Below are 52,567 nucleotides of genomic sequence, written 5' to 3'. Positions count from 1 at the left end.
GCATTTAAAGTATGTAATCCCAGTGATGAGCTAATTAATGATTTACAATAACTTGGAAACCAGAAAAGTATGGTGAGAGCCACATATTTATCTGGACCCCTTGGGTTTTTACTGAATCAATCGAGGGACTAAGTTGATAGTATAACGCACATCCAGGAATTAGTTGTAATGCTGGATATTTTGGTCGATACTAACTGTCGCAGTTGGCTTTTTATACGTCAAATCTACTGAATAATCCAAGTTCCAAAAACAATCCAAGCGAGTTTCATTATTTTGCTAGATGATTTATTATGTTTACGATTCTCCTCAACATGTATATTTTTCCGCTTAGACTAGCTATATATATGCCATATAATTCACTCATCAAACTGTTTGTTGCGTAAGATATATTTAATTCCTTCAAAAAACAAAAGAATACTAGGAGAAAGTGTGTTATTTCCGGATGAGGCATATTAGATTGAATAGTAATTTCAAACTTCATAGTTCTGATTATCACTGCTACGTATTTATGAACGTTATCAAATCTGTCAATATGGCTTACAGTCATCAATGTTCTGTTTCATGGATAGTTTGTGATTCCCGGAGCCGAAGAAATTCCTCACAAAATCTTTCAGGATCATCAAAGACACTGACTTTTATAGGTACGTGCAGCAAATTACGGATAATTTGAATTTTCCACTTTTTGGATAACCAATTTGCAACTTAGTTACTTACTTACACCTGTTACCCCTCGTGGAGGAGCATAGACCGCCCATCAGCACTCTCCATTCAACCATATCCTAGGCTGGCTTTTCAAGTTCTTTCTAGCTGCTATTCATCCTTTTTATAACTGCTTCTTTTTACAGGTGTATTGTGTTCTTTGGCCTTCCTCTTTGCCGCTTCCGTTCTGGATTCCAAATTAGAGCTTTCCTCGTGACGCAGTTTGGTGATTTCTTCAATGTGTGTCATATCCACTTCCAACGTCTTCACATAGTTCTTTCTTCAGCTGGAAGCTGGTTTGTCCTCTCACACAGCAGGCTGTTGCTGACAGTGTCCAGTCAGTGAATGTTTAATATTTTGTGTAGACAATTGTTTATAAATACTTGTAACTTCTTGGCAATGGATGTATTAGTTAGTTCACCACGTTTCAGCTCCGTACAGTAGGGCTGTTTTGATGTTCGTATTTAAAATTCTGACTTTGATATTGGTTGATAGTTGTTTTGAGTCCCATACGTCCTTCGATTGTAGGAATGCAGTCCTTGCTTTGCCAATTCTCGCCTTTATATCTGCATCAGATCCTCCTTGTTTATTGATGATGCTTTCCACATCTTACAGAGTTTCTCCATCATGTGTTATCAGTTTGGTGTTCGCCGTGTGTATTTGAGGATTTCGCTTTTTCCTTTGTGTATGTTTAGGCCTATTGATGCAGGGGCTGCTGGTACACTAGTTGCCTTCATCTGCATTTGTTTGTGTGTATGGGATAGGAGGGCTAGGTCATCTGTGAAATCCAAATCATCTAATTGGTTCTGAGATGTCCACTGTATTCCGTGCTTCCTCTCAGATGTCGAGGTCTTCATAATCCTGTCAATCACCAGAAGAAAGAGGAAGGGGGAGTGTAAACAGCCAAGGTAAGTTGAAAATAATATTTACAACTGTTATAACGATATCTTCTGTAACCAGGTGAGAATTCGTTTTCTGCAGAGTATGTTATATACTAGGGAAGAAGTAAGTACGGATAACTTACGGGACCTATTATTGGACTATTATTCTATGTATATTCCTATTGTATAACTATTCAGTAACTAGACTATCTATATCTATATTCATCTTATTACAAGCTTCATTTTGACCTTGTAGTGGATGTCGAGTCGAAGGCGGACTATGATCACCACTACAATTCGTTTACGCGCCCAAAAACGACTTGGTTCCTTTAATAGCTCGTAAATCAGAAAGCTTTATTAATCCAGATCAAGTATATTTATTGGCGATCTCGTGGTATAGAAATAATACTGAGACGTGCCAAAGGGTACAGGCAAAATGAGCAGTGCGTGAGCAAGTTCGAACCAAACAAGGCGGAGAGCGAAACAAGAAGTGAAACTGATACAGTTAAACAAATACAGTAAAACAATCTCTGGTACAATTGGTTACAATAATAATAATTGTTTCTGTTATTCCAATCGTGTTCTTATCGAGACTGGCCGGTCACTACAGGAGCCCCCCGCTAGAAAGGGTTTACTCTTTCGATACGTAGCGGTTTCGTTCGTGGGACTGATCGCGAAACGTGCCATTGTAGGACGAAGGCGTTGGCAGAACAGGGAGTGATCGTTGATCCTCGAGTTGCCACCAAAAGTCTTTGACGTAGAACGGTACCAGAAGGAACGTACTGTATTGATTGCTTGGATTAGCATGCTACACCAGAGTGGTTTGTATCCAGAATCTGAAGGTTGCGTTCGTAGAGGTCCGGACCAGAAAGGCTGCAGACGTAGGACGAAACCAGATTGAGCCAAGGAACCAGATGCGACCAGGATAAACATGTTCGGGACCAAATGTATACCATACGTATTTGGAGCCAGAGAGGTCGACTGAGTGCGTTGACTATAGCGTGGGTGATCAGGCCAGCTTTCGCCAAAGTTTACTGAAGTCGACGATACCCGAACAGCGATGGTCGAAGGCGTAGGCTCGGAGTAAACAAAAAAATGAAAGAAAAAGAGAAAGGTGTAGCATTCGTGTAGTATAGGGTTAGGGTCCTATACTGTATCCGCAGTTGGTTATGAGGTTAGTCGCGAAAGCGTACGAGTAAGCGTACTCGGCGACCGGAACGTGAGACGGTAGTCTCGTTCGAACCTCGTGAGCCTGCAATCTCATCCGCAGTCAAGGGCGGTGTGGTCTGCTGGTCTGGACGTGAGACGAAAGTCTCGTCCGTAGACGGGGCAGATGACACGTGCTGTTGACTGGGACGTGAGAATGAGGTCTCAGGTGCATCTAGCGTGGGATCCGAAGTAGATGTAGCGATCCCGCTAGGAGCTTTGATGGGTCTAGCATTGGGTCTCGGCTTATCAGGTGGGGCACTGTCATCGACGTGTGCTGGCATGAGACGATCAATGCTGACTACTTCGACGCGGCCATGTCGATCAACCTTGAAGGTCTTTTCGTGACGGGAAATCACGTGGAAAAGGCCTTCGTAAGGCTGTTTGCTCAGGTTGACCGTAAGTTGTCGTGTACCATAGTTAGGAATGACTGAGTCATCCGCAGCGCGTAGTCGAAGCATCGTAGCCTGAGACTTACTGTTACTGATAGGTACGACAGAAACTTGGGCACCTGTATCCACTAGGTACCTAGCGTTAGTGCGATAATCGTGCACGTAAAATAAACGGTCAAACTGAGGTGAAGGGCCGGTGAGTACGGCCGTGTTTACTCACCGGCTCGGGAAGTTCCCGCCTTGTATGAGCAGAGAGCTCGACAATGACGGGCACCGGCCCCGAAGGCACGGTGAAACCAGCACCAACCTGGACTCGCTTCCGAAACCGCCTTCTGGCGTGGCTTGGAAGATGCCCGCTTGGGGCGAGTCGTTACGGCCTTACGAGATTGTGACCTGGGTCGGGGGACGTAGGGGGCTGGCACATTTGCGCGGTCTCGGAAACTGAGACGAGTATGGATACATCTGTCCCTATCCCCATGAGCCGGAGGTCGTCTAGCATCGAGATCAACGTTAGAACGGGAAGTACTAGCAACCAAATAGTCGTCTTTGGTGTTAACTCGTGCTAGAATCTTATCTGCTATGAGGGCCACCTTGTTGAGCGGGGTGTCCTCGAGCAGGGCCGTAAGAGTTGGTTGGATACAAGCTGGTAATGCCTCGAGCCATAACTCTTTGACTATTTCGGAGTCGGCTGTCGAGTTTCCTGCAAGGGATTGCAGGCGCGTGAGGTAGTGGCTCGGCTTAGCATCACCCATAGGGTGACGTGCTAATAGAGTCCTCAATCGTTCCTCTCTTGATGGGAGGAAATGTCGAAGGATGGCATCCTTAAGACGGTCGTAAACGTTCGGATTGAGAACAATCTCACGAACAGCGGTTAGGTGATCCCCGGGCAATGATTCCAAAGCACAGGCGTACTTTTGCCTTTGGTTGGTTATGCGGCGGATCTCAAATTGAGATTCCAGTGCCGCGAACCAGACTTCTGGATCATGAGGTATGAAAGGAACCGGTCGAAAATTAATAGCCTGTACCTCGGAGTCTATAATATTTATACTATTCTTATCGTTATCCACCATAGTAAGTTGCCAAAATATTATATATTGAAAATATCAATACGAATATATGCAACAGAAGTGGATAGATACACAGACTCACCGAATTGATCTGGGTTGGAAAAATGGCCAAGTTTGAACTGTGCTCGAAGAATTGGGTTACTGGTTGTGTTTCACCAGATGTTGTGCGTGTTCCCAATACGGCTCACCAGTTTGTAGTGGATGTCGAGTCGAAGGCGGACTATGATCACCACTACAATTCGTTTACGCGCCCAAAAACGACTTGGTTCCTTTAATAGCTCGTAAATCAGAAAGCTTTATTAATCCAGATCAAGTATATTTATTGGCGATCTCGTGGTATAGAAATAATACTGAGACGTGCCAAAGGGTACAGGCAAAATGAGCAGTGCGTGAGCAAGTTCGAACCAAACAAGGCGGAGAGCGAAACAAGAAGTGAAACTGATACAGTTAAACAAATACAGTAAAACAATCTCTGGTACAATTGGTTACAATAATAATAATTGTTTCTGTTATTCCAATCGTGTTCTTATCGAGACTGGCCGGTCACTACAACCTATTGATTATTATTATATGATTTACTGTTCTTATGTTATGCTCAGTTTATTGATTATTGTCTCCCACGCTTACAGCCTCATTTGGCTTGGTTTTGTACAAATGTTATTTTCTATTTTATGGTGTGGTGTGGTCTGTCTGTCTGATATATAAACAAAGTATGCTTGAAATAAACGATTCGCATTACAGTAGCTGCTATTGGTGTTCTGGACTCAAGTGGACGGGTTAGGCGGATAAGGGCCAATAAGGACGCTAGATTACTCATACTAATCGAACGTCATTGTCACAGTGTGAAGGTCGTAGAAGTCGTATTCTATTGATGGACAATTCACACAAGTTACGTCCTTGTTTAGTTCGTAAGGTCATAACAAATCAGCAACGACCTTGGTCAAGACATAACGATTGGCGACGGCTAGGTCAGATCATAACAGAGTACATTTACAGATACACTAAGAGTCAACTATTTGTGACGGTTTTTCTCCACTCATTTCAAAATATTAGGTTATAGTTATGACTTTTCTATAGTTATAATGTATAAATACGCTACTCCTAGTAACACCATTTTTATCCATATGATAGTTGTAGAATTATGGAAAAATATGTCTGTATTGCTCTCAGTTGAAGACTTGTAACATTTGTTAATCGATTAGTGTTAACTCATTGGTGAGTTGTTTCCTACTATAAACACCTATAATCTATTTTGTGTGAACTTGTAAGGCAATAAAAGAATTTCATCAAAAGACTATCTTGTAATTTATCTCATAATGGTAAAACCTACAGAAGTTTATGATACTCCAAAAATCATTCATGTACGAACAATGTATTAGATATGATGTACATGCGATGGACTACTGAAAACGATTGTTATCAATCTGTACATCATTCACTTACATAGTTTTTTTATATTTAGCAATCCATGAAGCTATTCAGTATTCTGTATTTTATTGACTAGTGAAAATATTGTGGTTGACTGAAAGTGACTATCGATTACATGTTGATATCTATACGCATAGCTTATACTGGCTTCATCATTGAAATTCTAAATGACAGCAAACTAAGAGTAGGATAAGAATCTTTATAGTTGAAAGCGTGAGTCAATTGAAGCTAGACCACCATGGAAAACCTGGAAGCACTGCTTGACGGCCAACTCGTCCTATTATGGGACTCCTCAGCAGTGCGCTCCCACGATCCCGCACCCGCGAGATTCGAACCCAGGACCTACCAGTCTCTCGCCAGAGCATTTAACCGATAGACCACTGAGCCGGCATCCGATGCGCACTGTTGAGGAGTCCACAATGGAACGAAACGGCAGTCAAGCAGTGCTTCCATGTTTTCCTTGATAGTCTAGCTTCAACTGACTCACGCTTTCAACTATGAAAATACTAAATCTCTAGAAAACCTCTTCTGATAAGAAATAATTGAGTATAGCCAAACTAAACATTGTATCATCAAGTGAATAACAAACATTGAAATACATATTAATTATTATCAGTTTTTAAAATAATATCAAGACAGACTACCATTTATGCTTAATAGTAATAATAATGGAAAAGAGGAAAAAGAAAAACTGAATTATACTTTAAGTCTAAGTATCTCTTCATAAAAGGTGGGTACATTGACGTCACTTAGTAATTTAGTTGATTATTGTGTAGAGGAATTATTCAAAGAAGCTAAACTTTGTAATTAACAATAAATATTATATAAGCATTTTATTTGTTTGAAATTCTTGTGGTGACTAAGTAATGTGTATTTTTTGTTTCAACGCTACATAATGTACAATAGTCAGAAAATTGAATATTGAATAAAATGATTAATTACTCTAGTTAAATTTTCCAATTTTCATTTGAATTTGTCCATTTTCTTTTACATTCAAATCAAGAAACCTTATGTATAAAAGTACATTATATTTTTATTGTAAGTTATGGTAAAATTGTAGGATTGATCTGTCAGTATAAAGATATATATGGGATATTATTATATTACTACTATTATTGTTAGTAGTAGAATTAGTAGTAGTATTTGTTTAGAGAAATAGTGCACTTTCACATGGGATAGACTAAAAGTATTGCATTTATTACATTTAGCATTATGTGAAACATTTTCATTTGAATTTTTGTATATGAATATAAATTTAATGAATGAAATGTGGTATACATTTTACTATTGATGTATGTGCATATCAATAAAGATTTTAGAAATTAAACTCATGTATTTGTCATAGTTAAAAGCGAGAATCAATTGAAGCTAGATCATCAGAAAAGACCTGGAAGCATTGGACGGCCGTTTCGTCCTATTGTGGGACTCCTCAGCAGTGCGCATGTACGAACTCGCCTCGCAAGATTGTACTAAAAGATTGTTAAAAGGAACGCTATAAATTATTGATGGAATCGAAATGTTATTTATGTAATAATAATAATAATAATAATAATAATAATTATTATTATTATTATTATTATTATTCGTGTCATTTAGAAAAATAGTATGATGTAACAATCGTTTCTGTTATTCATTTTGTTGATAATTGGCAAAAATATTACTTACATCAGAAATATTAGTAGTATTGATAAGTTTTGTTTTTAATGGAATACATTTTAGACATTCATTGTAATCAAAACAATAAGAAAGAGTTGAACTTGTATCGTTATTTGTATATGATGGCGAACAAGATAGATAGTATTGTGAAGGAATAAAAGTACGATTATTAATACTTGTTGTTTTCGTAGTTAAGGTAGTAGTAGTAGTAGTAGTAGTAGTAGTAGTAGTAGTAGTAGTAGTAGTAGTAGTAGTAGTAATAGTAGTAGTAACAGTATTAGCAACAGCAGTACATGGTATCTGGAATGTATTTAAATATTGTTGAGTTGATGGATTGGTAGTTAAGTGCTTGAATTTCGAAATTTCATGGAAATTAACTCCTTCACACGTTACATTTGCAATAGAATTCACTAGTGATTGATTCAAACTATTGTTTTTCTCTTCTATTTCACAGTTAGTGTTATTATTTATTAAGTACCAATCATTTGACTTATTGTTTTTATCTTAAGCCAACATAATGTTAGCTTTATAGAAATCTTGATTTGAGTTGGTTATTGATAATGTCGGGATACTATGCTGAACATCAGAATAATTATTTAAACTATTCAAATGTGATGTGAATGTGGTTAGATTTGGCTGATATCATTGGTATAGTGGAAATTTTATGCATAGAATTGATTGTGTTATTTGTAATTTTTCATAGTTGAAAGCGTGAGTCAATTGAAGCTAGACCACCACGGAAAACCTGGAAACACTGGACGGCCGTTTCGTCCTATTATGGGACTCCTCAGCAGTGCGCATCCACGAACCCGCTCTCGCGAGCGAGACTCGAACCCAGGACCTACCAGTCTCGAGCCGAAGCCCTTAACCGATAGACCACTGAGCTGGCACCCAACGGTGTTAATGTCTAACTTCAATCGATCCACGAAGTTGAGCAACCATTCACCAATTGTCTTCAGTGAGTTCCTATCTCACAACAGACGTGGCCGTCCAGTGTTTCCAGGTTTTCCATGGAGTCTAGCTTCAATTGACTCACGCTTTCAACTATGAAAAATACTAAATCTCCACAAAACCCCTTCTGATTATTTGTAATTATCAAAGAATAAGTTTCATTTGGTATAGACAATGTAGTCCAATATACTGTATTAATTTTTGGTAAGACTAAATCTGTTGTATAAACAACATTTAAGTTATTATTAATCATAGCTGTTGAAAATCTCATTAAACTTGATTGTACAGGATTGATAAACATATTAGAAATAGTGTGGTGTGGGTTACTTATATCCACCTAAGTAGTATATGATGATGGTCAGGCATAGAATGTATTTCAGCGCGCAAGCGCTCAACTTCGTGGATTGGTTGAAGTTAGACATTAACACCATTGGATGCCGACTCAGTGGTCTATCAGTTAAGTGCTCGCGCGCGAGACTGGTAGGTCCTGGGTTCGAATCTCGCGAGTGCGGGGTCGTGGATGCGCACTACTGAGGAGTCCCATAATAGGACGAAGCGGCCGTCCAGTGCTTCCAGGTTTTCCATGGTGGTCTAACTCATTTGAATAATTTTTATTACAATTATTACTATTATTATTATTATGAACCATACTATTGTTCCTATGACTTATAATAGACAGTTCAAATTCTTGAAAAATATTCTCCTGTAAATTGTAGAAATTTAAATTTCCTAATACATTAAAGTTAATTTCATTCATTTTAATGATATTAACAGGACCATTTTGTTGATATCCAACTATAGTACTCTGATTATCATCATTAATCATGTCAATAATATTATTACTAATAGTTGAATTATTTATAATAAGAATTCACTTAGTATTGTTTGTTTGAATCTTCCCATTGATGCTTAGGACTGCAACTGGTCAGTCTCTTATTGGCATATGTGCATACTGTGTGCATTGCCTCGATATAGCCTTAATTCACAAGCATTATAAGGAAAGATGGATAGTGGCTAGCAGTGGAATCCAGGACGCGCGTTTCATCCTATTTGGGACTCGTCAGCTGGATGTGCCTGTATCTCAGAGTTGATGTTCACTCTGGGACTCGAACCCAGTACCTTTCGCTTCAAACGCCATCGCGTTATCCACTCAGCTACTAAGTCCTGATAGCCACTTGCTTGTTTAATCTCAGGTATATCTGATACCATATTCATCTCATAGTAGGTATTATTTAAGTCTTCTAATAATAGATGATTGGTCTCCTTTGAATCAGTCAATCATTTTTTGAAAAAAAGAAAAAGAGAAATCAATAAGAAATCCTCTTATCACATGACAAAAGCCTAATAAGTAGAAACATACAACCTGAATAATTGTACATCCTAAATTTCTTGTAAAGGTTATGATAAGCTGATAAGGAGGAATCGTAAAGTAAAAAACCCTATACATGAATAAATAAAACGTCCCAACTCATCATAATAATAATGGGTCAATCGACCAATTAACACATAAATTATTTTTTAAAAGGACAAAATAAACAATAATATTACAGTGTTAATTAGAGAAAAAGAAAAGTATAATAAGTAAATCAGATTCATTATAAACGGTTTGAAACTCTCAAGAATAGGGCCTATTGTGTATATGTAAGGCTGAGGTTATCCGAGACAATTTTCGCTTTTGGTTATATCACCGTACAGTTAACAGATGAATGCCCCCAAATGTCCTGGTACGGCCGAGAGTGAGGAAAGTCCGCTCTCCCTCTCGAAATGCTTTCACATGGCCAAGCGTATATAGCCTCTGCCAGGGAAGTCTTACTCACTGCCTTCTCGTGGCATTACTATTGTTTACGAAATTGAGACAGCGTGAAGCAAATGTCTGGCGCTTCAAGCAGGTGGAAGAATATGGAGGGTCCGCCTTGGGGGGTTGGAAAACCCTGATTCCAAACCAATGGTGCACATGGGCTCCAGTATCCTGAGGTAACAAATGGCGTATGAATCAATCGTTGGTCACCGGATACCATGGGACTGCATTTCCTCATGATGCTCCACTACCTTGTGGATCAGACCTTTAGGTTAAGGGCTCTGGGTGTGGCCCCCTAAGAAAACTACCTGCTTCAGTTTGGGCAGCTGAGCAGTATTACAGCCCTTACATAAATCGGAAAAAGCGGAGAGGAGGTCAGTGTATGACATGGTGTCGTGGCATGAAAGAAAGCTGCAAAGGGCTAGCTTCTGTTGGTCCTTCATGACTCCCTGGCTGGGGTCCGAGAGATGGTGCAATACAGTGGCTAGAGACGTTATCAGACATGGCTCAAAATAGAAGCCAGTGGCGATCCTGCTGTAACCTTCTTTTACTTTCTTCATAAAGAGTGGTTCTAACTTTCTTAGCTGTTTGACGGAACGATAAGCAATCAGTATCCATTCTTTATTAGTTCCTGAAGCTATAACCTTTGTTTTAATTGACTTTGTGTGTGTAATACAGTGGAAGAGAATCGTACAGGATGTCGTCAGTATGTATTGCAAGAGTTTAAGTAACCTAAACTTCCAAGTCTGCCAAGCTTTTACCACTAATTTTACATAATAGGCAATTTTTAAACAATTGCAGCACATAACGTGTAGTTCGGAAGTCAAGCGTAGACTCAGAGTGATGTGCACCGTAAGCTTGAGTGTTATTTCTTTTCATTGTATCATCAGAGAAACCATGCTGGCTAATTTTCAGGCATCGCAGGTAATGAAGAGACCTACAAGTATAACAGAGACGAAACACTGCTTTACCAGTAAGTGGCACTGTGGAATCAATAAAAGCTATGTCAGTAGCCTTCTGATTTATAACCAGAAAAACTACTGACTGAAAGGTTTTTAAGCATTTTTCCGACGGTGTTTTGTCCATTACCCTAGTCCGACATTTTCGCGGTGATGACAGCACGAGCATCAAACGAATCCGATATCTGCCAACTTTCCGGAAACTCACTAAGCTTCATCCAAAAATAACGTCATATAAGGCGTTCTAAAGCTAGCAAGCTTATTATATTAAATGAACATGCTTTCCTTAGAATGTACTAACCAGTATGTTTCAAATATGCCTACAATCAACGCCATAAATTATGGAACAGTATAAACGTATTTAGTTCGTTAATACTGTTCCTAGATTTAACTTACATTTGAATGCAATTTAGTCGAAAATTCCTACCTTTTTTAGTTTCTTGAAAAGAACCTATAGGCGTAAAAGAAGAAATGGACTCGATCGTTTAAGCTACAGGATCACCTGTTTACGCAGTTTCATATTAATTTCGTTCAAGATGAATGCAACGTTGTGAATTTAAGCAATTTAGATTGACTGTGTCCTGTTCTACGTTTGATTTGCATCAGTGAAGTGGCTACTAGGTGCATTGTCTCACGGTTTGGTCACGGAGGGTCTTTGGGTACAAATAAAATGGAACTGTAGTAGTAAATACATGTATCAATGGAGCTACACTCTCTAAGACTTGTGTCTAGCGAAACCTATATACTAATACAGATAGCTCTTTCAAGACTTGTAGTCCTAAATAGACATAAAAATAACCGACCTTTATCGACTGGATGGGCTAGAAAGTATTACGTATGCCGAACCCCACTTACGTCGACACATGATGTTTGCTGGTGTAAAACCAAGACTTAGCATCAGTTTAAAAAATTCTCGACCCTTGGTTCAAGACATGTTGGTAAACGCTGATCTGCTTGAAGCTTGCGCAATTATCGTTACATATAGTCGTAGACACTGAATAAGTTAGTTTGGAATCAGTTGCAATAGCGCAAGTTTATTTGAAAAATTTACTTTTTATTCTACCGATAATGTTGCTACATCTGTGTCGAATGAGAACTCCGATGGGGACAACCAATACGAAATTGCAAAATGTCTTGGTAAAATGTGAGAACCGTACACTGAGTACTTCGTTTGAATGTTTCTACCATTTGTTCTCCACATTCTGTATGATTCTTCCAGTTCACAATTCCTTTCTAATTTCCCTTTTATTCTCTTCAACCCGATTTTCTTAGCCTTCTGCTGCCAGGTTTTTTACGTATGTCGAAATACATAAGTAGCATAAACCATACTTATACTACTGTGACATTGGTTTTGATAATTTCGCCTCACTATGAAGGACAATGTGGTGTGATAATCTACACCAGTGAATATATTTTTGCTATGTTCTTTGCTGGTTATGACTGATCAATATTAATTCTTGAAGTAATCTATGGTAAAAAATTATTGAATTATGTTGGCCCATGAAAATAAATTTAATCACCAGGTTTGAAATATAGCCACAAACGTAATTGTCTGAAGTTAATGCACATTCACTAACTAAATCCAACTCTCTGTATTAAAGTAATTAGCCACACAAATATTAAATAGGTTGTATGTTATAAACTGCTCTCAATTAGAGTACCACAGTAATCAGCCAGCACAAGACAGCTATTTCGTCCAAGTATAGGTCTTCAGTAGTTCGCACTCATGACTCAAGAAGAGATCAAACTCGACGACTTCAGATATCGTGACGAACTCTTGATCAGTAGAACCAGTAGATTGGCAACTTAATGAAAAATCAAACTAATTTCCAAAAAACTCTTACGACTAAACACATCTTGAGTCAACGCTTGTCCGCTATCCAATAATCAGTTAGAATACAAGAATGTCTAGATAAGACGAAATAGGTGGAGAAAGCAATCTAACCACTAGAAGAACCTGATGATTAAAAGTTACATATAAGAAATTAAAGACCACTGATAACTTTAAACATTTTATTTTTAAAAAAAATTGTCATTACTATTTCATATTCAATTAAAAAGTATTTACATAATTATGTATAAATGGAATTCCATCTTACATTACTCTACAACATCATGTAAAACAGAAGAAAGTGGGAAACTAGATACACACACACACACAAACAATCAATCAGTCAATCCAATAAAGAAAATTATTGCATAAATAAACAAATTCTTCTATAGACAAAAAAGAGACAGAATTGTATAGATTTACAAAAGGGAGATGATTCAACACAAAATGAGCTATATTCCCTTCTTTATTGTTTCCAAGTTAACGAAGAGAATATATGTTATTGCTGCTTCATGTAGTAAACTACATACTACTTGCTAATACTACTACTAGTTACCAATTTATTACAAATACACATGTATGGAAATAAAGACTAACATGGTGAATTTTTTCTATATCGGAAAAGAAAATTACTGGATGAATAAAGGAATATAAACAAAACAGATACAGATCAGTAGTATGATTGTAAGGAATAAAAAAAACATGTACTGTATATGTGTGTGTGTAAGAGACAACAACGAAGTGGACAATAATAACGACAATCACTATTACATAGGTAATAATACTTGTTGGTCTGATTCAGAAAACAATGAATTAAGTTTGTGTGTGCAAGTGTACGTGATGCTGTCTTATATGTGTGTGAAAGCGGATACACATCTGCATGGATACAATAACAATAATATCGTGGTGTTAAAAAATAACAATAATTAAAAGTAAAATCCACAGGAAGACATACTGGGTAGTAATAACAATGTGGAACAATTGCAATTGGTTGTGAAGTGAAGAAACAGTAGGAAAGTTAGCATAATGCAGAGAGAGAGAGAGAGAGAAAGAGAGGAAAGCAGAGACAACAACAACAACAACAACATATAACAAACTTTGACACAGGTTCCAGTGTCCACTTTAAATTTCTTAATTGCACTAATGAAATTTATGTTAAAACATAAAAAAAGTGATGACAGCAGGGGGTGTGGATTGAAAAAGCACGAATCGAACAATTATTGAGTGTATTTTGTCTAAAAAAAAACTTGTAAATTATTGAACAGCATTAGAAAGTAAGGAAGCCTTCTCGTACAGCGCAGACAAGAAAAAAACACAAGTATGAGTTTATACACAGATTCATATACATGAAAAAAAGTCAATCGACAGTTTGAGATTTATCAAGAATAGGACAACATATACAAAGAAAACAAACTGATAAACGAGTCTTATTTTACTCGGATACAAAAGAAGCAACACTAGAAGTAAATACTCAAATAAATACAAATAAGAGATTTATTGACAAATGCATTTGGCATAGCATTGATAATGATCATAAAAGTACCATACATTATATTTGTTAGAATTTTTACCATTAGTAGTATATATTTGTTATTAATAACAACAGTGATAGTGACAAATGACGAGCCCTCAAAAAGAACAATAGGAATAAAAGACAGATTTCGTGTGTACAAGTGTAAAGAGAAGCCTGTAAAATTCAGTGTATACATACGTATACACATTAGAGCTGATCAAATTTGTACTATAACTAGGTTTATTAATAATAATAATAATAATAATAATACTGCAGCACATTTACCAGTAATATAAGTTGTGCAGATTTGCGATAATGAGGTACGCCCAAATATTTAATAATCGATACCTGCCAATGTTCAAATTTATCAAGAGTTACCAGTATCCGATGATTGTGTAGCCGAATGAATTTTCTTCATACTACTATTCGACTTAGATTTGTCCATATTATTAGCAGTCTGATTCGATTTATCATCACTGAAAATAGCCGGTTTCATTGGACGAGTGAATGGTGGCTGAACAATAATAGTATTTTCAATGTTATTATTTATTAATTGAGTTGTAGTCGTAGTAGTAGTAGTAGCGGTTGTAGTATCTGTTAGTCCGGATATGGGTAAATGTGTAGTACTATTTGTTGATAATGATGAAGACGATGAGGAGATATTAAAATCGAAATGTGGATTTACAATAAATGATTCACTTCGATTATTATCATTATTATTCCTGCCATTACCTAATGTATTACTACTATTATCGGGGATAGTAGTAGTAGTATTATTGCCAGTGAAATTGGTTGTTAATGCTATAGAATTTAAAGCATTTGTGTTTTGGTTATTGTTGTCAGAAGTTACATCCAAAAAACAAGTTTCGTTCATACCTAGAACACCGTTCATTGTGGAAAAGTCTGAACTATTTAAATCATCTTTATATTTTTTAAATCGAATTGAATTTTTAATTGATGCCAGACTGGCAGGAGAGAATAAAGCTAGTAGTTCATGGAATGGACTACGACTGTGATGATTAAGCGAAGAGGAATTTGAAGACATCATCGACACAGAAGTAACTAAAGGTGAATTATTACTACTGGTAGGAGTACTAGTAGTAGTAGTAGTATTACTACCAATATTTCGGTGATACCGAAAAGTAGATGAGGACGATAATGTACTAGCAACATCATTAATATAATTTGTTATCAGTCCAGGAAATGGTCTAGGCAACGATGTGGATTGATAAAATGATGAATTTGGTAGTACTGATGATGAGGATGATGTTTGAGCATCTGATTCAGTGCACAATAAATCTAACGCTTGTTGAGCTTTATTTGAATCCAATAAACCGGAATTCACCGCGAAATCAATAATTGCACGATAACAAAATACATACTGTGATGATACTTGAACACAACCGAAACGTTGTGAACGTACTCGAGCAACTGTTAGAGGAATATTGATTTTATGCTCTGTATTACGTGAATCAGCTAACCATTTTGTACATATATCCACGGTTACATAAGTACCTAAGCAAAAAACGAGAAACAATGAGGAATTATTACGTACACAATGACGAATATCTATCAATTTAGAATGGGTGAATTATTCAGTCTTCATTAGTGAACATTGAACTTTTGATAAATTAAAAATTGACATATAAACGCCTTTTAATTATTTAATGACGTTTTTATTAGTAAATGGATCCAAAATTAGAAAATTTAATTAATCACTCCAGACCTTCCACTTTGAAAGAAAAGTCAATATTAAAAAAAAACTACTCATTTTTTTGAAAAAGCCGATTTAATTAGATACCAACAGTGATTTAGATTGTTTGTGTCAATGAAGTATAATCTTATTTACTTCAAATTTCGATTTATCTATTTATATGAACACAAAGATTGGTTCAAAGGGGTACCGAATACATATGTGCCACACAAGTCACTTGATCTCTGTGTGTGGAATGTGACACTGCTCGGGTGCTCAAACAGAAGCAGGTGGTTTTCTTAGGGGGCCACACCAGGAGCCTTCGACCTAAAGGTCTGATCCACAAAGCAGTGGAGCAACGTAAGGAAATGCAGTCTCATGGTAGCCGGTGATCAACAATAGGTTCATACGTCACTGGTCCCATAAGGATCTTGGAGCCCATGTGCACAATTGGTTTGGAATCACGGTTTTCCAACTCCCCTAGATGGACTTTCCGTGTCCACCAACCCGGTTAAAGCGCCGGACGTTCGCTTTTCGTCCTCTCAATTTCGTAAACAACAGTAATGCCGCGAGTAGGACTTTCGTGACAGTGACTGTATACGCGTGCCCATGTGAGAGTATTTCGAGAGAGAGGTTTGACTCTCCCCACCTGTTATATCCTAGTGAAGATTAAATTGCGGCTAACTTCTGAGAACTATTAATGGACTAATATTATATATATATTCCTATTGTATAACTGTTCAATAACTGGATTATGCATATCTATATTCCTCTTATTATAAGCATTTTAACCGACAGATTATTATTATACGATTCCCTGTTCTTATGTTATGTGCAGTTTATTGATTACCGTCTCACACGTTCACAGCAACCCTTTGATTTGATCTTGTAAAAATGTTATTTCCAATTTTATGGTATGATGCGGTCTATTTGGCTGGTTTATAAACCAAGTATGTTTGAAATACTTGATTCGCATAGTGGAAGCTGTTGTTGGTGTTCTGGACGGGCTAGGAGGACAAAGGATCATTAGGGACACCAGGCTGCTCATACCGGTCGAACGTCATTGGTTTAGCATAGTACTAAGATTGGATAAGTCGTATTTCGATTGGCGAATAAATCACGCGATAACTAGCTGGGCTTAAAGACACAACACCACCCTCGGCCGTACCAGGGCATTTGGGGGCAATAATAATCATTTGGGGGCAATAATAATAATAATAATAATAATAATAATAATAATAATTCAATTTAACTGATGAACCATACAGTGTAAACTAATCAAATCTTTCTTTGTTGTAATTTTATCATGTCTCAATACGTATGGAAATAATCGACTTGGTGGCTTGGACATGTCCTACGGATGTCATCCTAGAGAATCCCACTTCGTGAATTATTGGCCGACGTTAGAACTGGTTAGAGAAAGCGGAGAGGTGGTCAGTATATGACATGGTGTCATGGTATGAAAAGATATACAGAACTGGCTTCTGTTGGTTCTTCACGACTCCCTGGTTGCAATCCTAGAAATGATACAATACAGTGGTCAGAGACGTTGTCAAACATGGCTCAGAATAGAAGCCAGTGGCGATCCTGCTGTAACACTAATTTCTGTTCGTTGTTCCTCTATTTATTATACTCACTTTACATTCTCTATCTCTTCACAAACCGGTTGTTATTGTGTGACGCATATGTACTTGGTGCCCCCTTGTACCAATGTTCATGTGTTCAAATAAATAATTATTAATTATGCTAAATAATAACTATCATCTGATATTTCTACGATTCAACGAGACGTAAAGATACTAGAAGAGAGAAATAATCATACTCATTATCCATTCATAGTGTTTAATCTAATCTGTTGGTCAACGAGTATCTAATCAATTTACATGATCTTATGAATTCGGAAACAATAATTAAACGTTTTCCCTTTCGGGTTTGTAACATTCGGGTTGATTCATTCACTATCGTGTTTGTTTGCACTTCTCTTTGATAATATTTTGATGTATCCACAATTAAGTTGATATGTATTACTATTATTCTGTATGTCTTTATTTTGAAATGTAGACAATGATCGCACCTAAATACTCCTCATAAAACTGAACAATCGAAAACTAGCGGACAAATGAATATCTCTACAATTAATATTTAAAATAATGAAATACTAAGCAGCTGTTCGAAACTATTTTGGGATTTCTTAGTAGTACATATTAAACATCTCACACAAGTTCGGACGCTAGTCATTACAGATATAAATTATTCCGAAAAAGTAATCTATGGGAAGGAACTGTAAGTTTTATGTCTAAAGATTGGTTATATTTATTGATCTCTATCATAATAATCCTTTTGTTTTATATACTTGGTAGTATGTTCTACTGCTAGATAGATAGATAGATCAAACCACTTACCTGTTCTACCAATTCCTGCACTACAGTGTACAACGACTGGGGGAGGTGGAGTTTTCTGATCTTCATAAGATTTATAGCCCAATTTTTCAATTTCATTTAAATAAGTCAATTGAACAGAAGTGAGTAAATCTAGTAAACCTTCAGTTGTTTGAGGTGTACCATGATCAGGCCATGAAAAGAAAGCAAAATGTTCAACAGTTCTTACTTCGTGTAGCTAAAACAACAAATAAAAGGTGTTGGTTTGAAATAATAATAACAACAAGATTTGAGTAGAAATAAACAATTTAAACTCTCATCGGTGAAGTAGTAATTTTTCTATTTAAAAAAAACGAGCTATGCGACATAAAACGAAACGATATTTGTAGCTCAAGGTGAGGATGCTGGAGGTATTGTGTTCATTGAACTGCATTATTTTAGTAGAAGCTTATTTCTTAGCGAAGTTCGACCATTTTCAAACAACAAGAAGTATGATGCGTTTTTATAACCTTCATTTGATGGGGAATGTAAATCAAGATAGTAAATTTTGAGTTGCAACTTATATAACACAACACTTCTAAAATCTTCAACTTGAGCATAAAAATATTCTCGATTATCTTAAAAACATAAGAACGTAGCATGTTTCTCATCGTTTGGAGATAAGAGAACTTCTCCAAGAAGCAAGTTTTTACAAGAGCAGAAATAAATCATTCAGCTCAGAGAAAATAACACTCAGAAACATAAAATGAATGTATAAAAAGGCAGAATTGTTGTTGAATTATACAATTTCTGAGAGAAACGAACTTGAACTCAGATAGTAATGAATCATTTACTTTGCTGGATAAACATAAAACATTGAAAAAAGGTAATTTATAAGACCGTTATTAGCACAGAGATGGTTTAGTTTTCGTTAATTTATGACACCTGGTAAAACAAATACTTACATTCTAGTAAAACCTTTTTCGCTTGTAAATCACTTATGTTTATTTATTCACATAATAAGTATGGAGCCTGACACTTGGTTTTTTATATGATAAACAATAATGATTTACAGATATACAAATTGAATGTGGCACAGTAAATGTTAATTTGCACACATTATACTTTCATATTAAAACCACCGCAGTAAAAAAGAAACTGATGCTTACAGGACACTAAGGTGACCTACAGAGAGGACATTACAAGCAATTAGCAGTAGAACATGCTACCAAGTATGTAAAGCAAAAAGATTATTACGATACAGTTCAATAAGTATCACCAATCTTTAGACAAAACTTACAGTTCCTTCCCGCAGACTACTTGTACTTTAGAATGATTAGACCTGAAGTCTTCTCAATCATCTGGTCTTATATCAAATCACATAATCTTTGTGACTAGGCCAGAACTTTTTAACATCTACTTTGTTTTTTCTTTTTGCTTTTAGGCACTACTCCCGTTTCATGAACCAAACGAAAGAGTAGTATTAAGATTAGGCGTGGCATAGTAGCAAAAGAGTAAATTGGTTGATGAAGTTGTGAGTCTTCATCGACTGTACTGGTCAGAACATGTTATATACTCCGAACCATGGCCTACCTCGACGAGTGATGCTCGTTGTTGTAAGAAAGCTAGCAACGGTTGGCCAAAGACATGACGGCGGTTCATGAAGTCATTGACTGTTGACCTAAGCCATGATTGTAGGACCATAATAACTGATTGGGGTTCATATGATCATTGGTTAGAGACGTTGTGAGAAAGAGTTAAGAATCTGTCATAATACTGCAAATTTATTTACTGTTTATTTTCCTTTAAATCTTGACACCTAGTAATCCACTGTACATATCATTTTGTTGTGCATTTATTAAATATATTTCTCTGTGTTCAATATTTTCTCATTAATTCTGATCCAACATTACTTCGATTCCTTTGTTATTCATCTAACATCTAAGTAGCTCTCATATAGCGAATGTGGTATGGCAATTTCGGCCAAAGCATATATATATGTGTTAAGTTCTCCATTGATGATGACCGACTCTTAACAACATAGGCCATTAGGAAGATGGCAACAGGGTAATAAATATATCATATCCATATATAAAATATCTATCTCAGTTGAGTGGCGACTTAATGGATAAGGTGGCCGACTTCCAACCACTAAGTACCAGATTCGAAACCCGACCCATATACTTCAGTTTGAACATCCGGGTAGTATTATTAGCGCTCAGGCTCAGAGTGTGGTTCATATCCAAGTACCTGGTGAATTAGTTTGTTTAACTTGGATTTTATTTCAGTCAACGAAATAATTATGTAATAAACTGATGGTTTATCACAGAATTAACCACACCTTGTCGGCCCGGAAAAAGTCACTTTTACCCTAAACTTACATACAAACATAAAGTAACCAAGCCTATTTACAGATAAAAAGTTAAATTGGTCTTTTTTATTGCGAAAAAAGGAAAAATAGTGAAAGATAATAATCATCATACAAACAACATGATCATTCACGAACAATCGTATAAAGCGAATTTAAGAAAAGGATTAAGAAAAAGTTAGGAATAAGAAGTAATTTGAAGAGGAGGCAAAAAGAAATAAAATGCGGAATCGAAGTTATATTTATCTATTTATTGAAAGTAAAATACTAGAAAATGGTTTGAAACGTGCGTGTGCGAAAGGGAGAAATCGATGAATCCCAAATCAAGACGCAGAAACGAAGAGGAAAACTATATAGGATGAGTTGTTTCAAATGAAAAAGAAGAAGGAGAACAGCAGAGAGAATTTGTAGCACACTTGTACATACATACACAGATCACTTGTGTGAAAACCTGAACATAAACAAACACACACACACTAAAGCATGGAAAAGTCCTTCAAAAATAGATTGAAAAGGGCGTTGATAGTGTAACTAATTATTATCTATTCACTGTGCAATAATACTGGAGGATGAACCAATTACGCAAGAAGAAAAATGTTTGTTTTTTATAAACAGTAATTTAATTAATTGGTGAATAATAATTTATTTCTAATAAAAATGTAATCAACATTAAACCAAAAACCAATAAACATTATTATTATTTTGAGTGGTTAATCAAATAATTATTTTGATGTTCACAAATTTGGTTGAATTTAGACATTAACACTGTTGGATGCCGGCTCAGTGGTCTGTCGGTTAAGTGCTCGAGCGCGAGACTGATAGATCCTGGGTCCGAATCTCGTGAGACGGGATCGTGGATGCGCACTGCTGAAGAGTTCCACAACAGGATGAAACGGCCATCCAGTGCTCACAGGTTTTCCATGGTGGTCTAGCTTCAATTGACTCATGATCAAACATAAAACATTTAAAATGCTTAATTGAACTTCCAGGGTTTAAACTTCCAAGACCAATTAATTTGCAATATTGTGCAAACATTGTACATTGAAATCAGTAATAATTCTCTCATACAGGAAATTAATGAACTTCACTGTAGACCGTTTCTTGATAGAACTTTAAGAATTCTCAAATTATTCACTGATGAGAGTATGATTATTATTTAGACAAGAGGTTAGTGGAAATTTTTTTAATACGCACTTAACACCATAGAATAATGAAGAAAGTGTAACTCTTGGGACTAATTTACAATTTACGATCATTTATATTTTTATTGTTTAATTGGTAGATAACTGTATTATTGTATTTTTATAATCTCCTTATTGCAAGCTTTCAGTGGACTTATTAACTTAATTACTGCTAACTAATTACTTACTAGTTGCTTCACTTTCTGTCACACTCATGGAGTAAATGTGTTTGACGCATGAGTGCTTATGTGGTGTACTGTGACGTCTGATAGTCCGTGTGTATAACTTAACGAGTCTTAAGATAGACGCTGGGTGATTGAAATGTAATAATAGCTAGCCCAGGCATGCAAATCGGTAGACAAACAGGAGTGAAGCATACGTCATCCTAAAACTAATTGCGTTGGTCAGAACGCGTCATCGGTCAAGACCAGGGACTACAGGCTATAGATTAAACATACGTGGAGCGAAAAAAAACATTATAATTCGAATTCTGATTAGCTAATTTACCAGACACAACAGAATCTAACCACAAAACCAGGGTGGACTCGATATCTGTAGAGCCTTACTATGAAACCTTATCTGTGATATGCATCTAAGACTCAGACAAAAATATAACCAAGAAAAAGAAGTCCTACGTTAGGATGCTTTAGAGATCTAGTGCTTTCTGGTGTTCAATGCTTATCTAGCTAGAGTCAGTTTACGATGTAAGCTAGATATTGAATGTCTACAAGAACAGGGAACAGTTAAATCTTGAGATAATCAGCTGTCAACGCCACAGCCATTCCCATACACACAGTTTTTCCTGTCTATATGTTTATATGACACTTTTAAAAATCTCCAACATTTCCGTTTGAACTTACAAACGTGATGTGAAGTTATTTGATCACAAACACACACATACACTTATATATTAAACAAGATTATGCTGGTTGATGATAAACCAAACAGGCACAATATTGAAGGACAACAAAAAAATCGACTATTTAAGCTTATTGATTGAAAATCAAGACTCTTCAGCTATTTATTAGTTAAAGTATTTATGCGGGTATAAGAAAATTTTCATCTTTTTCATATATAAAGACGGCATGTCAGAGCCAAAAAAGGAACTCCCTGTCAGTACATACACATAAAACAAACATACATGATAATACAAGTATTTAGTTTATATTGATCGGTTCGATAAATACAGTTATATCTGCTGACGCTGTGAGGTTTTGTTTGAGCAAAAGAAATGGATGAGCAACTGAATAATATCATATATCCCATCCATATATAATCATATTTTTGGAAGATCCGAATTCCGATGTAATCCAAAGTATGAACAGACAAAGTGAACATAATAAGATGAAGCAACTGTCCAATGTCTCCTGGTTTTCAGCGGTTATATGAAGTATAGAATTCAAAACCCCCCACAAATCTATCACAATAAGAATAATAATGTCCTCATCAGTGACTAACGCTGATAGTTTTCGAAGTTCTAGTGAGAATCCATGATAAGTGGAGTTCAACCATGTAAACGATGGGACAAATATTATTGAGAACTGGCTAATGGGCGCACGATATTGTAAATTAAATGAGTTTAGAAATCGTATACCATTAGATGCCGGCTCAGTGGTCTAGAGTTTAAGCATTTGCTGCGAGGTTAGAAGGTCCTGGGTTCAGTTCCCGCTAGGCTGGTGAGTGCTCACTGACGAGGAATCGGATATCAAGACGAAGCAGCTGTCCAGTGCTTCACGATTGTTAATGATAGTTTAAATAAGGTCAGTTTTACATGTAAACCATAAAATAAACATCAGACCTAGTTGTCAGGTATGTGTAGAGAATAATTTGGACTGATGTTGATTTATGTCATGGTTCATTATCAACTGGATCAAAATCGGGTGAATGGGATCGTGAAACAATCTGTCTGTATAACTTAAATAGGTCGAGTCAAGTTTGAATCGGCAACCTTATGACTGACAGTTGAATGGACAGATCAGTATGTCCCCGCTACACTTATTAAAATAAAAGTGTAATATTAAGCATAAACAATACGTCTGAAGTTGAAGTACAAGTCAGTCAATTAATAAGTCAGCTTGAGCATGCATATATATACATATATAGTAGTTGTAGTACACAACAGCACAACGAGATAAGATTAACACAATAAATAGCAAAAATATCGAAACAATTGTAGTAGAAACAACAATGAGAACTAAACATGGTTAGAAAAGATCAGCAAATATCAAGAAATACTAGGATCTAAGATTTAGAGGAAGATAAAATCAGTGCATATGCGCCATGCCAACTGTATCCTGTTATTTCATATGACCAAACCAGATAATCTGCATTTACCGACATGGCCCAGATGAATAGTTAATGACTTCATACACTAGCGTCACGTTCTGGTTTGAGTGGCCTTAACTTTCTCATTATCTACTTCTACATTGACAAACATCTCAAATCAAGGTAGCCAGTGGTCGGGTATTAATAGCACATATCCCAATCGCTTCAGTAAGTAAAAGTTTACAACTTCATCAATCAATTTACCAATTCTGCTTAATACTCTATGATATAACCCTAACTGATCACTGCTTCATGCCTAAAATGTTAGGGCATAAAGATCATATCATTTGAAAGGAAAAAGGGAAAAAGCAACAATTACTAACCTGTAAATGTGTTATTCGTAGTGTTGTCTGAGCGAAATTCCCATTACTTTCACATTTGACATTTTCAATTAAAAAATCCGGAGTAACATTATTATTACTACTACTAAATTTCGAAAAGCTATTATTTGATCGATCAGATGAAGTAGGAGCATAGAGACAACCTGTGTGGCTAGAACTAAAATAGAGTTTTTGGTTTTCAACATCTGGCCAATATAAGTAACATTTGGAACGTTGAGCTTCAAGAATTCTAATGTAAGATATAAAAAAATACAATAATAAAATGATATCACTATCACGGATGCAAAAATCCCCATTTTAACGATGACTTTTGGCAACAGAATGTCTTTAGTACCGTTTATATTTAAAATCATACATGGTATAATGGAATCGATGTATTACTTGTAAACAATCAACTTGTAACCAAAATTAAGTTAATAAGGCGGAATTTAAATTTGATTCTACGCGATCGCTGATAGATTATCATCACAAATAAACTGTGAGTTGATTGAATTTAAGTCTATCAAACTGGAGCAACCTATTTCTGAATGGATGTCAGCATTTGCAACCTTTCAAATAAATAAGTCTTTCCATGGGTCCTTGTGATATCATCTGGTCGTTCAAGCTGAAGTAGATGTACAGAGGGTTCGGACTCACAATCTACTACTGATTGTAAAAGCTGGTTTTTCACTATTAAGCTATCGATTCTATTTAGGTAAGTACATTATAACAACATCCATCCATACTTTCAAGCGTACGACCAATGTGCTGGTTTACTTCGTCCTCGTAAAAATAGAATCACTACATTTAACTTTTATTTATAGCCATGAAAAATATATGAATATTAAGATAAGTTGAATAGTTAGCCATACATCTGAAACAACAACGACATTATTACTTAACGAATCTTACAACGCTCATTTCTATAAAAAAAAGCTGAACGATTAAAGAGAGTAGATCGGCCATAAACTTTTTTGATCAAGGTATTACCTGCTTGAAAGACAAAGCAAGTTACAAGATAAATTACGTGCATGAATTAGCATTGAAACATTCAAATGCTTACAACCACCAATTAAAACTGACATAAAAACGTCACTATTTACTATTTATATTTCAATTTTTTTAGTTAACCAGTTAAAAATTTTTTAGTTTGGAACAGAAGATGATAAACTTTCATAATCAATGGAAAACATCGTGCAGAATATGTAAATTAGTGTGCAATCGAATTATCATCATTAAAGCAACTACCGTAACTCCTTTTATAACACGTTTTGAATCCTGGAAATTTTCGAAGATTAGTTTATATTATTTATTGATCTCAACAAGATAAAAATTAAAAATTAGGAAGCATTGAAGACAACTGTTTCATTTGAGCAAGTGAGACTACTTTTCAGTAGGGTGTATGCATTAACGTTATTCATTGTGACAACTGCGTTACAGTTGGAGTTGATATCCTGTAACTGTCTCTCTAAAAGTCTGTGTTCATGATGTAAGCTTTATTTCAAATTGAATAATTTTTATAAGCCTCCGATCTACATGTTATTGTTTATTCAAACTAAATAAAAATGACCTGAACTCTGAAAGCTGATAAGATTAATTATCACCTTGGTTAGTTCGCGTGAAAAACTTAATTTTCTTTATTCTAGAATCACTTAAAATAGTTGGAAGTCACTATTCACCAGTTGTGGCACAAGATGTAGGCTAATCATTTAACTGCAAAGCAAATCTGTATTCGCCTATGTTACAAGGAAGCAATATTTTTACAAATTGACGGAGAAAACAATATGGCTCTAAACATTAATTATAAAACTTGACTGAAGTCACTTCTCATAATATTCTGCAACATACTACCACCAAACAATTCAGTGATGTGAATGAGCGTGCAGAGAGACGTATTTTGAAGAATTTTATACATATAGTTCCCTTTATCATCTTGAAAAGTACGAAAACAAAGATTTAAACAGTATAATATGAATCCATTTTATTTAGTTTAGTTCTCATCAGCTGCTTACAACGTGTAATATTTAATTTAAATAAAGCAATCACTAAACATTTGTTGAACATAGGGCACCGGGTAGATACCTTGAAATCTCTCAAGGTCATTCACAAAAAGCCTACCAACAGTATTCTGGATTTCTCTGAAGCCGTCGCCATCAGGCGTCCGAAATTTGATTTATGCCTAAAAAGAGATAATTGTTAAGCTTTTCTATGTTTTGATAATAAAAACATTTCTTCATTACAGTCCTTCCAGGTTAGTAATCGTTACCTTTGACTTAAATCGGTTCGTGATTTAAATGAAATTCACAAAATTATGTTTAAATCTTTCAGTTGACCGCATTATTGAGTTATTTTTCGACTTTTAGATCAGTAATCTTATCTTAATTACGTGAACTTTACTGGTTCTATCATTACTGACTACTAGCGTTTCTTCATCATGTGGCCAATTATTTCTAGGTTCTTGTTTTTTTTATTACTATTAATGTTATAGAATATTTGCAACATTTTATTCAGTCTGTTAACTTTATTTACATCCTTACCATATCATACTGATATCTTCAAAACGGCCTCTAACTAAACTCATTTGAGTACATACTATTAACTGATTTCGTAATCATGGTTTTTAAATACTACAGACTGACAGCAGCTGATGGGGAGAAGCAAACGAAATAAAATAAATTCAAGTTATTCTGCTTAAAAAATTTTGCATTCGCTCTCTTCATGATGACAAAGAAAACCATTGTGTATGAAAACTGAATTCGGCTATATTACAAAACAAAATAAACGGCTTATATATATTATATAGTAAGAGTACATTGCAAGCATCAGATTTACCTTGTGATCATGACAATAATAGGACAGTGATAATCCCAAATCATCTGCCAAAAATCACCTACAGTTTCAGATAACGGACCTAAATTTTAAAGGAAGTAACAAAAAATAAATTTAGAGCGTAAGAAAAATAATATAATTAGAAAAATACATATGGCAGGAGATTGATTACAACGTGATAATTATGTAGCCGGAGAAAATACCATTATTTTTCTTGTAATATTTCCACGATAGCTCTACTGTGAATCATAAACTACACAGTAAGATCATGAAATTTCTAGTAAACTGAAAACAAACTAATATGGAGAATGTATTTTCTAAATAATCAGGAAAGTGGATGCAACAGTGAAACGTTGCGGGAAACCTCCGCCTTCTTAAATTGCTTGATTATTTAAAGAATATGAGGAATGAGCTTATGATTATTTTTGTGACAAGTAAATAGGCACAGATAGTTGAAAGATAACAAATAATAGTTAGTTTGAAGTCACAACATCTAAAACTGAAGAGGAAAACCCAACCTCTGTGATGCTGAGGTGATGAGTCGGGTGGTTTTAGGCATTTGTAGTCTCATAGTAATAAAGGACTGAGAAACGAAAACGTTGACAGGCTATTTTAAGTAGGCGAATCATACGCTTATTTTAAGCCACCAGTTACATTAATTTATGTGTATCACTCCCCCCTCAATTATCAATGGACTATGTACATGTTGATTCCGCCTGTGGAATAAAGCGTTGTAGGGATTCTTAGTCTTACTGGATTTTTGAAGTTTGTTCGGTCAAACATAAGGAAGAGTGTGTCCCTATAACTGAATGAAACAGGTGACCATAACAGTGGTATTATTTAAAACATAGAAAACTACTAAAAACATGTTACAAGTACGAGTCCATCAACTTAACTTAAAAGTATACATATTGCGTGTATGAGAGAGAGCTACTAATACTAGCTAAGTGCCAAAACCAAGCCAATAACGTATGACGATAAAATTTTTTTCTCAATGTTCAATAAAAGAGCAATATCATGTATTTTAAAGAATTTTTCTGTTCATTTGGTGGGTCAGTAATGCATGGAAGAGTGTAACTCGTAGGAGATTGTGCTTGAATCATTTAAAGATATCTACAAATATCTTTTATAAACACGCTACTGTAGCACATTCGAATTTTCCGGATGAAAAAAGTAAGTAAAAGGAAAGTGAGAGCATGAAATTAAATCCTCAGTGAAAATAATCCTTTAATATGCAGCATTTAATTACTTAATAAATAGAAGAATGCTAGATATTACATACACATTAAACATTGATAGGGAGTCATTCTATAAATTCACGGACATGTATTCACCAAAAAGGTGGATAAGGATTTAAACCCTGAGGTTCTATTGTTGAAAGTCAAATACTTCGATATCAGTAAGCTAACTTTTCTTCACACTAACCTTAATAGTTAACGCGTGATTGGTGAAGACGTTAAAAACACTTATAATGTAACTAGTTGGCAGAAATTATTAAATATAAGTAACCTTAACTTGACTTTAACCAATTCAATAAATCAGATTATTGTGTAATTATCATCAAAACAACCAATGGCAGGTATTTTCAACCAACAATCCGTTTTTAGGAACAGACTAACAATGAGTAAGTAACTAATCAATAATTAGTTAATTAATTAAATCTTAAATATAAAAGAAAAAAAATAACCAAGTGAATTTTGTAACTGATTATGAGAATCAATCAGCATTAAAAAATATTTTCTGAATATTTTTACCATAGTCAGAGAGTTGGTCCGTCAATCAATCAGCAGCGATAAGCAACGGAGAACTTGAACTACATGTATACATAGGTTCAAGTTGTCACATCATATTACTTAACTACAGCGCGATGAAATAATTGGGACAAGTACAGAGATAGTAGTACAAAAGATTAAAAAACAGGCAATATAATAATTCAAGAAGAAAGGGTGGATTCATAGAATTGCAAAGTATAAGATCATTTTAAAAATTAAAATTTAGAGAAAGACAAAGAACGAATGTATTTGGACTATTACAACGTATTATGAGATCTATCACCATAATTTTCTGGTCATCGCAGATCCAAACCAGGTAGTAGTCTGCCTAATATGTTCACGTGACTAAATCGCCAATTAGAACGCCGATCTATATGACCTTGGCACTGTGCAAACCAAAGACGCGTTAACCATTACAAGCAGCCTAGAGTGAATCTCTGAGTCCTTATTGGTTCGTCTTGCCTAACCCTGCACGCTTGAGTCCATAACACAATCTTAGCTTCTACTTTTTGAATCATGTATTTCAGATATATGCAGTTCATACGCAAGAAAATCAGACCGCATCATACCACAAAGTGCGGAATAACAATTATACAGGATCAAGCCAAAAGTGGTTGTGAGTGTGAGATAATATAACTTACAGATTGAGGATCACTTAAGAATAGTAAATCGTATAATAGTAGCCAATAGGTCAAATGAAGACTCATAATATGAGAAATATAAAAATATATAATCTAGCTACTTGGTAGTTATGCATACAGTAAGAGTCCATAAATAGTCCCCAGAAGTTACCCGTAATTTATTCTTCTTCGGATACAATATCGCCTAACTACCAATATGTCACAGATTAATAATTAATGTCTTCATGGAATGATGCCAAGTCTTGATTTTGTCACATCTAACTTTGTGATATAACGGGATATATATGAAGTGATATTGAACTCTTGGAACCGTCCTACTTGGGGTTATTGCATGTATTTTTAAGGTATGATTACTCAATACTTAAGTTAGTGTATTTTTGGATTCTCCTGTTTGTAAGCTTTTTTGTGATGTTTAATTTGTTGTTATATGTTGTACCGTAACTAAGTTACCGTTAATCTATTACAGTCCTATTACTGAGTTTTTTTTAAATCATGACGCAGTACGGCCACCATGAAATTTCTAACTAAGTTGATATAACGTCAGGATTTTACTCTACTTTATTGCATGGATGATTCAGAAATTTAAACTGTTTAATTAGAAGTTTCTACCAGATTGTTTGTAATCTATTCTAGCTTTCAGGTGAGCAACCGTTGCAGAACTGCATTCTCAACTAATAATCATTAAGTATTGAAGTTTTCTAGTTGTCATCGTGTTATTGGTTAACAGGAGGCTGTTAGTACTAGATAGACAATTAAGGTGAATAGATCAATACTCGAACAAGACCTATGTAGTTGCTCTTCGGTTACGGTCCGATCACAAGAACCTCAAAAACAACTGAAAAAGTGCTTTTTCTTTCTGTCACATCACTTGGTTGCCGGAAACTAGCCACACAATATTACAATCTTTTTTCAACTTGATGATATAAAAAAATTTATTACAAGCTTAATTACATGATTATGTTATGTAAGGAAATGCTTTAAGAGAACTGAGAAAGAGTATGGATCACATCATTACAGTTAAATCATACAGTGGAGCATCGTGAGGAGATGTAGTCCGATGGTAGCCGGTGACCAACGATTGATTCATACGCCATTTTTTCCCTCAGGAAACTGGAGCTCATGCCCATCATTGGTTTGGAATCAGGGTATTCCAACTCCCCTAGGTGGATATTCCGTGTCCACCAACCCGGTTAAAGCTCCGGGCATTCGCTTTTCGTCTTCTCAATTTCTTGAACAACACCGCCGCCACGAGAAGGCAGTGAGTAGGACTTCTGTGGCAGTGGCTATACATGCGTGGCCATTTGGAGAGGGAGAGCGGACTCTCCCCACTCTCGGCCGTACCAGGGCATTTGAGGGCCTTCTCAGTGATTATAAGACTTTATATAATTACATATGTATAATATAACGTAGGCTTCAACAACAATATGTATAATATAAAACAGATGAAGTCAATATTTTAATTCTGTCTATCATCTAGGTATAGCAATTTAAAAAAAGTGTCTTTTGAAATCTATAACACACACAACTGCATAATGCTAGCCTGCATATACAAAAATGTACATTTTCAATTCAGTAAAATAGACAATAGTTTGTGTTACTGATTCATTGATAAGATCAATCAGAATAAAATAAACAAATGTAAAAGAAAAACTTCTGTAAAAGTTGAAAACATAAACAAATTTTTTTATAAAAAAAGAAATCAAAATTGATGAACACGGTCAATTAATCAACAATGAAAAAAACGGTATCATTAATACTATAAGCAATTATACACAATAAATAAATGTCACTTATTAATTGAAGAGATGTAGTAGAGATCAGTTTAATTTGTGAGTAATGAGTCGTTAAACATTGGTCTCATTTGAGGCAAATTGAAAGGCAGAGAGCACTAAACAGCTGTTTCATCCGAGCATAGGACTTCTCAGGATTGAGAACAAACAAGCTCGCTAGTGAACAAACCCAAGATCTAAAGTTCTCAAGATGAACACTTATTCAAACCTTGATTAATTTGTGATAGCCGTGACAAGTGGAACTCAGACATGTCGACAAATATGATTAGGTGATCACGCTATTTCGCAAAACTGATTGAGGTTAAAATTGTAACAGTTGGTGCCAACCAAGCGGTCCTTATGATTAAGTGTTTAAAACGAGAACTCAATGTCCTGAGTTTAAACACTGCTGTGGCCGGGGGTGTGTACAGATGGTCAACTAGTCAGTTAGTTATATGTAACGTAGAACCTGAAGTTGCCTTACCATATTAACCCAGCGAGATAAATTTATATCAAGACAAATCCTAAAGTAGTATAAATAGTATGAGTAAAGGCAGTAGTATAACAGCAATAGGAAAAAAGAAGGGTCATAAGATTACAGGTCTCAGAAACCAAAGATAAAGAGCGAATGCTAATGCACTATTGGGAACGATCCTGAGCCATGTCACCCAAAATCTCTAAACACTGGTTACGATAATTACGCACAGACAAGGTATTTCATGATGGGTACTTCCCGGTTTTCCACGTTACCTCAACTGAGATCGATCTTTGACGAATGCTATCTGATGATCTTAGCTGAGTAAATAGGTTTCAACTTCCTGGTTACGGCCCAACTAATGATAGTAATCAACAGTTCCAGACATTGGATTAAAATGGTATAAAGTCGGTTACAGTTACAACTATTCGCTACTTTTTTAAAAATACTGGGTTGGGTGTTATTTTATTATTCAAAGTTATCCTTTTGAACTGAGTTTATCACATTTTGATTTTCGTTGTCACCGATATAATTTTTCAACCTATGTTTCTTATTCATCTTGATTTTTTTTCCTGGGCCGGTCTAAAGTGAGAGGTGACTTGCACTGTTGAACACTGGCTACATGTTTCACGGTGATGAATTACCGATTAAATAAAGCGAGAGTGGCGGATCTAAGAGAACTGCATGAATTTCGATCCATAACAGTGTGATACATAAATATATATGCAAACATAATTATAACTTGGTTAAATAAATAAAAAACAAACTTTGATGAACTGTAAACATCTTAGTCGTGGCTTTTATTAATACTTAACTTGCGACTTCACTAATAACACAAAAATTTAAATAAGAAGCTGCAAATGGTTTTCCTATAAACATAAAAAAATTATTACATGGAACAATTGTAAATTGCAAACGAAACTTCACATACCCTGAGTACAGATAAAAGCGTTTTTCTGTCGATAACCATCAACCCAATTAGCATGAATATAATTTTTTACTAATGTATGCGCTGATATTGGTGCTGAATGTGTACGATGAAGACGTGCGGTAAGGGATTTTTGAGCATTACATAATACTGTCGGATCTTCATCACTACGACTAGTGGAAATTCTGGAAATATCCGACGATAATAATAATGGTTGGAGATAAACACGTGTTGCATCATGACAAATCACATCACAATAACGATTTTTACTCCGATTAAGTATATGCCTGAAATATTTGTGTGAATAACAAAACAAAATAAAACGACAGAAAAATAAGTGAAATAGAATGAAAAAATAAAACGAATACGACGGAATAACACTTCGTTGAGATACGAAAACATCTGATTAAAAAGTATCAATTTACGCTGCTAGATTTCACGTCAGTACAACTAAAGTCAACGTACAATATACCGACAGCAAAGAAAAGATGAAAATAAATTATAGAAAAAAAGTCAAAAAGGATTAACAAAATCTAGAACTGAGAGTTTGCTATGATACTGTGGAAATGACTGATGGGGAAATAAGGAATGACAACATTTGCAGCGCTGTAATTGATGTTAACCTCTATCAACTAACGTCTTAACTCATTATTTCTCATGCAGATTCTGACCAAGATATTTGTAAATCCATAGATTGTTCAAACCATTAGTTGGCAATTTACTCATGAATTGATGGATATAGCTTGGTCAGGTATATTTTAAGCTTATACATAAGCCAACAGTGTTCCGAAGTGCTGGTTGCGACTGTGTAACATTATATTCCAGCTTTTTCAAATGACCAAGTGTAGACACGTATTAGGTGTTGATTTACGCATACTATATGAATATCAAAGGCTGCTGCCAGAATGAGAGTCGTTTTCGTAGCATTTGAAAAGATATACAAAAGACAAAAGTAGTTTTCTAATAAATAAAAAAACATAGAAAACTAGAGAAAAGGAATACCGAAAGAAACAATGACAAGAGTGAAATATAGAAATGAGCCTGAGCAATTAGTAAACAAAAACCGTAACAAATTTCAGGCCAGTTCCTAGCCAATTGGACAGAAGCCTTTGTAAATAAGAAGGGTTAAATGAATAAAAAAGAAACGATAACAATATGGCAAAAATTTTATAAACTAAAAGAATCTATTGAAACCTTCTGTAGGTTCCTCTGCCTGTAAGGTGAAAAACAATAACATAAATTTATCCATATGACATCTGTGCCCATTCAAAGCCTTATCAAGACAAAAGTAGTTTCTTAGGTGTCTTCACATTGATTTTACTTAAAGATGTAAGGTTAGGAATTAGTCAGATTTGATCTGCTTGTTACATGCGACTTATGAAGAAATAATTTATCACTTTGTATGTTTAACACCATCATCTTTATTCTGTGATGATAAAGTACGACTTTTTTCACTACAATTTTAAATGTTCTAAGATATTTCTACAACTCATTTTCAGTCAATTCTTGGTCATAGTTGAAAGCGTGAGTAAATTGAAGCTAGACCACCGTGGAAAACCTGGAAGCAATGGACGGCCGTTTCGTCCAATTATGGGACTCCTCAGCAGTGCGCATCCACAATCCCACACCCGCGAGATTCGAACCCAGGACCTACCAGTCTCGCGCCAGAGCACTTAACCGATAGACCACTGAGCCGGCATTCGACGGTGTTAATGTCTGACTTCAACTAATCCACGATCAATCAGAAAACAGCTTTTGTGAGTAGATAAAAAAACAACATTAATGGGTAAATAGATTTTACATAATTAATAGATCAATTAAATACTTCTATAAATTACCCTGTAGGTAAATCAAAGGAAAAACAACATAAAAACTCCTACTTATGTATGGAGATTATATAATCTAGATCTGTCGTCTTGGACATGTATAAGGACCTGAACGGATTATTATGAGTGTATACATTGCTCTTAGTTAGGGTTAAGGATTTAGGATTAGGATAAAAAGTTAGAACTTTTATCATGAATTCATATCAGTTAAATGCTTTGTAACCACAAAGATGAATCGATTTCACTTACAAAAGTACAAGAGACGCTATACGATTAGTACACTCATAGAATATAGTGCCGGTAGGTTAATAGTTGAGGACTGTCGATTCGCCTGTTATGTACAATCCACAAAAACAGAACAGAGCGCCTGATAGATTTAAAACTATCTTTTTTGCTCTATATTGGCAAAAATTAATCTTGCACAGTCACTTTCAACATCTTGAGCAGCATAAAAAGGTATTTCTACTGTTCGTTATACTTGATATTTGAATCTATCGTAAAAACTAAGAAGCTGTATTCTCGATATCTAATTGGCCCGTCATTATACACTATAATTTGACTGAAATAATATATCCAATAAAGGTGGCATAACTTTGAACTTTTTTTCAGTTTTTTATCATCCACCCACACTACTTATTTGTTTACATATCTATCATAGTTCACATAATTTACATTTGACAAGTCAACTCTTCAAACAAAACATAGAATGTCTAGTTAATCTCAAAATATTTATATATTATATGTGGGTGGATGGAGTGATTACGCCACTGAGGACGATTGTCTCAACGTTATATATATGATAAATACTTTAGCAACAAGAATCAAAAAAGAGAAAACTTGTGAGAGAGAGAAATTAATATGACAATATGAAAAGGTATGCATAAGTTGTTGGAAGAGAAATTTTTCAAACTCAGCAATAACAATAATAATGATAATAATGCACATTCTAATCTGAAAGAAGTATTTATTCTAAAAATTAAGCGCATCAAATCTTCAACTAAAAAGAGTAAAGCATAATAAAACACACATTTAGTGTTTATTTCTTATATAAATATACAAAAGAAATTAATTTTACACAGAATACTTTTAAGTAGATGACGACGGTATGTCAATAAGATGTTGTGGTGAGTGTGTGGTAAGGGTAGCGGGGTGATGGCGACGACGAAATAGAATGGTAGTATCACACATTGTGAAAACGATAATGAACAGACTTAATTATTAATTAATAGATCAGTAATTATTGTTAAAAACCTTGTTGACTATTAAAAAACGAAAACAGTAGAGGGACGGAGTGTTAGAGAAAAACAATTACTCTATGTATGTCGGTCATAATCGACGTTATTGTAAAAATATAAGATTGAGACTAGGGGAGAGAGAGTATAAGATGTTGCAAAGGGGATATGGAGAACGGATTAAGTAAATTGAGTGATTGCTTGACAGAGGAAAATGCAGGTTACGTATACGAATATTATAGTACATAAATTTTATAAGGAATGCCTTTGACAACACGAGTGTAACGGTTTTTTCGGAAAGAAACAGTCAAAGATGTCATAAAATAAAATTAAAGATTAACTGTACATGATATAAAGACAATCCATGGGATGTGTTATGAACAGCTGTTGCAAGAAATAATCAAGAAATTTATTACTTATTTAGCATATCAATTATTATTAAGGTTGTATACACCGAAGATTGATCGCAGTTGGGATACCATTAAAAATCAGAAAGCACTGAAGAGCTACGTATGTGACCTCCGACCTGCTAACATTCTAACACAGTGCATGCAATCTGAGTTCACATAGACTAGTTTTTACATTCCAAATAGGTCAATAGAATTTGATTAACACTAAAAGACTATACAAAATGACGGTGATCACCACTCAATCATCAATCAATTGTGAATACTGTATGAGATTATTGAATAAACCAGTAGGTTCTCAGAATGTAAAACTTAGTGAAGCGGTTTCGAGTCTCACATTGAACGACATTCTCAATATTGCAGGTATGTCTTTGTGATGAGTCCCGATTATCACGAAACCTGTAGCTAGCACGGCTCCCTACTACTTGTAACCAACAAACAACGCTAATTTGTTGAACTTAAGATACATCGTAAATAACAATCAGAGAAAATGATAATCTCTTTTGTAATTAATTCTCAACTCATTTTTGTCACTAAAATCACCAATCCCTTAGAAACTGTCTTAAACACCAATTACTAAAGTAGGACCTGGCACTGATGCGCAAAGATACAAGTTTTTAAACTGTTTATCATGCAGAAAGCAAATCCAACATAACTAAAACTAAAGGATCTGAAAAATATTACTAAACAATTGTAAAAAATAATTATCAGAAAAATGTAGCCCAAAAGATAAATGAAATCGAAGAGCAAAAATTATGAAGTAATTCGTAAGAGCCTACACATTTCTACACCAATCACGTTTATGTACAGAATAACTTTCTTGATGCATAACAGTATGTGTCAATGTAGTAATACCATGTATTTTTAAAAACTTGTTGCTATTTCGGCTGACATTACATACATCAGAGTGGACGACTACTTGCCATAAATTAAGATACATGGACTGGTAATCTCAATTAGTTCACATTCACGATCTCTTTCAGATTAAACTTGACATTATTCTCTCGATGGGCAATTCCATTAACCGAACAAAATAGCTTGTTCCTTTTTTGAATACCTATAATCTTTAGATATTCTTCAATCTCAGCTGCCATGACTTACAAGGTGAATGCAGTAACCAAATGGTCTTCTGAGCAATATACTCGGCCTTCACACATACATCCATCATTGCATCGATGGATGGGCATAAGTTATCTCGTGACTAATATATAGATACTCGTACTAAAACTTTTTCTGTCAAATTATGAGGCTTTACTATTTTCTGTAAGCGAAAAACAACACAACCACTCTTAAATAAAACATATGTACGGAACTCCAACGTTAAAAAAAGAAATATCTTAGATCTTTCATATATTATTTACTAAGTGACTAATGACTAATTTTCTTGTAATAAAGTGAGACGTTTGATAATGATACCACTCCAACTTTTTTTATGAGAATTTCCATTCGGTAATTAATCATATATGTACTCGAATCCATCGTATACACTACAAACGTATTTTCCGTTGTTAATAAATACAATTTCAAATAACATGTGTACATATTGGAAGATCAGTGGGAATCACTCTAATCCATTAGTACACATAATAACAACAAATGAAATACTCACTTAAAAGCAATATGCGTATATTCATTCTTTAACTGAACAAGTGCACTATACTCTGAATTAAGTCCAGTCAAACCGACATTTTCAATGTGTTGTACTAGTTCATTTGGATTCATCCAATGTTCTTGCATAATAATTGTTTGAGTCACTTCCAAGTTATCGTCATCATCTTCATCCTCCTGCTCATCATCATCATTATCCTCTTCTATTTCCTCCTCGGGTTCGAAATCATCATCATTAACAACTACATCGATTACGCCTTCATCATTTCTAGCTGAAACATCATCACTGCTAGAAGTTGTACTATTAATTTCAATCATATTTGCATCAATTTCATCGTATATCTTTTGTCTTTCTATTGATGATGATAATAATGCATCTCGATGATTATCACTGCATGTATTATGATTATTATTGATTGCTGAATCAATAGACACTGTTGTATTATTAGTGGTACGATGAAGAGAAGAGGAAGAAGAAGAGGAATGAGTTTCTACGTCCCATTCATTGCATTTATCATAACCTGAAGTAACCAAATAACTTAATGATGAATTTAATGGAGTAATCTCCGTAGTTTGACTATTATTCATTGAAGATGATGATAATTCAACAGGATATATTAAATTATGATCTTGATGAATTGAATCACCTTGAGGGCGACCAACTGCCCAATTAGGGATAACATCTGATGACGGATGACTAGTGTTAATGAGTCTAGAGTCAAACGCTTTTTAGTTGATGAAATAGAAAAAGCAAGAAAAAAACAAATAGAATGAAACGGAAACAAAATAGTTGGTATCACATACTGATTGTAGTCAAACAACCAGTTAAAATCAGGATGAACAGGACAGCTATTCTACACTAATATATGGGACCGCTCCTCCTCAGTAGTGTGCGTCAACCACCCCACCAAAGATCGAACTCAGCACTTAACATTTAGATCGCTGAACCTAAGTAATATCAATCCGTAATATAAACCATAAAAATTTAATAACTTCCATAAACCCTCTCACTCAGTCAGTCAGCGACAACGTAGGACCAGGCACATATATGCATCGGTCCAAGTTGCCATACCTCGTTAGCACAACAAGATGAACACCGGATTCATAGAAGTAATTAGTTTAGTGGTGGTAGTATATAAAGAAAGGTTGTATATAAGGATATAGTATAGGTAGGAAAAAAGTTATGAAGCAATTTTAATCTCAAGGTTTAAGGGAAGATAAAGAGTGTATACACCTACGCCATTGTGATCGATTCTGAGCCATGTCACCCAGAGTCTCCAACCATTGGTTACGATAGTCACGCGGACCCCAACCAGGTAGTCTGCATCTGCCAACATGGCTCAGATTAGAAGTTAGTGACTTCAAGCACTGATGCCATGTTTTGGTTTGGCCGCCCCTAACTCTCTTCCAACCATCCCCTACACTAGTCAACATTGCGCGTCGTGGTAATCGGTGTTCAGGCATACGTAACACGTGGCCCAACCATCTCAGTCGATGAACATTCATGACCTCATCAACTGATTTACCATCATCACCTAATACCCTGTGTCTAACCTCACTATTACTTACCCGGTGATCCCAGCAGATGCGAGCAATATTTCTAAGGCATCTGTGGTCAAATACTAGTAACCTACGAGTATCTTCTACTCTCAATGGCCATGTTTCTCAGCCGTAAAGTAGAACAGAGCGAACTGCTGTGCAGTATACTCGTCCCTTAATTGATAGACGGATATCTCGTCTTCGCCATAGGTGACGTAAGTTGGCAAAAGCCAAACGAGCTTTTTGAATCCGTGCTGAGATTTCGTCAGACACCAACCCATTAGGGCTGATCAGACTTCCAAGATAAGTGAAGTTGTCAACGCGTTCGACTACTTCACTCTATACTAAAAAAAATAGAGTATGATAATATATGCTCTATATATGTTCATCATATACATGTTGACCAATGAACATCAGATAGACTATAACAGGGAAGCAGAGAAAATATTCCAACGTTAAATTATTCAGATGAAAAAGTTACTAATCTATATAGTATAACATAAAACTTATTCTATTAATTAAATCACTTGTGCAATGATTAAACTTTCGGATCAACTGTTTCCAAATACACAAATACTGAAATATATTTCCCTGTCTTACATCTATTTTAATAATGATACATAACGCATTTACGGGTTTCCATGAAACGTCTATGAACCATATCAGTGTGGCGAAGCGGTCGTATATTTTTATCCTTGTCTATCTCTTATAGATGTGAGAGATATCCGTTTATATAAATGTACATATTCTGGAGGTATTTTATTTTATGAGCTGGGCGGTTTATTTATGAAGCTTTGACTAACTTTATACATAACATTAGATAGTTCTTTTGACCTAAAACAAGTTGTTAGTCAATTGGGGAGAAATCCTGACAGCTCATAATTTTTACAAAAACAATGAAAACATCACGACTAAACTATTCAGTCGAAGGAATAAAACATACCAAATTGCTCAACCTGAGTAACAAATATTCTTCATCAGCTCAATTTTTAATACAATGTCACTCTTATAGAGAACCAAGGTTTGTTTATACACGTATATCTCTTCTGATACTCATAAAATTAACAATTGAAGCTTGATACCTATAGTCGTTGAACAATAATTATGCCTAAGTATGGGACATAAACTGGAAAATCGTCTAGTAGATTTTAAAACATGTGGTCTACTAACTTGAAGTTTACAATAAAAACGAAATCTTTTCTCATAGCTAATCCATGATGCGCTTCTCAGTTAAATGATTTGTATAATGAATCAAAAAGCTTTAGAGAAGGGAGATGAAACGAATTTAACCAAAAATAAAATATAAGCGATAAAAGGTACAATAAATGACAATACGAAATTGATTTACCTGAAATTCTTGGCAACATATGAATTGGATTTTTATTATTACAAATAGTTCTATCTTCTATTTCATCTTGAGCAAGAGGTGCAATTTTATTTTGGACGGGAGCTAAACAAATAGAATCTGAAATTTCAGCATCTGCAAGAGGTAAGTCATGATCATTAGAAGTTGTTAAACCTGAAACTTCATGGATAACTTTGGAAATTCCACGTCTCTCGAATTCAGTTGTTTTCGGTAAACTTGATGTTATTAACTGGTTTAAGAGTTTATCACTGAGTGGGTTGCACTTTGTAGAATGTACACCAGTAAAACCAGTCGACAAGAAAGATGTATTAGATGAACAAGATGAGTTAAGTTCATGAGAATTCGCAGAATTAAAGGCAGTTTGTTTGGTACCAAAGGCTTCGGATATTAAGGGTGATTTGATAGAATTGTCAGCAGTAGGAGTTACAGGGTCAATACGCATCAATGATACATCTTCATTAAAACCCATAACATGGTTCCCTGATGTGATTGCATTTGAAGAACGACTATTTGTATGATCTGATACGCCAGTGGAATAGTTCAAATCTGCAAGATTTGACAGTTGTGGGCGTTTAGCAACTGTCGGAGGAGTAGGTGTTCCACCATGTTCTGAATTTGATAATGTTTGACGTTTATGATCATATGAACATGCTTCTGAGTAATTCGAAACGGATTTTGGATTGTAATTCTGGAATAAAAATCGATTGAGAGAAAAAAAAATATCATTTTTCATTAAGGAATTTTACAAAATTTTCATTTTTTTAATTTCAACAAAAAGTGTGTAGATCGTGAAAGCATAAAGGTTAAAAATTATTTGATTGCTAATTATACGCATCGATTAAATTCCGTTTAAATTCGGTTCCTCTTTTTGAAAAAACTTCAAATAGAAAATCTTTTCAGTTTTATAATAACATCAACTTAAAACAAAAAATAATCGAATCAACAAGGAAACTAGTCAACAATTTTGAAATAAAAATTTAGAAATTTTGTGACAATGGATGAGAGCGAAAGAGTGTTTGATTGGTTATTGGTAACTTGATCATTTTTTCTTAGCTTTGATTAGCCGATAATTTAATTAAACAGATCTTGTGGAGATTAGTTCTATTCGTAAGTTGAATTCGTTATAATTATGACTGATTGAGTCCAGACATATTGGAGAATAAAACATTTATCAACAAGATTGGATAATTGCCAGGCTATATCGTAGATTGATTGAAGTCGAAATTATACTATTGCAGTTCTGACGGCTAAGTGTTATCATTGCGAGATACGAAGAAGTCCTAAGTTTGATCACCAGTGGGGTTGTGAATGTAGACTGTTGGAGAATCCAAAACTATGATGTAACAGTTACTCAGTACTCCATAGTTTTTAATTGGTAGTCCAACTAACATCAACCAGTAACGAATACGACTTACGCATCAAACTAAACTCAAAAAAACCTCTTCAACTAAGCACGTTCAAAGTATTCATTCTCAGAAAAGTTTCGAAAATTCTTTTGGCATCTGTACTGAAAGGCGATTTCAATAGTAATAACAATAATAATAATTTGCAAATTATCCTAATTGAACTTTAAGAAATACATCTCTTAGATAATTATATCTCTATTATCGCTTACTAGCAGTGAGCATAATATCATAATTTGTTTTGTGGAGACTATTTTTTCACAGGTTTTTTATTGCTAAAATCCAACCCATTGTATGAAAATCGAGTGCTCAAAATATATAAATAAATTTGTCAACTGTAAGTTGAACTACCTACATGAATAGTTGTTATCGGAAAAATAGTAAAACATGAGGAGAAACTACTTAAAATTCTGTGACGATCATATAGTTACACAATAGCGTAATAATGAACGCATACCATAATGAATTTCAAGTTAGTTTTGATAACAGGAAATTTAACGAGATGTTTAAATTTTGTGATTTAAATCACGGGCAGATCTTAATTAGGTAACTATTAAAAAACCAGTAAATATAGTTATTTAGCTAAGGTCAGTTTGTGATGTAAACTATGAAAAGTCAACAACCTTCAAAAACGCCTTTACATTCATAATAATCACATGTTCGCTAATAACTAATCTCGACAGGTGATTCACAGTTTTAGTGAGGACCCAACAATGTTGAGTGTAAGACAGTCTAGCAACCAATACCAATGGAAGATGGTTGAGCAATATTGTGGAATGAATGAAGTCAGAAATATAAACCTTTCGGTGCGAACTCAATGGTCTAAAAGTTAAAGGCTCGTCGAGAGATCTGAAGTGGTCCCGGGCTCCACCCCCCGTGAGGTTGTGGATGTGAACTGCTGAATCTCATGCTAGGATAAAACAGCTCTCCGGCGCTTAATTATTTCCAATCATTACCTGACCAAGGTTAGTCCGTAACTTGAACAGTATGACTAGATGACCGAAGTTAGAAAGTTAATCTCCCTATAACGTAGTTTTCTGAAATTATAGTGCTGGACTTGAGACATAAAGGTACTGGGTTTGATCTAGTGCGTGAGGTCGTATATTCACATTGCTGATGAGTTCTAAACTGTAACGTAGTGCCTGCTCTTTATACTGTATATAATCTAATGGCTCAACGGTTGATATCACAGTCCTCAGCAAACTTGAAATTCGGATTGAATTAGTGAAATGATTTAATAAACCGACTTTTTAAAGCTTTGTCCATAAAGAATATTGTCTAATCAATCAAACTCTTTTCCATGCACGCACATACAGACAGACAAACATATATTGATGCGTGAACACACAGCAGCGAGCAACTGTGTATAAACAAATATTTGCAGATAAGAGGAGTATGCAGTGGAAACTTGTTCTAAAACCAAATGGAACAGAATATATATATATATATATATATATACTACTGTTACATGCACAGTTTCACCTATCTTGCACGGGTGATTGATTGGTTGGTTGGATAAAATCGGTTATGGTTGTTTAAATTGCTTTAGTTATCAGACAGTTGCCAATACTATTATTATTATTGCTATTATTATCATTACTATTACTATTACAGTTATCAGTGCTGGTGTTATCGTGTTTACAGTAGACAAAATTCACTAGTACATTTACCTACTGTTCCTTATGTAACCACTTTTCTCTCTATGATGGAAACCATTTAAATTTAAAAAAGAATCATAAATATTCCGAAGTGAACAGCACAAAAAGCATATCAATGTACCACCCTCGTGCCGTCATATCGAGGGAGAGAGAAAAAGTGAGTGACCAAAGAAAATTTGTACTAATAATGATGATGGTAACAATGAACTTGATCAATAACCAGTACATGAATAGAATATAGCTTATCAAGTAGGAAGACAGTTAATAAATTTTAAATTGCTTGGTTCTACCGATTTACATGATTAAGTGACAGGTGTTTTGTTCTCGTTTTAATTTAATATAGTAGTAGCGCTAAGTAGGTGAAATATTTTACATCAACGGGTTAGCAACTTAGTGATTAGAGCATTCATGGACTATAATAATTGTCTCAGATTCGAAATCTGCTATACTCAATTCGATTTTAAGAACCAGTTATTAGTATCACCAGGCCTCAAAGCTGACTACATATTATGTAATACTGACTCATCATTGAATAGTGAATAAACTTGTCATTTTTGTCTAGTCTTTTATTTCTGGTCAAATTCTATCTCTCCCACGGGGATCAGCAGTTTCCTTAGGAGTCCAGGTACGCCTTACCGACAGGCGCCAATTAGTGTAAGACATAGGCCAAGCAGGATTAATATCCCATTACTTCCAACTACTTAACATCTCAACATATTGTACACAATGTCCAGTCAATTAACTAGTGTCGACATAGTAACTTGATTAATAGAATTTGGTCAGTACTAAATGATTAGACAAATATGACAGTGATCACTACTCAATTATCAATTAAATGTAAATATTGGAGTCCTACAGGAGATTATTTATCGTTTGAATGAGTCAACGTTAACATCTCGGACAATGAAGCTGGGAGATGAGGGTTTGAGTCCCATATCAAACATTGATTCCTACAATATTTCAGGTATCCTATGCTGATCAGCTGTTAACTACAACCACTTAGCACATAAACGTGTTTATACTAGGAAAATAAGTCGTACTAAGAAGAAGCCCCGTTTCACCTACTTCAGTCTGAACAACCGATGTGAATTAACCAGCCGTCATACCTACGTCTTGAAGCTAAATATAACATATACTTAAGGTAATATAGATATTTTTTATCAGGTCATATAACATGTTGTGTCATGATTGACTCATTGACAATGAGTTATAAATCAAATAAAATTATATAGTATGCATAAAAACTAACACTATCATTCATTTTTTCTAAGTTGGATGATGAGAATGTTTTCATTATCACATCCGATGTACATTCTTCTAAATCTGAACTTTCAGCTTCACCGGAATATGAACTAGTCAAAGAAAATGGATCTAAATCACCAACACTAATTAAATCATCATCGACAGTAACATCATCTAGTTGATTATTGGAGAAACAATCATCATCCTCACGAAATTCAGAATCACTAGAATCCGATAATGATCCGGTAGATTCTGAAGGTGGACCAAAAAATGCACCAACTGTTTGATTACGATGATCAATAGGAAGTGCTGCCTATAAAAAAAATTATAAAGAATATTAACTTAAAATTAAGTGAATTCATTTACTGAGTACTTGAGCATGAGCCATACACTAAATGTAAGGGTTAATGATACTGCTCAGTTGAACGAACCGAAGTAGGTGGGATGAGGCTCAAACCTGAGACTTGGTGGCCGAAAGCCGAACAATATAACCATTAAACTACCACTCCTTACATACTAACATGGAATAAAGATGTCAGTATATGTATTTCGCTTTGCAACCTCAGTAATAATATTACCAAGAATCAGGTGTAGCTAATAAGTTGTATCGATACCAAGCTTATTCATATTTTCATCTGATAGTAATAATGAGATTATGCACTTTTGTTAACTTCAAAAGTTTTGAGCATTTGGTATGATGACTCAGTAAATTCACAATGCTGAGATCAAGAAGACGAGAAAAGTGCTACAGATCGACAGCATCAAAGAATCGAGAGAAGTTTCAGAGACTGATTGCTGTTTGAATAGAAACCCATACATAAAAAATATTGGTGTTTAAAAATAAGAACTATATATCTATCTTAATTTAGTCTTCATTTATTTGGACAGATACTGAATGGTGTGTGGATGGGATACTTTCACAGATATTTTTGTATGCAGACTGATCAGTCAGTTAGGCTTTAGATGGCCACACAATATCGTGACTAGATCGAAGTTAGACATAAGCACCATCGGAAGCCAGCTCAGAGTTCGGGCACAAGACCGGAGATCCTGGGTTCCATTCCCAACTGCAGAGTTGTGGATGGCCACTTCTGAGTCCCATACTAGGATGAAATAGATTTCCAGTGCATCCTGGTTCTTACGGAAGTCTAAGTAAGATCACTTCGTGTTTTAAAAACCATCGAAATTCTGTAACTCCCACAAAACCCCATACTGATAATTAGACGCTACATAATTTACATGTATTCAGGAAAGGCAAGTTTTTCATGTATTAAAGGAAATAAAACTTGACTAGACAGATAACTGAAGTCTTTTCATTGATTATAATATTACTTACAATACATACTTTTACGTGTGAAAGTAAAAATTCAGCTTTTTATCGAATAGTTTTAAAAAGCAATATAAAATTCTGTTATATAATATACAGTGTTATGATAACGTAGATATAAGATACACAACACACCTGTTCTGCTTCAGTCAATAACCACCCAGTCCTTAATAGAGCAGTTTGAAGCCAAGCATAATGATCACGTTTTAAAATAACGGGATCAGGATGGCTAAGTGCTTCCAATTTGGTTCCCGGTGAAGGACGGAGTACATATACACAATCTTGAAATAATTCGCGAATAAACACTCGCATTAATAAGAAAGGAGCACGAAACCAGAGAGGAGCAGTTAAGATTAGAACACGCCGAAGACGTACAGGATAGGAGGACTTTATATAAAAAAACATGATAAAAACAAAGAGTAAACGTCTTCAACGTTAATAAAGTAGTGAATTTCAATTGGAAACGTCCAGTCTAAATAGATAAGACGTATCTTCAAGTCTACCTCCATTAAGTTACTCAGATTAAGGCTTCTAAAAACAAATAATTTGATTAAAAGATAAATATTACACTGAAATCATGGACTGATCTGAGTTATACCGTCATTTGGTAACCTGGGAGCCATGAACGGTCGTTCCAGTGAGAAGCCGTTACCAGTGAGATTAAACCGTGTTAGATGTAAAGTAGTTACCCACTGAAGAGAATGGAAGATGGTCGTGTAATGTCGTGGATTGATTAACTTTGTACAATAACACTGTTGGGTACAGGCTCAGTGGTCTAGAGGTTGGGCATTTGCACATGAGACTGAAGGTCCTGGCTTCGACTCCCAAGTGCAAGGCTGTGGATATGCAGTGTTAAGGAGTCCCACACTAGGACTAAACAGTCGTCTAATGCTTCCATTTTTCCAATGGTGGTCTAACTTAGATCGCTTCATGGTTTCAATGAGATTCAACAATCTCCAAAACCCCATATTGACGAAGATATATATTGAACGGATTTACGCAGTCATCCATTTGTAGTTCCAGAAAATTAATTTAAAAAATGATTCTGTAAACTAGTAGTCTTCAAGTGAAACAATCAAAGTGCCCGATTTCGACTTATGAGTTTAAAATCCATTGAAATTTACTGACCATCAATTGGTGACTATCCTAGTAATAGACGAATAAAGAGCAAAGTTGGCATTAATACGCTTTTAATCAAAATATTCTGTAAGTCGAACAATGCTTTGTAGGTTGCCTTATTTTTAAACTCGAAGATGACTGGAAATATGGCTTTATGGAGATAGACATATTAACAATGAAATGTAGTCTTAAAAAAGTATTCAAAGTTGTAACGCTTATCTACCGTACAGAAAAATGTGGTATAAGACGTTAAACAGTATGAGTGTAAGTATCATTAATTGTGGATTGCTATTAAGGTAAAGTCTGTAAATCTTAAAGATAATTTGAACGAACAATTAAACGCTTTACGATCAAAGCTAAAATAAACTATCTCTTAGCGTTCATCATCCAGTCCTCTATAAATTCAGCTTCTATATTTTTCTCATGAAATGAGAATACGACGAAGCCGTTCAACTCGAATCTACCACAAATTAAATAGATCAAATTCGATTTTTTGTCTCTTTACTTCTGAGTTAAACACTAATCATGCACACATTCCATTATATGCAATACTATGACCCGAATTTAACATCCGTTGTATAATTTTAGCATTACAGCCACGTGAATAGATAACTATGACTATCTGTCATAACTAAGCCCAGACAGCTGTTTATCCCTAACGAATACCAGATTTAGCCATAAAAGGGTAACTTTAGTCCAGCTAGTCCAAAAAACTAAATAATGGACACAAATACAATATATTGCCACCAGACATTGTTGGAGAGGCTAGATAGAAGTCTGGAGCTTCATCAGAATCATATCTACACCTTGATTAAATTATGGTGAGAGCACTTGTTTATCTTTATTTTGCTGAGTATAGAAAACAAAAACATGAAGATCACTTTAAGCTCATTTTTATTATGGAGAGTCCGTGATATATTTAAGGTCCGAGCCAAACATCTAGAGCAACATAGAAAGGATGTACATTTAGCTTGGTATAGTATACAAAAACTGTTAGCAACCTACGTCTAAAGATCAATGGTGATCAGTGCATGTTTGTAGTTAACTTAATTGATGGGCGCTCGGGAATCTAAATTACCTAAGAACATAATAAATAATGGATGGAGGAAACTTAAACCCAGTTTGACGAAAAATCCACACAATACGATTAAGTAGTAACCCGCAATGAAAGCAAGAGAGAGAAGGCAGTGATGATAAGCACTATTAAACAGTTGTTTAAACTCTTTTAAAAGACAGTTTGACGAGCAGTCGTTGGACAGAACAGAGATCCACTGTCGAAAAAGGCAACCAAAACGATGGGTGTAGAAACGACAACTGCCTCCAGCTATTCTACAGTTGTCTACCACCCTGTAACAGCGTAAGTGTTTGATTAAGAACTGTCCTCCAACTCTTACAGCAGTCGAGAACGTTACAACCCACTTTCATTAAGTAAAAGGACTAGGACGTCCGAGTTTATTTCAGAAACGTGACGATACTTTATTATCAGTAAGATTGACCGAGAAACTAGGGAAAGCCTGAGATGTGGAAATAATCCCATCAAACTAATCTCAATCGCAGGTCATAACAATTTGTGAAGTAACATAGGAATATTGTGATAACTACAGAGGAATTAGACTGATTGATACAGAGACCAAATATTAGTTTCCTTAATAGTCCAAAGCTAATGTAAAACCCAGAGGAGGCAAAGTACATCAAACTATGTACGGTTCTTCATTAGACTACGGTTTCGGAAGCCGTTTGGTATTACAAACGCCTACACAAGAGAAGAGCTATCTTAGAATCAAGCACAATAGTTTGTACTTGGAAAATAATCTATATTACATGTTTTGTGTGAAAATGTTGGGAAAAAGAACATAATAAGTAATGGGGATAGGAAAATCCAGAAAAACATAAAAGGATGAGTAATTTCGGGTAATATGAAACACATCCAAAATGTCTTTAGTGTTAGCTTCAACTCACATGTATACAAAGGTAATTTAATAGATTCATAAATAAGTCTTCGAAGGCGCTAAATGTCTTTTGCTTATCAGTTTGTCACTAATTACAGACATTTTAACAGCATATAATCTCAAGACTAACATATACAATGCTTTATATTAAACATAAGCTGGAATCATTTAGCATACAAAAAGAAGAACAAGTATGATGAAAACACGATACGTGTACATACATATGACGCAATAAAAAAGACACACTAATTAACTAATGAAATTATTCCTAACAAACAAAAGAAAACTCACTCGTAACATCTTGAATAACTTGCATGAAAATGTATAATCGAAATTGGAATATTTTGAATCGGTCATATCAAAAATGAATACTAGACCATTTCTAGCAGCTGTTTCTCTATACATACCAAAGACAAAAAAAATGTTGTTTAGTGACAATGAAATTCTTGTACATAAAACTTTCAAAAAACTAAAATCGAAGGTTAGTTAATCAGTTATAAACAACGTAGAGCATAATAAAAATATGCATAGGATCAAGTTACCATACTACATTAGCACGACGAGATGGAATTGACAAGATTGATAGAATAATTGTTGTGTCAATGATAACAAGAAAGACTAAACGTTAAGAACATGATCTCTTCAAAAGAAAAGAATGGAAAAGTACGTATGAAGGGATACTCAGATTATAAATAGAGAATAGGGTAAGGAGTTAATGCCTATGCACTAATGTGAACGATTCTGAGCCATGTCACTTACTGTTTCCAACCAATGATTGAGGTTATTATTCGAATACTAACCGAGTAGTTGGGAATGAAAATATTTACAAATTAAATGTACTGTAACTAAAAATCATATGTGGAACTTAGAACTGCAACTAATGAAACCATTACAATAACAAATGATCAATTAGATCGCTTTGCACTTTTTGACTGCTAGTATAATAAAAGCAGCACTACAGTAAACATAAAATATTTAATTTATTTTGAAATTTGTTTGTTAAACATAATAACGAAAATACTTATCACAATTTCGAAATGTACACCCATATAACTTTGTTTACAAATACAGCATATCCAAATCTTTACACGAGGAAAATCAACTGTATCATATTTCTTTTTGCTTAATGTAGACTTAGCAATAGTTTAGTTAGTAGACGGCAATTATCTTCATTGTCTTGACTTCCTTTCATATTCCCCTCATGACCAGGTTTGATAATCTCAATGTGCTAAGTGTCTGGATTTCCGATAAAGTTATAAAACAGATGTAGTAAGACATCAACTGCATATTTACGGATGAAACAGATTATACTTTACACCAATACTTTAGAAAAAAAACGAGTTTCCATATCCATGTGATCTTTATACATAAAATGTATACTTGAGGAAAACTAACCTTTACTGTATGAGCCACAAGGAAGCATTGATCATTTACATATTCCTGACATTACGATGACCAATAACGCTTATTATTCACGCTACTCCACTTAATAAATTAATAATTTTATACATAAAGAAATACACCGTCTACGCCAAAAAAACGTTACTTTCACTGTGGTGAAACACTAACAATTATATGATCACTTCCCAAAATCGATTATTTTGGGATTCTTACGTTATCATGATGTGTCACTAGCCATTATAGAAATTCTTAAAATGGCAAAATTCAAATAGGACATTTTCAAACCAGTAAGATATACCGTTTAAATTAACAAGCTGATAAACCGACAATCTTAAATTAAGAAGTTAGTACTATTCTCAGAAGTGGATACTCAATAAACCTATGGATGTTAAAAATGGTCAACATATGTGTGCATTTAACTCGTATGTTGTAAAAATTAGGTTAGTTCACCTCCTCAATGCAGCATCCAGCTGAAAGATGATACTGTGCAACAAAGCCCGATGATTTCCTGATTTTCGATGTAATCTGACAAAAAACTGAGCCACACGAACACCAGGTATGTCATTGTCATTCTGTTTAGGAAAAAATTAGCAAATTTAAATTGTGATTACGAGAATAACAAATTTCCCTGACAATAGTTCACGTCTGACATCCTCTTCGAAGGGATCAACACGAGTGATCTGTTCACTGGCCAAAAATGTCTACATCAACTAGATGAGTACTAAAAGAATACAAAACATACTTGATAATTATGATACAATTCCATAGCCTGTGGGACAGAAAACTTGCGTGCAGCTAAAATATTAAAGGCTAGCTGATGATATTCAGGAGAATTTTGAGAGTTTTGAATAAGTGAAAGAAATTCTTCAATTTTCTAAAAGAGAAAAGGAAAAATACCTTTAATACCAAAGTTTTGGAGGAAAAACTAAGCATAAATTTAAAGTTCAGAAAGAAAAATAATCATAACGTAGAAATAATATTGGTATAGGTATGAAAAAAAGTAAGCGTTTATACTGATTTATTTACCACTCTGAAGTTCCGTACGATAACCAACTGACAGTTACACATATATCTGAAACGATCACAAGTGATAGTAGATCCTACAGACGGAATATTTAAAACACCATAATATGGATATCACCCCGTTGCTACATGACCTGGGACAGTGTTTTGCTCACTAGAATCGTTGGCCATGGTGACACTTAAGGAGAAAACCAAAAAAAGAAGTTTGGAGTTGAAAGTCCGTGCAGGAGGAATATTAGAAATTGAAGAGGAAGATTGATTATAAATTCAGTAATCTTGAGTGCTGTTATAGGTACAAGGGCGGTTAACTCGTCCCGGTTGCCCACACCGTGGAAGGGTTCTTTTAGAGGTACCTGAAAACGGGATTGGGTTAGGGCTGGTCTTAATGACTTGAGAGCATGGCCGCAGTGCCCGAGGGACAACTGCTT

At 35.0% G+C, this 52,567-nt stretch overlaps 2 protein-coding genes across 2 annotated transcripts; both read right to left on the bottom strand.

Annotated features, from left to right (window-relative positions):
• Positions 1-2,027: 2,027 nt before the first annotated feature.
• On the bottom strand, positions 2,028-3,052 carry Smp_167530 (hypothetical protein). The gene has a single exon (XM_018790760.1). It carries the CDS (start codon positions 2,511-2,513, stop codon positions 2,148-2,150), a length of 366 nt encoding a protein of 121 aa, XP_018645999.1. The 5' UTR covers positions 2,514-3,052; the 3' UTR covers positions 2,028-2,147.
• Positions 3,053-14,748: 11,696 nt separating this feature from the next.
• Positions 14,749-52,269, bottom strand: Smp_167520 (protein-tyrosine phosphatase n9, putative; the record flags this gene model as incomplete). Its single annotated transcript, XM_018790759.1, has 18 exons — positions 52,258-52,269; positions 52,143-52,216; positions 51,859-51,990; positions 51,728-51,817; positions 51,567-51,688; positions 50,007-50,112; positions 46,783-47,034; positions 45,842-45,914; positions 45,328-45,629; positions 41,000-41,705; positions 38,114-38,795; positions 33,043-33,326; positions 27,458-27,536; positions 24,629-24,875; positions 18,477-18,690; positions 15,518-15,896; positions 15,067-15,391; positions 14,749-14,895 (listed from the first exon to the last, which is right to left on the bottom strand). Exons 2-18 carry the CDS (start codon positions 52,182-52,184, stop codon positions 14,749-14,751), a joined length of 4,182 nt encoding a protein of 1,393 aa, XP_018645998.1. The 5' UTR covers positions 52,185-52,216; positions 52,258-52,269.
• Positions 52,270-52,567: the final 298 nt, after the last annotated feature.

Source organism: Schistosoma mansoni, assembly GCF_000237925.1.
Source record: "Schistosoma mansoni, WGS project CABG00000000 data, supercontig 0037, strain Puerto Rico, whole genome shotgun sequence".
Classification (NCBI taxonomy): Eukaryota; Metazoa; Platyhelminthes; class Trematoda; order Strigeidida; family Schistosomatidae; genus Schistosoma; species Schistosoma mansoni.
The sequence above is the reverse complement of the archived record's forward strand: the minus strand, read 5'-3'. Positions and strand labels throughout refer to the sequence as shown.

What these genes read in the sequence shown, in the direction of transcription:
- Smp_167530 (XM_018790760.1), bottom strand. Translation starts at nt 2,513, where the DNA reads ATGTTTATCCTGGTCGCATCTGGTTCCTTGGCTCAATCTGGTTTCGTC.